This window comes from Trematomus bernacchii, unplaced genomic scaffold (assembly GCF_902827165.1).
Source record: "Trematomus bernacchii unplaced genomic scaffold, fTreBer1.1, whole genome shotgun sequence".
NCBI lineage: Eukaryota > Metazoa > Chordata > Actinopteri > Perciformes > Nototheniidae > Trematomus > Trematomus bernacchii.
In genome coordinates this window covers 755288-826327 of record NW_022987646.1, presented here as the reverse complement: position 1 = coordinate 826327, position 71040 = coordinate 755288, and the positions used below count along the sequence as shown (strand labels likewise).

Below are 71040 nucleotides of genomic sequence, written 5' to 3'. Positions count from 1 at the left end.
GTTTGACTTCTTCATTGTCTTCTTGATGAAATGTAATCTTCAATCTTGTTTTGAAAAATACTAAACTGTTCGGCCTAACTAAAGAAAGTGATTGCTCAATTTCTTATAATCCGTACTTTGATCATCCCATGCAAAAACAACTGAAAGGCAGATACATAATGGCTAAAGGACTCACGTTCATCTGTTTAATGTACTGGTTAACTTTCTCTCAGCAATATCATTCATATATTCAGGCTTAGCTCATATATACAGCACAAAGTAATGTACAAAACATAAAACTGTTGAAAGCTACCACATCTATAAAATACTGATCCACTTTCTTTTCATACTTTAAAATATTGGTGCTTTTTTTGTATAGTTGGTTGTGCTGTTTCACTTTTTAGTTAACTTGTATATTATACATCAATACTGTTAAGGATCAAGACAAAGCACAGAGGTTCATATTGTAATATCCAACATGTGTTTCATTTTAGAGAGGGGAAACAGTCTCTTAATAAAGGCATTTCAACATTCCCATGTCCACGCAGTCCTTGTTGAGGCTTCTTTAGATATCCACAGTTGTAATCTTTCATACAGTCTACTTCTTTGCAAGTGTTTCCAAATGAAAATTGTTTGTATGAGGGGTCTCAGAGTGTGGTTGAAGCCATGCAGTCTAATCATGCGTATTGAATGGACAGAGAGGCAATGTTGATAGGCTTTTCATGTGCTTGAAAAAAGAGAGGGGGAGGGCTTGTTTCCTTAATTAGCCACCATAGTCCATTTGGTGTTATGGCATGACGGCTACATATTGTGAGGAACAAGGATAAGAGTGGGCAGGATGGATGTGGGGGGTCATAACAGACTGGGGGTTTCTCCTTTCCTGTCAGCGTTAATCCAATACGCAGCTGAGGGTGTGGCCTTGTGTGGAGCTCCTGCTGCTGCTGGTGGATGCCTGGAAAACAAGAAAAGAGAATTAGATACATCTGGAAACAAAACACAGCACTAACAGAAACATCACATGCAGCACATGTCTGTCACTCAGACAGGGGCTTCAGGCTGGAGACAAAGTGTAGGTTGAGGTGGTCTATGAATACCATGCTCCAAAATGATGTGAAGGAGAGTGGTTGCTAGGTAACTGGGTGACTGGTTTCACTTTGCGCCTCTCCTGCATAAAGAAGTAGGTCACAATTCACGCTACAGCAGACAGAAAATCAAAGTGTCATTCTGTGAAGTCAGTAACACTCAAAATATAGTATTACCAACCAAAGCATACAGCAACAGCACAGCACAATCCCACCAATAAACACAAATAGGAATTATAATATAATAATCTATCAGTGATGGGTCAGTAGGGGTTGAATACACATTATTCTTCACATGCACAGGACCAATTTAAGACATTGATATTTTCTAAGCAGAAGCCAGATTGTGGGGAAAAAAGCAAAAGCCCGTAAATTGTGTTATTGCTAGTTGAAGTAATGGATTCAAATGACTTTCAGACAGAGCAGCATGGTGATGTTGTCATTTTGTATTAAAAATAAAAATCAATGTGCGACTGATTAGTTGACTTTTACTCTGTTCACAAAAGTAATGACTAAGACAGAAATACTGCATACAACTACACCAGTTTTGCTTGTTGGCAAAACTGACCACAGTCTCAGTGTAAGACTCTTTATAAATACATTAAGATTATAGATTATTATGAGTGTACTTAAATTGCATGGATACATGTTAGATGGCTTTGGTGATGAAGCTGTAATATAAATATCAGTAACCACATTTTTGGCAGAAAGAGGTTAACACCAGAGATTTGACAAGCAGCATGTGATGTCAACTTGCTCCTTTGCAATTAAAAAAAATGTTGTCCAAGAGAAACTAAAGAAGACAAAATCATTTTAAAAAGAACTACTGAGGACAAACAAATAAACACATTCACAAAACAATCAAACCCATATGTTCTGTAACATGATTCATTAAAGGGCATCCAGGGTGGGGAGTGAGACTCCTGCATACCTCCAGCTGCTGAGTGGACTTTCCTCATTTAGGGTACTTTAGAGTGAGGAGAAAAAGAAACAAGCAGTTCAATGGTCAGGTCATTGCAAACACAAGAAATGATTACTGGTGTATGTATCCTACGATCATAGGGTTGGTATCAAAGGAATAAGAATGTTAAGTCATGTTTGGAAAAATACCACAGCTTAGTTAGTGTTAGAAATGGTTAGTGTGACACTTAATAACTGAGTCTGCAGTTGTTACAATGTGTTCTATAAAAGTGGGTTGAACTGTTAAAATGTAGCTATAACAGCAGCATACTTACCATCATAGATAGATAGATAGATAGATAGATAGATAGATAGATAGATAGATAGATAGATAGATAGATAGATAGATAGATAGATAGATAGATAGATAGATAGATAGATAGATAGATAGATAGATAGATAGAAAAATGGTTTGAGCACAAAACAGTTGTCATTGTTCAAAACAGAGAAAACTGTGTTGTGCATTATGTTGGATATTATTTGTTAAAACAACAGAAAACATGTGTTTAACATGTGTTTTCATAAATTGAAAGAAGCCTTACTCACAAGATCCTCATTTGTAAAGTGTTATACAAGCTCTTTGTGAATAAAATCTCGGTTCTGATTTATATTGATTGTATTTTCATTTGCAGTGAATAAAATAGTGATTAAAAACCATTAGACTAATATGTACTGTATATTCACCACAAGTAAAAGTCAACCAGATATGTCTCTGGAGAAATTACAAATGAAAAACGCAAGCAACACTTTAAGTTAAAAAAGCTGCAGGATATTTAAAAAAGCAGAGGTGTACCCAGACATGCTCAATTGTTTCTTCAGGTTTGTTGCTATTAATGGTTTTATTTGTTTTTTATTTCAGTGGAGTTTTTTAACATGGTCAGCATTGCTAAGGCTTTTCCCCTTGAGGAATGTTGTAGGTGACATTGGGAGATTACCTTTGTTAGGTTCATTTTTAGTAGATACATGTTAAATTATGAAAAGGAAACTTTAGAGAATATTTACAGTTTTAGCTACAGAATATCAGAGGGATTTAGTGCTGTGGAACTTTGTTGTTACAGTAATAAATGAAGAGCAAGTGTGAAGAGTTATCGCACAAAGAAAAACTCAAGCCAAAAAGTATGACTTGCAAAACACAGACTACAAGAGAAGAAGAGCACAATAATGTGTGGTTCCATACTGCAAACAGATAGGCCAATATTTGAAGGATTTAGTTATGTTAAAGTGAGCGGTTATCTGTACCTGCAGAGTGGAGGCTGCTGAGTCACTAGTGTCTGTGAGTCCAGTGCCTCGTGGTAAACTGGACACGATGTATCTGGAGCCCTTTGGCACAGGCTGCCTGACCACCATCTTTCCTTTCCTGGTCTCTGCTAGAAGCATACTGTACCAGTAGGCGTCGTTGGAGACCAGAGTGGAGTCTGCGATGGTGGAGTTCCTCTCACTTATCACACTGTTCCTGCAGGGAGGAGCCGCTTTGCTGGGCTTGGGTTTCTGACACTTGATCACGATGGTGACCAATATGGTGATCAGCAGGAGAAATGACACGGAGCCCAGACCGATGACCAGGTACAGGTTGAGGTCTGAGAAGATGTCATATTCTAGAGGCACCTCGGTCATGTCAGAGTAGGCCTTCACGGCAGTCTCCACTGTGGACAGCTTGATGGTGACTGTAGCAGAGAGGGCAGGCTCCCCGTTGTCCTTGGCAACGACAACCAGTCTCTGGTGGCGCGGGTCTCTGTAGCTGAACATCCTCATGGTCCGGATCTCTCCGTTGTATTGGTCCAGACTGAACAAGGTGGCGTCAGTCACCTGCAGGAACTGGTAGGTGATCCGGGAGTTGTGCACCGAGTCTGTGTCCAAGGCTATCACTTTAGAAACCAGAGAGCCTTTATCGGTGGATCTGGGGATCTTTTCCTCCACCACCGAGCCGTGTGCGCGCCACGGAGAGACAATAACCGGAGCGTTGTCGTTCTGGTCCACAATGATGATGTGCACCGTCACGTTACTGCTGAGAGGAGGAGAGCCAGAGTCTCTGGCCTCGATGTGGAAGAGAAACTCCTTCTCGATCTCGTAGTCAAAAGTTTTTAGTGCGTAAAGATTCCCGTTCTCTGGGTTGATGGAGAACAGCATGGACATGGAGGTGTTGGCTATCTCCCTCTCTAGGATGAAATACACAAGATACTGGTTTTCATGGAGGTCAGGGTCAAATGCAGTTGGGGAACTGAGCAGGGCTCCAGGAGCGTTATTCTCCGCCACACGTATAGTATAAAATGACTGAGGGAACTGTGGCACATTGTCATTAACATCCAGCAGCTCTAAGGTCATTGTTTCATTGTCAGATAAAGGAGGAGAGCCTCTGTCTGTCACAGTGAAAGTTATGTCATATTCAGGGACCCTCTCACGGTCTAACGGCTCTGACACCACTAATTCATAATAGTTATCAGAGGACTCCCTCAGTTTGAAAGGCATGTTATCTGGAATGTGAAGATCAACCACTCCATTGTCCCCTGAGTCTTTATCACTGACACTCACCACTGCTATCACTGTGTCTAATTCTATGTTTTCTTTAATTGGACTTTGAAAAGACTTGATGGATATTTCTGGATGATTGTCATTCATATCTTTCACCTGTATTGTCAGTTTACACTGTCCAGTTAAGGAGTTAGGCCCCTTATCACTGGCAATAACTTCCATTTCATAAAGTTTAAAATCTTCATAATTTATCATCTCTTTCACTCTGATTTCACCATTTTCTGGATTTAAGTTAAACACCTGTTGTGTTCTCTCTGATGTATATAAACTATATGAATACATAATATCAGAATTTGACCCTTCGTCTAAATCGGTAGCGTTTAATTGTATTACTAGACTGCCAATGGGGGAGTTTTCCATCACATCTATGATGTATTTGTCTTTATCAAATGACGGGGCGTTGTCGTTCACATCAAGCACGCGAACAATTATGCTGGCTGTACCTGTGCGCGTGGGCACTCCACCGTCCACAGCAGTGAGAATAAGATTATGCACAGCCTGCTGCTCTCTATCTAATGCTTTTTTCAAAATCAAATCAGCAAACTTTGACCCGTCTCTCCCGGTCTGAATTTCCAGTGCAAAATGTTCACTTGAGCTCAGATGGTAATTGTTCACAGAATTTGTTCCAACATCTGGGTCTGCAGCATTGTTCAATGAGAATCTCTCTCCAACTGGGCTTGATTCAGATATGTCCAAATGCATCGTTCCCCGTCGGAAATGAGGAGCGTTGTCGTTAATGTCCGTGATTTCCACCTCAATGTTAAACATTCGTATCGGGTTTTCAATTGTAGCATCCAATTTAAGAACACAGTATGTTGTTGTTTTTAACGGGCATAAAAACTCTCTGTCGATCCTTTCCATGATGAACAGCTCTCCTGTGTCTTTGTTGATATCGATATACTTTTTATTTCCTACTACGTCTACGCGCATTTTCCTTCCCTTTAGCGTCTTCACGTCTAATCCCAGATCTGTTGCTAAATTAGCAACGACTGAGCCTTCTTCCATTTCTTCGGGAACAGAATAATGTGTGACGGTAGACACCGTGTCAATCATGGCAGAAAGAAAGAGAAATACACACACGTACCCTGTCCCAAATAACTGTGGGATTTGATCCGCCATATTTCAGATTCCGTAGTTATTAATTTGAAATACTCTGAAACCTAGATAAACCGTCCTCTCGTTGAACGAAAAAACGAAACGACGTTCTTAAAAAAAAATGTTGTTACGCCCCTACCTTTACGTCCTTGTAATAAAATGTCTGAGTGTCCCTCCTCCAATAAACTATCGTGAAAACCATGACCTCATCAGCGAGTTTGTTTTTGTGGAGAGCAGCGACGACAATAGTCTTGTGTGAGCCTTTGCAACTTTTCAAAAAACAAACATTTTACCTTGCGTTAAATGTAGGAGAAGTTACAGTGGAAAAAGTATTATAGTTGAAGAAGCTGCAAAAGTTATGAAGTATTCACTTTTGAGTTCTGAACGTTTTATTCCCTGGGTGAGAGATGTGCTTCTAAAAAAGAAACAACTACTTCAAGTTTTTGTTTATTCTATACTTGGATAACTTAATAAATGTGTTGCCTTTTTGTTTTTCATCAAATGTGTTTACAATTATTGTTAATGACAGTTGCTTTTATTTAATACAATATATGTGTGCCCCACATGTAGGCCCTACTTAATGTGTCTTCCAAATACTTAATGTATGCAGAGATATCCAGGCTGACATTGTAAAATAAAATATAATTTAGAAGAATCCATACTGCATGCAGAGGTGGAAGAAGTATCAGATTATTTACTAAAGTAAACGTAGCAATAGTACACTGCACAAAAACAAAACACTTATTAGTTAAAGTCCCGCATTTAAAATTGTACTTGTGTAAAAGTACAAAAGTATTAGCATGAAAATAAACTTTAGATACCAAAAGTAAAAGTGTCCTTATGCAGAATGAGTTGTTTAAGCACTATTTATTTTAAATTGTTGTATTATATTTATTGATGCATTAATGTGTTCACTACGGTACAGGTGGGGTTTATTTGAAATACTGTATATACTACTGGGTAGCTTACCCTATAATAGGATATGATAATGTATAAGTCGATTTATATTTTGTATATTTTATCATCTCAATCAGCAAAGTAACTAGTAACTAAATCTGTAAACTAAATGTAGTGGAGTAAAAAGTGCAACATTTGCTTGCAACATGTACTGGACTAAAAGTATAAAGTAGCATAAAATGAAAATACTCAAATAAAGTACAAGTAACTTAAACTTAAGTACAGTACTTGAGTAAATGTAATTAGTTACATTCCACCACTGGCTGCATGCATCTTTATAATTTAAGACACCAAAATGCAGATCACACAGAAAATGAACATGCTTTGGGAATTTAACCTTAAAGGTGGGGTAGGTAAGTTTGAGAAACCGGCTCGAGATACACTTTTTGTTATATTCCATGGAATGCTCTTAACATCCCGATAGCAATGAATATCTTAAGTGCTTTGACAAAAAATCCATAAAAAAATTTCACCTGTAGGCCTACTGTAAAAAGTACGACCAATCACTTTAGCCGGCCCGGCTAAAATAACTGGATGGCCGACCTGCCTGTCAGCCTTCCATCTGTGCACAGACTTATCTCGTGCCCTCATTGGTCATGTGCGCGTTCGTGTGTGTTGGAGGAGGGGCTCTGTAAGGAAGTGGCAGATTTTTTCCGGCTGTGTATTTTCAAATTTTAGCGCACTCGAGCTGGTTTCTCCAAAATTACCTACCCCACCTTTAAGGTATAACGTATTTGATATATTAGACGTAAGAAAAAGACAAAATACATTTTGTCAATTTTCATTTGCACTACAGGATGAAAACAGTAAATTGCTGTGTTGTTACTAATCATCAAAAACTGAATGACATAACTTTAATAGCTGACACATTACAGCCCCTCACTCTCTCTCTTACTCTCACTCACTCACTCACTCACTCACTCACTAGTACAAGCAGACAAGAGTTTTCTTTTTTAAATATGGGTTACTATTATCATGATTTTAAACAGAGCAAGTCGACCTTCAGATGCACTTCAGCCGCCATTGGTGCTTTAAGATTCCCTGCATTTTAGTGTTCTTCCTTATTATCACTTATGATACAGCATTGATTATTTTAAATGCATTACACTTTACTTAAACATATAAAACGATGACACTGCATGAATTATCATACCTTTGAGTGCTTATTAGTCTTGATGGTTGAAGTGTGTTTAGGTAGTCAGAATGTATTCTAAGCCCCCTAAGTGAACCTGTAGTTTATAGTCAGGAGCATCAATATGACACTTGTAATTCATCATAATTCACATGTTCTATGACTGCTGATATGGGGTATCAGAAAGCATTGTGTGTTTGTGTGTAGTCCTAAAGCATTACACATGATATTTGGTTCACTAAATGCCCTCATAACACTCAACAGATTAGTTTAGAGAATATTAGGGAAAAACCTTTTTAGAAGCGAAGGGTATTAATGATTTATCAAATTGCTTATTAGACCTAATAAAACTGTATAAAGGTTTCGAAACAAGCTGCTGACCCTGATGAGGGTCACAAGCCAGAACGTGTTGGTCTCACAATAAAGTTGTTCTATACAAGTGTTGCTCTAGATTTGACCTCTTGTGACCTTTTCCTTTCTCCATGCAAATTGGGGTAGCGAAGGTTTTGCCAGCAAGTCAAAAGACTTAACATGGGCACAATTACATTTTTGCTTGTAATGTCAAGTACATTTTAAGCGTTGTAACTTAAAGAAAGTGAAGAGACAAAAAAAAGTATTCAGCGCTGATATAAAAATACTGCAATCGTCACTTATTATTGGCCTTGCAGGATGTTCAGTAGAAAACATGTGTAACAGATGTTGAATAGGTGTGTTTCCCATACCTGCAGGGTGGAGGCTGCTGAGTCACTAGTGTCTGTGAGTCCAGTGCCTCGTGGTAAACTGGACACGATGTATCTGGAGCCCTTTGGCACAGGCTGTCTGACCACCATCTTTCCTTTCCTGGTCTCTGCTAGAAGCATACTGTACCAGTAGGCGTCGTTGGAGACCAGAGTGGAGTCTGCGATGGTGGAGTTCCTCTCACTGATCACACTGTTCCTGCAGGGAGGAGCCGCTTTGCTTGGCTTGGGTTTCTGACACTTGATCACGATGGTGACCAGTATGGTGATCAGCAGGAGAAATGACACGGAGCCCAGACCGATGACCAGGTACAGGTTGAGGTCTGAGAAGATGTCATATTCTAGAGGCACCTCGGTCATGTCAGAGTAGGCCTTCACGGCAGTCTCCACTGTGGACAGCTTGATGGTGACTGTAGCAGAGAGGGCAGGCTCCCCGTTGTCTTTGGCAACAACAACCAGTCTCTGGTGGCGTGGGTCTCTGTAGCTGAACATCCTCATGGTCCGGATCTCTCCGTTGTATTGGTCCAGACTGAACAAGGTGGCGTCAGTCACCTGCAGAAACTGGTAGGTGATCCGGGAGTTGTGCACCGAGTCTGTGTCCAAGGCTATCACTTTAGAAACCAGAGAGCCTTTATCGGTGGATCTGGGGATCTTTTCCTCCACCACCGAGCCGTGTGCGCGCCACGGAGAGACAATAACCGGAGCGTTGTCGTTCTGATCCACAATGATGATGTGCACCGTCACGTTACTGCTGAGAGGAGGAGAGCCAGAGTCTCTGGCCTCGATGTGGAAGAGAAACTCCTTCTCAATCTCATAGTCAAACGTTTTAAGTGCGTAAAGATTCCCGTTCTCTGGGTTGATGGAGAACAGCATGGACATGGAGGTGTTGGCTATCTCCCTCTCTAAGATGAAATAAACTAGATACTGGTTTTCATGGAGGTCAGGGTCAAACGCAGTTGGGGAACTGAGCAGGGCTCCAGGAGCGTTATTCTCCTCCACACGTATAGTATAAAAAGACTGAGGGAACTGTGGCACATTGTCATTAACATCCAGCAGCTCTAAGGTCATTGTTTCATTGTCAGATAAAGGAGGAGAGCCTCTGTCTGTCACAGTGAAAGTGATGTCATATTCAGGGACCCTCTCACGGTCTAACGGCTCTGACACCACTAATTCATAATAGTTATCAGAGGACTCCCTCAGTTTGAAAGGCATGTTATCTGGAATGTGAAGATCAACCACTCCATTGTCCCCTGAGTCTTTATCACTGACACTCACCACTGCTATCACTGTGTCTAATTCTATGTTTTCTTTAATTGGACTTTGAAAAGACTTGATGGATATTTCTGGATGATTGTCATTCATATCTTTCACCTGTATTGTCAGTTTACACTGTCCTGTTAAGGAGTTAGGCCCCTTATCACTGGCAATAACTTCCATTTCATAAAGTTTAAAATCTTCATAATTTATCATCTCTTTCACTCTGATTTCACCATTTTCTGGATTTAAGTTAAACACCTGTTGTGTTCTCTCTGATGTATATAAACTATATGAATACATAATATCAGAATTTGACCCTTCGTCTAAATCGGTAGCTTTTAATTGTATTACTAGACTGCCAATGGGGGAGTTTTCCATCACATCTATGATGTATTCGTCTTTATCAAATGACGGGGCGTTGTCGTTCACATCAAGCACGCGAACAATGATGCTGGCTGTACCTGTGCGCGTGGGCACTCCACCGTCCACAGCAGTGAGAATAAGATTATGCACAGCCTGCTGCTCTCTATCTAATGCTTTTTTCAAAATCAAATCCGCAAACTTTGTCCCGTCTCTCCCGGTCTGAATTTCCAGTGCAAAATGTTCACTTGAGCTCAGATGGTAATTGTTCACAGAATTTGTTCCAACATCTGGGTCTGCAGCATTGTTCAATGAGAATCTCTCTCCAACAGGGCTTGATTCAGATATGTCCAAATGCATCGTTCCCCGTCGGAAATGAGGAGCGTTGTCGTTAATGTCCGTGATTTCCACCTCAATGTTAAACATTCGTATCGGGTTTTCAATCGTAGCGTCCAATTTAAGAAAGCATGATGTAGATGTCTTCAAGGGGCATAAAAACTCTCTGTCGATCCTTTCCAGGACGAACAGCTCTCCTGTGTCTTTGTTGATATCGATATACTTTTTATTTCCTACTACGTCTACGCGCATTTTCCTTCCCTTTAGCGTCTTCACGTCTAATCCCAGATCTGTTGCTAAATTAGCAACGACTGAGCCTTCTTCCATTTCTTCGGGAACAGAATAATGTGTGACGGTAGACACCGTGTCAATCATGGCAGAAAGAAAGAGAAATACACACACGTACCCTGTCCCAAATAACTGTGGGATTTGATCCGCCATATTTCAGATTCCGTAGTTATTAATTTGAAATACTCTGAAACCTAGATAAACCGTCCTCTCGTTGAACGAAAAAACGAAACGACGTTCTTAAAACATGTTTTGTTACGCCCCTGCCTCGAGTGACGTCCTTGTTATAAAATGTCTGAGTGTCCCTCCTCCAATAAACTATCGTGAAAACCATGACCTCATCAGCGAGTTTGTTTTTGTGGAGAGCAGCGACGAAAATAGTCTTGTGTGAGCCTTTGCAACTTTTCAAAAAACAAACATTTTACCTTGCGTTAAATGTAGGAGAAGTTACAGTGGAAAAAGTATTATAGTTGAAGAAGCTGCAAAAGTTATGAAGTATTCACTTTTGAGTTCTGAACGTTTTATTCCCTGGGTGAGAGATGTGCTTCTAAAAAAGAAACAACTACTTCAAGTTTTTGTTTATTCTATACTTGGATAACTTAATAAATGTGTTGCCTTTTTGTTTTTCATCAAATGTGTTTACAATTATTGTTAATGACAGTTGCTTTTATTTAATACAATATATGTGTGCCCCACATGTAGGCCCTACTTAATGTGTCTTCCAAATACTTAATGTATGCAGAGATATCCAGGCTGACATTGTAAAATAAAATATAATTTAGAAGAATCCATACTGCATGCAGAGGTGGAAGAAGTATCAGATTATTTACTAAAGTAAACGTAGCAATAGTACACTGCACAAAAACAAAACACTTATTAGTTAAAGTCCCGCATTTAAAATTGTACTTGTGTAAAAGTACAAAAGTATTAGCATGAAAATAAACTTTAGATACCAAAAGTAAAAGTGTCCTTATGCAGAATGAGTTGTTTAAGCACTATTTATTTTTAAATTGTTGTATTATATTTATTGATGCATTAATGTGTTCACTACGGTACAGGTGGGGTTTATTTGAAATACTGTATATACTACTGGGTAGCTTACCCTATAATAGGATATGATAATGTATAAGTCGATTTATATTTTGTATATTTTATCATCTCAATCAGCAAAGTAACTAGTAACTAAATCTGTAAACTAAATGTAGTGGAGTAAAAAGTGCAACATTTGCTTGCAACATGTACTGGACTAAAAGTATAAAGTAGCATAAAATGAAAATACTCAAATAAAGTACAAGTAACTTAAACTTAAGTACAGTACTTGAGTAAATGTAATTAGTTACATTCCACCACTGGCTGCATGCATCTTTATAATTTAAGACACCAAAATGCAGATCACACAGAAAATGAACATGCTTTGGGAATTTAACCTTAAAGGTGGGGTAGGTAAGTTTGAGAAACCGGCTCGAGATACACTTTTTGTTATATTCCATGGAATGCTCTTAACATCCCGATAGCAATGAATATCTTAAGTGCTTTGACAAAAAATCCATAAAAAAATTTCACCTGTGGAAGCCGTAGTAGGCCTACTGTAAAAAGTACGACCAATCACTTTAGCCGGCCCGGCTAAAATAACTGGATGGCCGACCTGCCTGTCAGCCTTCCATCTGTGCACAGACTTATCTCGTGCCCTCATTGGTCATGTGCGCGTTCGTGTGTGTTGGAGGAGGGGCTCTGTAAGGAAGTGGCAGAATTTTTCCGGCTGTGTATTTTCAAATTTTAGCGCACTCGAGCTGGTTTCTCCAAAATTACCTACCCCACCTTTAAGGTATAACGTATTTGATATATTAGACGTAAGAAAAAGACAAAATACATTTTGTCAATTTTCATTTGCACTACAGGATGAAAACAGTAAATTGCTGTGTTGTTACTAATCATCAAAAACTGAATGACATAACTTTAATAGCTGACACATTACAGCCCCTCACTCTCTCTCTTACTCTCACTCACTCACTCACTAGTACAAGCAGACAAGAGTTTTCTTTTTTAAATATGGGTTACTATTATCATGATTTTAAACAGAGCAAGTCGACCTTCAGATGCACTTCAGCCGCCATTGGTGCTTTAAGATTCCCTGCATTTTAGTGTTCTTCCTTATTATCACTTATGATACAGCATTGATTATTTTAAATGCATTACACTTTACTTAAACATATAAAACGATGACACTGCATGAATTATCATACCTTTGAGTGCTTATTAGTCTTGATGGTTGAAGTGTGTTTAGGTAGTCAGAATGTATTCTAAGCCCCCTAAGTGAACCTGTAGTTTATAGTCAGGAGCATCAATATGACACTTGTAATTCATCATAATTCACATGTTCTATGACTGCTGATATGGGGTATCAGAAAGCATTGTGTGTTTGTGTGTAGTCCTAAAGCATTACACATGATATTTGGTTCACTAAATGCCCTCATAACACTCAACAGATTAGTTTAGAGAATATTAGGGAAAAACCTTTTTAGAAGCGAAGGGTATTAATGATTTATCAAATTGCTTATTAGACCTAATAAAACTGTATAAAGGTTTCGAAACAAGCTGCTGACCCTGATGAGGGTCACAAGCCAGAACGTGTTGGTCTCACAATAAAGTTGTTCTATACAAGTGTTGCTCTAGATTTGACCTCTTGTGACCTTTTCCTTTCTCCATGCAAATTGGGGTAGCGAAGGTTTTGCCAGCAAGTCAAAAGACTTAACATGGGCACAATTACATTTTTGCTTGTAATGTCAAGTACATTTTAAGCGTTGTAACTTAAAGAAAGTGAAGAGACAAAAAAAAGTATTCAGCGCTGATATAAAAATACTGCAATCGTCACTTATTATTGGCCTTGCAGGATGTTCAGTAGAAAACATGTGTAACAGATGTTGAATAGGTGTGTTTCCCATACCTGCAGGGTGGAGGCTGCTGAGTCACTAGTGTCTGTGAGTCCAGTGCCTCGTGGTAAACTGGACACGATGTATCTGGAGCCCTTTGGCACAGGCTGTCTGACCACCATCTTTCCTTTCCTGGTCTCTGCTAGAAGCATACTGTACCAGTAGGCGTCGTTGGAGACCAGAGTGGAGTCTGCGATGGTGGAGTTCCTCTCACTGATCACACTGTTCCTGCAGGGAGGAGCCGCTTTGCTTGGCTTGGGTTTCTGACACTTGATCACGATGGTGACCAGTATGGTGATCAGCAGGAGAAATGACACGGAGCCCAGACCGATGACCAGGTACAGGTTGAGGTCTGAGAAGATGTCATATTCTAGAGGCACCTCGGTCATGTCAGAGTAGGCCTTCACGGCAGTCTCCACTGTGGACAGCTTGATGGTGACTGTAGCAGAGAGGGCAGGCTCCCCGTTGTCTTTGGCAACAACAACCAGTCTCTGGTGGCGTGGGTCTCTGTAGCTGAACATCCTCATGGTCCGGATCTCTCCGTTGTATTGGTCCAGACTGAACAAGGGTGGCGTCAGTCACCTGCAGAAACTGGTAGGTGATCCGGGAGTTGTGCACCGAGTCTGTGTCCAAGGCTATCACTTTAGAAACCAGAGAGCCTTTATCGGTGGATCTGGGGATCTTTTCCTCCACCACCGAGCCGTGTGCGCGCCACGGAGAGACAATAACCGGAGCGTTGTCGTTCTGATCCACAATGATGATGTGCACCGTCACGTTACTGCTGAGAGGAGGAGAGCCAGAGTCTCTGGCCTCGATGTGGAAGAGAAACTCCTTCTCAATCTCATAGTCAAACGTTTAAGTGCGTAAAGATTCCCGTTCTCTGGGTTGATGGAGAACAGCATGGACATGGAGGTGTTGGCTATCTCCCTCTCTAAGATGAAATAAACTAGATACTGGTTTTCATGGAGGTCAGGGTCAAACGCAGTTGGGGAACTGAGCAGGGCTCCAGGAGCGTTATTCTCCTCCACACGTATAGTATAAAAAGACTGAGGGAACTGTGGCACATTGTCATTAACATCCAGCAGCTCTAAGGTCATTGTTTCATTGTCAGATAAAGGAGGAGAGCCTCTGTCTGTCACAGTGAAAGTGATGTCATATTCAGGGACCCTCTCACGGTCTAACGGCTCTGACACCACTAATTCATAATAGTTATCAGAGGACTCCCTCAGTTTGAAAGGCATGTTATCTGGAATGTGAAGATCAACCACTCCATTGTCCCCTGAGTCTTTATCACTGACACTCACCACTGCTATCACTGTGTCTAATTCTATGTTTTCTTTAATTGGACTTTGAAAAGACTTGATGGATATTTCTGGATGATTGTCATTCATATCTTTCACCTGTATTGTCAGTTTACACTGTCCTGTTAAGGAGTTAGGCCCCTTATCACTGGCAATAACTTCCATTTCATAAAGTTTAAAATCTTCATAATTTATCATCTCTTTCACTCTGATTTCACCATTTTCTGGATTTAAGTTAAACACCTGTTGTGTTCTCTCTGATGTATATAAACTATATGAATACATAATATCAGAATTTGACCCTTCGTCTAAATCGGTAGCTTTTAATTGTATTACTAGACTGCCAATGGGGGAGTTTTCCATCACATCTATGATGTATTCGTCTTTATCAAATGACGGGGCGTTGTCGTTCACATCAAGCACGCGAACAATGATGCTGGCTGTACCTGTGCGCGTGGGCACTCCACCGTCCACAGCAGTGAGAATAAGATTATGCACAGCCTGCTGCTCTCTATCTAATGCTTTTTTTCAAAATCAAATCCGCAAACTTTGTCCCGTCTCTCCCGGTCTGAATTTCCAGTGCAAAATGTTCACTTGAGCTCAGATGGTAATTGTTCACAGAATTTGTTCCAACATCTGGGTCTGCAGCATTGTTCAATGAGAATCTCTCTCCAACAGGGCTTGATTCAGATATGTCCAAATGCATCGTTCCCCGTCGGAAATGAGGAGCGTTGTCGTTAATGTCCGTGATTTCCACCTCAATGTTAAACATTCGTATCGGGTTTTCAATCGTAGCGTCCAATTTAAGAAAGCATGATGTAGATGTCTTCAAGGGGCATAAAAACTCTCTGTCGATCCTTTCCAGGACGAACAGCTCTCCTGTGTCTTTGTTGATATCGATATACTTTTTATTTCCTACTACGTCTACGCGCATTTTCCTTCCCTTTAGCGTCTTCACGTCTAATCCCAGATCTGTTGCTAAATTAGCAACGACTGAGCCTTCTTCCATTTCTTCGGGAACATAATAATGTGTGACGGTAGACACCGTGTCAATCATGGCAGAAAGAAAGAGAAATACACACACGTACCCTGTCCCAAATAACTGTGGGATTTGATCCGCCATATTTCAGATTCCGTAGTTATTCATTTGAAATACTCTGAAACCTAGATAAACCGTCCTCTCGTTGAACGAAAAAACGAAACGACGTTCTTAAAACATGTTTTGTTACGCCCCTGCCTCGAGTGACGTCCTTGTTATAAAATGTCTGAGTGTCCCTCCTCCAATAAACTATCGTGAAAACCATGACCTCATCAGCGAGTTTGTTTTTGTGGAGAGCAGCGACGAAAATAGTCTTGTGTGAGCCTTTGCAACTTTTCAAAAAACAAACATTTTACCTTGCGTTAAATGTAGGAGAAGTTACAGTGGAAAAAGTATTATAGTTGAAGAAGCTGCAAAAGTTATGAAGTATTCACTTTTGAGTTCTGAACGTTTTATTCCCTGGGTGAGAGATGTGCTTCTAAAAAAGAAACAACTACTTCAAGTTTTTGTTTATTCTATACTTGGATAACTTAATAAATGTGTTGCCTTTTTGTTTTTCATCAAATGTGTTTACAATTATTGTTAATGACAGTTGCTTTTATTTAATACAATATATGTGTGCCCCACATGTAGGCCCTACTTAATGTGTCTTCCAAATACTTAATGTATGCAGAGATATCCAGGCTGACATTGTAAAATAAAATATAATTTAGAAGAATCCATACTGCATGCAGAGGTGGAAGAAGTATCAGATTATTTACTAAAGTAAACGTAGCAATAGTACACTGCACAAAAACAAAACACTTATTAGTTAAAGTCCCGCATTTAAAATTGTACTTGTGTAAAAGTACAAAAGTATTAGCATGAAAATAAACTTTAGATACCAAAAGTAAAAGTGTCCTTATGCAGAATGAGTTGTTTAAGCACTATTTATTTTTAAATTGTTGTATAATATTTATTGATGCATTAATGTGTTCACTACGGTACAGGTGGGGTTTATTTGAAATACTGTATATACTACTGGGTAGCTTACCCTATAATAGGATATGATAATGTATAAGTCGATTTATATTTTGTATATTTTATCATCTCAATCAGCAAAGTAACTAGTAACTAAATCTGTAAACTAAATGTAGTGGAGTAAAAAGTGCAACATTTGCTTGCAACATGTACTGGACTAAAAGTATAAAGTAGCATAAAATGAAAATACTCAAATAAAGTACAAGTAACTTAAACTTAAGTACAGTACTTGAGTAAATGTAATTAGTTACATTCCACCACTGGCTGCATGCATCTTTATAATTTAAGACACCAAAATGCAGATCACACAGAAAATGAACATGCTTTGGGAATTTAACCTTAAAGGTGGGGTAGGTAAGTTTGAGAAACCGGCTCGAGATACACTTTTTGTTATATTCCATGGAATGCTCTTAACATCCCGATAGCAATGAATATCTTAAGTGCTTTGACAAAAAATCCATAAAAAAATTTCACCTGTGGAAGCCGTAGTAGGCCTACTGTAAAAAGTACGACCAATCACTTTAGCCGGCCCGGCTAAAATAACTGGATGGCCGACCTGCCTGTCAGCCTTCCATCTGTGCACAGACTTATCTCGTGCCCTCATTGGTCATGTGCGCGTTCGTGTGTGTTGGAGGAGGGGCTCTGTAAGGAAGTGGCAGATTTTTTCCGGCTGTGTATTTTCAAATTTTAGCGCACTCGAGCTGGTTTCTCCAAAATTACCTACCCCACCTTTAAGGTATAACGTATTTGATATATTAGACGTAAGAAAAAGACAAAATACATTTTGTCAATTTTCATTTGCACTACAGGATGAAAACAGTAAATTGCTGTGTTGTTACTAATCATCAAAAACTGAATGACATAACTTTAATAGCTGACACATTACAGCCCCTCACTCTCTCTCTTACTCTCACTCACTCACTCACTCACTCACTCACTCACTCACTAGTACAAGCAGACAAGAGTTTTCTTTTTTAAATATGGGTTACTATTATCATGATTTTAAACAGAGCAAGTCGACCTTCAGATGCACTTCAGCCGCCATTGGTGCTTTAAGATTCCCTGCATTTTAGTGTTCTTCCTTATTATCACTTATGATACAGCATTGATTATTTTAAATGCATTACACTTTACTTAAACATATAAAACGATGACACTGCATGAATTATCATACCTTTGAGTGCTTATTAGTCTTGATGGTTGAAGTGTGTTTAGGTAGTCAGAATGTATTCTAAGCCCCCTAAGTGAACCTGTAGTTTATAGTCAGGAGCATCAATATGACACTTGTAATTCATCATAATTCACATGTTCTATGACTGCTGATATGGGGTATCAGAAAGCATTGTGTGTTTGTGTGTAGTCCTAAAGCATTACACATGATATTTGGTTCACTAAATGCCCTCATAACACTCAACAGATTAGTTTAGAGAATATTAGGGAAAAACCTTTTTAGAAGCGAAGGGTATTAATGATTTATCAAATTGCTTATTAGACCTAATAAAACTGTATAAAGGTTTCGAAACAAGCTGCTGACCCTGATGAGGGTCACAAGCCAGAACGTGTTGGTCTCACAATAAAGTTGTTCTATACAAGTGTTGCTCTAGATTTGACCTCTTGTGACCTTTTCCTTTCTCCATGCAAATTGGGGTAGCGAAGGTTTTGCCAGCAAGTCAAAAGACTTAACATGGGCACAATTACATTTTTGCTTGTAATGTCAAGTACATTTTAAGCGTTGTAACTTAAAGAAAGTGAAGAGACAAAAAAAAGTATTCAGCGCTGATATAAAAATACTGCAATCGTCACTTATTATTGGCCTTGCAGGATGTTCAGTAGAAAACATGTGTAACAGATGTTGAATAGGTGTGTTTCCCATACCTGCAGGGTGGAGGCTGCTGAGTCACTAGTGTCTGTGAGTCCAGTGCCTCGTGGTAAACTGGACACGATGTATCTGGAGCCCTTTGGCACAGGCTGTCTGACCACCATCTTTCCTTTCCTGGTCTCTGCTAGAAGCATACTGTACCAGTAGGCGTCGTTGGAGACCAGAGTGGAGTCTGCGATGGTGGAGTTCCTCTCACTGATCACACTGTTCCTGCAGGGAGGAGCCGCTTTGCTTGGCTTGGGTTTCTGACACTTGATCACGATGGTGACCAGTATGGTGATCAGCAGGAGAAATGACACGGAGCCCAGACCGATGACCAGGTACAGGTTGAGGTCTGAGAAGATGTCATATTCTAGAGGCACCTCGGTCATGTCAGAGTAGGCCTTCACGGCAGTCTCCACTGTGGACAGCTTGATGGTGACTGTAGCAGAGAGGGCAGGCTCCCCGTTGTCTTTGGCAACAACAACCAGTCTCTGGTGGCGTGGGTCTCTGTAGCTGAACATCCTCATGGTCCGGATCTCTCCGTTGTATTGGTCCAGACTGAACAAGGTGGCGTCAGTCACCTGCAGAAACTGGTAGGTGATCCGGGAGTTGTGCACCGAGTCTGTGTCCAAGGCTATCACTTTAGAAACCAGAGAGCCTTTATCGGTGGATCTGGGGATCTTTTCCTCCACCACCGAGCCGTGTGCGCGCCACGGAGAGACAATAACCGGAGCGTTGTCGTTCTGATCCACAATGATGATGTGCACCGTCACGTTACTGCTGAGAGGAGGAGAGCCAGAGTCTCTGGCCTCGATGTGGAAGAGAAACTCCTTCTCAATCTCATAGTCAAACGTTTTAAGTGCGTAAAGATTCCCGTTCTCTGGGTTGATGGAGAACAGCATGGACATGGAGGTGTTGGCTATCTCCCTCTCTAAGATGAAATAAACTAGATACTGGTTTTCATGGAGGTCAGGGTCAAACGCAGTTGGGGAACTGAGCAGGGCTCCAGGAGCGTTATTCTCCTCCACACGTATAGTATAAAATGACTGAGGGAACTGTGGCACATTGTCATTAACATCCAGCAGCTCTAAGGTCATTGTTTCATTGTCAGATAAAGGAGGAGAGCCTCTGTCTGTCACAGTGAAAGTGATGTCATATTCAGGGTCCCTCTCACGGTCTAACGGCTCTGACACCACTAATTCATAATAGTTATCAGAGGACTCCCTCAGTTTGAAAGGCATGTTATCTGGAATGTGAAGATCAACCACTCCATTGTCCCCTGAGTCTTTATCACTGACACTCACCACTGCTATCACTGTGTCTAATTCTATGTTTTCTTTAATTGGACTTTGAAAAGACTTGATGGATATTTCTGGATGATTGTCATTCATATCTTTCACCTGTATTGTCAGTTTACACTGTCCTGTTAAGGAGTTAGGCCCCTTATCACTGGCAATAACTTCCATTTCATAAAGTTTAAAATCTTCATAATTTATCATCTCTTTCACTCTGATTTCACCATTTTCTGGATTTAAGTTAAACACCTGTTGTGTTCTCTCTGATGTATATAAACTATATGAATACATAATATCAGAATTTGACCCTTCGTCTAAATCGGTAGCTTTTAATTGTATTACTAGACTGCCAATGGGGGAATTCTCCATCACATCTATGATGTATTTGTCTTTATCAAATGACGGGGCGTTGTCGTTCACATCAAGCACGCGAACAATGATGCTGGCTGTACCTGTGCGCGTGGGCACTCCACCGTCCACAGCAGTGAGAATAAGATTATGAACAGCATGCTGCTCTCTATCTAATGCTTTTTTCAAAATCAAATCCGCAAACTTTGTCCCGTCTCTCCCGGTCTGAATTTCGATGGAGAAATGTTCACTTGAGCTCAGATGGTAATTGTTCACAGAATTTGTTCCAACATCTGGGTCTGCAGCATTGTTCAATGAGAATCTCTCTCCAACAGGGCTTGATTCAGATATGTCCAAATGCATCGTTCCCCGTCGGAAATGAGGAGCGTTGTCGTTAATGTCCGTGATTTCCACCTCAATGTTAAACATTCGTATCGGGTTTTCAATCGTAGCGTCTAACCTGAGAAAGCACGTTGTAGTTGTCTTCAATGGGCATAAAAACTCTCTGTCGATCCTTTCCTGCATGAACAGCTCTCCTGTGTCTTTGTTGATGTCGATATACTTTTTATTTCCTACGAGATCTACGCGCATTTTCCTATTATTCAGAGTCTTCACGTCTAATCCGAGATCAATTGCTAAATTAGCAACGATTGAGCCTTCTTCCATTTCTTCGGGAACAGAATAATGGGTGACGGGGGACACCGTGTGCATTATGGCAGAAAGAAAGAGAAATACGAAAACGTACCCTGTGCAGGAATACTGATGAATTAGACGAGCCATTGAACATAATCCGTATGAAACCTTCAAAGTGATATCCGTTGTCTTTTTCTCGTGACGAAAATAAATGTTGGTTTTATGAAAGCGTTTGTTAATGCTGCTGGTAATGGCAGAGATGTTTGTGAAATATGTCTGCCTGCCAAGTCTCGAATGAACTATCGTGAGAACGATGATATCATGAAGGACCTCCTCGTAAATGATAACTTTTTTTTTTGTGGAGAGCAGCGACATGAATAGTCCTTCATGAGGTTTTAAACCTTGGAGAAAATGTGTAGTGTCTACATCTCGTTGACTATCATACATTTCCAATCAAATATTAATTCAAAATGTGTGATAAAATACTTTGAACGTGTTTACAGTATTTCGTGTTTTAAACTTTATTCTAGGAACGTGTGAGCATTAACTACAGTTTTGCTTTTTCTGTTCAACTGTCTTTAATACAACGGGTCTTTAATATGTTGATTTAATTACATTAATAATACACAATGAACTATCGTTTCATATATATGATGCCACTGTCCTTTCCTTCGTGTCACACTTACAAGCGGATTGGTGTTGCTGAAATCATTAAAATATGTTGAGATATGTTGATGCACTCTTGTTCAGTCTTTTTAATTTTTAATTTAAATGTCATTTGTAAATTATGTGTTTATGTCATGTTCCCACAAAGAGCGCAATCAATTGTTTTTTTGTTGCCTGTCCACCTTGAGCCAAATCTAAGAACAATGTGCAAGAAACCCTGATGTATCGAAGGGGCAAACATTGCAAATATCCAATGATATACTCTATCTAATGTTACAAGAAGCAAATACTTGTATGAACATTTCAATTATATCTGCAAGTAACCTTGTACCAACGAAGGTAGACATGTTTTTATACACACCTATTAAACAATAACATAATTTAATTTTTAAGAGAGAGCTGTGGGCAATACACATATATAATGTAGTTTGCAAAAGGACCATACTTTTTATAGCTTTTTTGATTGAAAATCTCTGAGAATATGCATGTTTAATTGAGGTGTTTCCATACCTGCAGAGTGGAGGCTGCTGATCCACTAGTGTCTGTGAGTCCAGTGCCTCGTGGTAAACTGGACACGATGTATCTGGAGCCCTTTGGCACAGGCTGTCTGACCACCATCTTTCCTTTTCTGGTCTCTGCTAGAAGCATACTGTACCAGTAGGCGTCGTTGGAGACCAGAGTGGAGTCTGCGATGGTGGAGTTCCCCTCACTGATCACACTGTTCCTGCAGGGAGGAGCCGCTTTGCTTGGCTTGGGTTTCTGACACTTGATTACGATGGTGACCAATATGGTGATCAGCAGGAGAAATGACACGGAGCCCAGACCGATGACCAGGTACAGGTTGAGGTCTGAGAAGATGTCATATTCTAGAGGCACCTCGGTCATGTCAGAGTAGGCCTTCACGGCAGTCTCCACTGTGGACAGCTTTATAGTGACTGTAGCAGAGAGGGCAGGCTCGCCGTTGTCCTTGGCAACGACAACCAGTCTCTGGTGGCGCGGGTCTCTGTAGCTGAACATCCTCATGGTCCGGATCTCTCCGTTGTATTGGTCCAGACTGAACAAGGTGGCGTCAGTCACCTGCAGGAACTGGTAGGTGATCCGGGAGTTGTGCACCGAGTCTGTGTCCAAGGCTATCACTTTAGAAACCAGAGAGCCTTTATCGGTGGATCTGGGGATCTTTTCCTCCACCACCGAGCCGTGTGCGCGCCACGGAGAGACAATAACCGGAGCGTTGTCGTTCTGGTCCACAATGATGATGTGCACCGTCACGTTACTGCTGAGAGGAGGAGAGCCAGAGTCTCTGGCCTCGATGTGGAAGAGAAACTCCTTCTCAATCTCGTAGTCAAAAGTTTTGAGTGCGTAAAGATTCCCGTTCTCTGGGTTGATGGAGAACAGCATGGACATGGAGGTGTTGGCTATCTGCCTCTCTAGGATGAAATAAACAAGATACTGGTTTTCATGGAGGTCAGGGTCAAACGCAGTTGGGGAACTGAGCAGGGCTCCAGGAGCGTTATTCTCCTCCACACGTATAGTATAAAATGACTGAGGGAACTGTGGCACATTGTCATTAACATCCAGCAGCTCTAAGGTCATTGTTTCATTGTCAGATAAAGGAGGAGAGCCTCTGTCTGTCACAGTGAAAGTGATGTCATATTCAGGGACCCTCTCACGGTCTAACGGCTCTGACACCACTAATTCATAATAGTTATCAGAGGACTCCCTCAGTTTGAAAGGCATGTTGTCTGGAATGTGAAGATCAACCACTCCATTGTCCCCTGAGTCTTTATCACTGACACTCACCACTGCTATCACTGTGTCTAATTCTATGTTTTCATTGACTGGACTCTGAAAGGATTTAATAGATATTTCTGGGTGGTTGTCATTCATGTCTTCAACCATAATTTGTACAGTGCATTGTCCAGATAAACTATTGACTCCTTTATCTGTTGCTATAACCTCCATATCATACATCCTGAAATCCTCATAATTTAACATTCCTTTAACAGTAATTTCACCAGAGGAAGGATTCAGATTAAATGTTTCCTGCGTTTTCTCTGATGTATATAAACTGTAGGAGTATGTTATATCAGAATTTGAACCCTCGTCTAGGTCTGTTGCATTGAGATGAACAACAAGACTTCCAATGGGAGAGTTTTCCATTATCTTGATGCTGTAATTTGTTTTGTCAAAAGTAGGAGTGTTGTCATTTATGTCCGAAACATGCACAATAATACTTGCAGTGCCAGAACGTGCAGGTGTGCCTCCATCTACAGCTGTGAGAATTAAATTATGCACAGCCTGCTGCTCTCGGTCTAAACTCTTTGTTAAGATTAATTCTGCAAATTTCGATCCATCTCTTCCAGTCTGAACTTCAATATTAAAATGTTCACTTTCACTCAGGTGGTATGTTTTCACTGAATTACTTCCGACATCAGGATCAACTGCATTGCTGAGAGAGAATCTCTCTCCTTTCGGCGTTGCTTCAGATATATCTAAATGTATGGCGTCTCTCCGAAATTGCGGGGCGTTGTCGTTAACATCCAGAATTTCTACTTCTATATTAAAGATTCGTAGTGGATTTTCTAGTATAACCTCCAGTTTGAGATAACAAGACAACTTTGCAAGACACATGTATTCTCTGTCAATCTTCTCTACAATATACAGTTCTCCAGTCTCTTTGTTCACTTCCAGATATTTCTTATTTGCAATAATGTCAAGACGCATCTTTCTCTGATTCAAAGTCTTAACATCCAGGCTGAGATCTGTAGCAATGTTAGCTACAACTGATCCTTCCTTCATTTCCTCCGGTATTGAATAATGAGTCACTGAAGTCGATATGTTACGAACGAAAGAAAGAAAAACAACAAGCACCACGTACCTTCTGCAAGACTGCATTTTTAAAAATGACCCCATTGTTGCGTGCAACGTCACTGCACCTTTAGCGATTTAATGTACCTTTCCCTTGATATTGCAGTTTGCAATCTTGGCTTTCATCCCAAACATGTTCATGTAGAGGTAATCCAAATATTTCAATTTCGGTATGAAAAAGGAAAATCGCGTTTCTGGAGTGGAGTTTCAGCACCACTGAGCTCTCCGGTTGTTTCACGATCTACGGTGATTCAGTGTCATGGCGTTTGTGTAATAATGTATTTTAGAGAAACAGCGCCACCTTTTGCTTTTTGAACGGCTATGTGCTTAACATGAGGCACAATAAGCAATAAATACATTTTAAATGTTTTGTATGGATTTAAAACGTTTTTTTAAGCAGATATGCTGGAAATGAATGTTAAACTAATAACGATGTCTCCTATACATTTCTAAAATGCTAAATCAAATCTCAGCTAATATTGGTACAAAATAAATAGAAAAACATATGACATATACATTTGAGCTCACCTTGATCCTTAAAATCTAAATTAATTCAGCGTCAGTAGCCTTTCGTTCGCCATTTTCTCGTATCACTTGAATGAAAAGTATAATTGCGCACGGACTGTGATGTCACAAGAGTATATATGACTGGGGAACAGTGACGCTTTGTGCAAAAAAGAGACCAATTTAACAGGGTTTGCTGAATGATTATTTTAAATCAACCTAGTGGTGTGTAGTACGAGTCAGCTTAAACAATTAGAGTTTTGTCTTTTAAGTATTCATAAGATACCTGTACATTTTTTTCATGGAATTATTTCATTTCGTCTTTAATTTCTCTGTTGGATGATTAGTAACCATGTGCAAAACCCTGAGTAATGACTGATAAGAATCAGAGTAAAAACATTGGGATTGAAGATGTTTAAGGGCTTTGAACAAATAACATCTGGGTGTTTGACTCTTAAAGATACTCTCATTATTGTTTTGCTGTCACCCACACGACCGTCTTTATAAAGCACATGTACACTGATTTACAAACTTGATATTTAACGTTTTCAATCCCAGACTATTGAGGAATCTTGAATTATGGGGTTATTTTGACACGTGAAGCAGCGAGGTTGCCTTTAATGAGAGTTTCAGCACCACGGAGCTGTCCGGATGTTTGACGCTGTACCGTTTTTCCAATGGTTCCTTCTCAAGGTGACCGTGGGTTACGTTTTGTCTAATGTAAATCACAGCTCTTTGAAAATTGATGGATCATGTAATGGGGATGCTTAAAAAGCACAGATTAAAGTTTAAAGGTGAGCTCAACATGAGAGACTGCAGCAGATATTGTTAAATATAATGATGTTGTTTTTTTGTTTGTAAACTTTGTTTTGATAACGTTATATTTCAAACCTTCTACAATGTTATATGGCACGCTACGTTATGACGAACACAAGATTATACGAGACAAGTTAGAACTATGGTCATACCTGCAGGGTGGAGGCTGCTGATCCACTAGTGTCTGTGAGTCCAGTGCCTCGTGGTAAACTGGACACGATGTATCTGGAGCCCTTTGGCACAGGCTGTCTGACCACCATCTTTCCTTTCCTGGTCTCTGCTAGAAGCATACTGTACCAGTAGGCGTCGTTGGAGACCAGAGTGGAGTCTGCGATGGTGGAGTTCCTCTCACTGATCACACTGTTCCTGCAGGGAGGAGCCGCTTTGCTGGGCTTGGGTTTCTGACACTTGATCACGATGGTGACCAGTATGGTGATCAGCAGGAGAAATGACACAGAGCCCAGACCGATGACCAGGTACAGGTTGAGGTCTGAGAAGATGTCATATTCTAGAGGCACCTCGGTCATGTCAGAGTAGGCCTTCACGGCAGTCTCCACTGTGGACAGCTTGATGGTGACTGTAGCAGAGAGGGCAGGCTCCCCGTTGTCCTTGGCAACAACAACCAGTCTCTGGTGGCGCGGGTCTCTGTAGCTGAACATCCTCATGGTCCGGATCTCTCCGTTGTATTGGTCCAGACTGAACAAGGTGGCGTCAGTCACCTGCAGGAACTGGTAGGTGATCCGGGAGTTGTGCACCGAGTCTGTGTCCAAGGCTATCACTTTAGAAACCAGAGAGCCTTTATCGGTGGATCTGGGGATCTTTTCCTCCACCACCGAGCCGTGTGCGCGCCACGGAGAGACAATAACCGGAGCGTTGTCGTTCTGGTCCACAATGATGATGTGCACCGTCACGTTACTGCTGAGAGGAGGAGAGCCAGAGTCTCTGGCCTCGATGTGGAAGAGAAACTCCTTCTCGATCTCGTAGTCAAACGTTTTTAGTGCGTAAAGATTCCCGTTCTCTGGGTTGATGGAGAACAGCATGGACATGGAGGTGTTGGCTATCTCCCTCTCTAGGATGAAATAAACTAGATACTGGTTTTCATGGAGGTCAGGGTCAAACGCAGTTGGGGAACTGAGCAGGGCTCCAGGAGCGTTATTCTCCTCCACACGTATAGTATAAAATGACTGAGGGAACTGTGGCACATTGTCATTAACATCCAGCAGCTCTAAGGTCATTGTTTCATTGTCAGATAAAGGAGGAGAGCCTCTGTCTGTCACAGTGAAAGTGATGTCATATTCAGGGACCCTCTCACGGTCTAACGGCTCTGACACCACTAATTCATAATAGTTATCAGAGGACTCCCTCAGTTTGAAAGGCATGTTATCTGGAATGTGAAGATCAACCACTCCATTGTCCCCTGAGTCTTTATCACTGACACTCACCACTGCTATCACTGTGTCTAATTCTATGTTTTCTTTAATTGGACTTTGAAAAGACTTGATGGATATTTCTGGATGATTGTCATTCATATCTTTCACCTGTATTGTCAGTTTACACTGTCCTGTTAAGGAGTTAGGCCCCTTATCACTGGCTATAACTTCCATTTCATAAAGTTTAAAATCTTCATAATTTATCATCTCTTTCACTCTGATTTCACCATTTTCTGGATTTAAGTTAAACACTTGTTGTGTTCTCTCTGATGTATATAAACTATATGAATAATTAATATCAGAATTTGACCCTTCGTCTAAATCGGTAGCTTTTAATTGTATTACTAGACTGCCAATGGGGGAGTTTTCCATCACATCTATGATGTATTCGTCTTTATCAAATGACGGGGCGTTGTCGTTCACATCAAGCACGCGAACAATGATGCTGGCTGTACCTGTGCGCGTGGGCACTCCACCGTCCACAGCAGTGAGAATAAGATTATGCACAGCCTGCTGCTCTCTATCTAATGCTTTTTTCAAAATCAAATCCGCAAACTTTGTCCCGTCTCTCCCGGTCTGAATTTCGATGGAGAAATGTTCACTTGAGCTCAGATGGTAATTGTTCACAGAATTTGTTCCAACATCTGGGTCTGCAGCATTGTTCAATGAGAATCTCTCTCCAACAGGGCTTGATTCAGATATGTCCAAATGCATCGTTCCCCGTCGAAAATGAGGAGCGTTGTCGTTAATGTCCGTGATTTCCACCTCAATGTTAAACATTCGTATCGGGTTTTCAATCGTAGCGTCTAATCTGAGAAAGCACGTTGTTGTCTTCAAGGGGCATAAAACCTCTCTGTCGATCCTTTCCTGCATGAACAGCTCTCCTGTGTCTTTGTTGATGTCGATATACTTTTTATTTCCTACGAGATCTACGCGCATTTTCCTATTATTCAGAGTCTTCACGTCTAATCCGAGATCAATTGCTAAATTAGCAACGATTGAGCCTTCTTCCATTTCTTCGGGAACAGAATAATGGGTGACGGGGGACACCGTGTGCATTATGGCAGAAAGAAAGAGAAATACGAAAACGTACCCTGTGCAGGAATACTGATGAATTAGACGAGCCATTGAACATAATCCGTATGAAACCTTCAAAGTGATATCCGTTGTCTTTTTCTCGTGACGAAAATAAATGTTGGTTTTAAGAAAGCGTTTGTTAATGCTGCTGGTAATGGCAGAGATTTTTGTGAAATATGTCTGCCTGCCAAGCCTCGAACGAACTATCGTGAGAACGATGATATCATGAAGGACCTCCTCGTAAATTATAACTTTTTTTTTTGTGGAGAGCAGCGACATGAATAGTCCTTCATTAGGTTTTAAACCTTGGAGAAAATGTGTAGTGTCCACATCTCGTTGACTATCATACATTTCCAATCAAATATTTATTCAAAATGTGTGATAAAATACTTTGAACGTGTTTACAGTATTTCGTGTTTTAAACTTTATTCTAGGAACGTGTGAGCATTAACTACAGTTTTGCTTTTTCTGTTGAACTGTCTTTAATAAAACGGGTCTTTAATATATTGATTTAATTACATTAATAATACACAATAAACTATCGTTTCATATATATGATGCCACTGTCCTTTCCTTCGTGTCACACTTACAAGCGGATTGGTGTTGCTGAAATCATTAAAATATGTAGAGATATGTTGATGCACTCTTGTTCAGTCTTTTTAATTTTTAATTTAAATGTCATTTGTAAATTATGTGTTTATGTCATGTTCCTACAAAGAGCACAATCAATTGTTTTTTTGTTGCCTGTCCACCTTGAGCCAAATCTAAGAACAATGTGCAAGAAACCCTGATGTATCGAAGGGGCAAACATTGCAAATATCCAATGATATACTCTATCTAATGTTACAAGAAGCAAATACTTGTATGAACATTTCAATTATATCTGCAAGTAACCTTGTACCAACGAAGGTAGACATGTTTTTATACACACCTATTAAACAATAACATAATTTAATTTTTAAGAGAGAGCTGTGGGCAATACACATATATAATGTAGTTTGCAAAAGGACCATACTTTGTATAGCTTTTTTGATTGAAAATCTCTGAGAATATGCATGTTTAATTGAGGTGTTTCCATACCTGCAGAGTGGAGGCTGCTGATCCACTAGTGTCTGTGAGTCCAGTGCCTCGTGGTAAACTGGACACGATGTATCTGGAGCCCTTTGGCACAGGCTGTCTGACCACCATCTTTCCTTTCCTGGTCTCTGCTAGAAGCATACTGTACCAGTAAGCGTCGTTGGAGACCAGAGTGGAGTCTGCGATGGTGGAGTTCCCCTCACTGATCACACTGTTCCTGCAGGGAGGAGCCGCTTTGCTTGGCTTGGGTTTCTGACACTTGATCACGATGGTGACCAATATGGTGATCAGCAGGAGAAATGACACGGAGCCCAGACCGATGACCAGGTACAGGTTGAGGTCTGAGAAGATGTCATATTCTAGAGGCACCTCGGTCATGTCAGAGTAGGCCTTCACGGCAGTCTCCACTGTGGACAGCTTGATGGTGACTGTAGCAGAGAGGGCAGGCTGCCCGTTGTCCTTGGCAACAACAACCAGTCTCTGGTGGCGCGGGTCTCTGTAGCTGAACATCCTCATGGTCCGGATCTCTCCGTTGTATTGGTCCAGACTGAACAAGGTGGCGTCAGTCACCTGCAGGAACTGGTAGGTGATCCGGGAGTTGTGCACTGAGTCTGTGTCCAAGGCTATCACTTTAGAAACCAGAGAGCCTTTATCGGTGGATCTGGGGATCTTTTCCTCCACCACCGAGCCGTGTGCGCGCCACGGAGAGACAATAACCGGAGCGTTGTCGTTCTGGTCCACAATGATGATGTGCACCGTCACGTTACTGCTGAGAGGAGGAGAGCCAGAGTCTCTGGCCTCGATGTGGAAGAGAAACTCCTTCTCAATCTCATAGTCAAAAGTTTTGAGTGCGTAAAGATTCCCGTTCTCTGGGTTGATGGAGAACAGCATGGACATGGAGGTGTTGGCTATCTCCCTCTCTAGGATGAAATAAACTAGATACTGGTTTTCATGGAGGTCAGGGTCAAACGCAGTTGGGGAACTGAGCAGGGCTCCAGGAGCGTTATTCTCCTCTACACGTATAGTATAAAATGACTGAGGGAACTGTGGCACATTGTCATTAACATCCAGCAGCTCTAAGGTCATTGTTTCATTGTCAGATAAAGCAGGAGAGCCTCTGTCTGTCACAGTGAAAGTGATGTCATATTCAGGGACCCTCTCACGGTCTAACGGCTCTGACACCACTAATTCATAATAGTTATCAGAGGACTCCCTCAGTTTGAAAGGCATGTTATCTGGAATGTGAAGATCAACCACTCCATTGTCCCCTGAGTCTTTATCACTGACACTCACCACTGCTATCACTGTGTCTAATTCTATGTTTTCATTGACTGGACTCTGAAAGGATTTAATAGATATTTCTGGGTGGTTGTCATTCATGTCTTCAACCAGAATTTTTACAGTGCATTGTCCTGATAAACTATTGGCTCCTTTATCTGTTGCTATAACCTCCATATCATACATCCTGAAATCCTCATAATTTAACATTCCTTTAACAGTAATTTCACCAGAGGAAGGATTCAGATTAAATGTTTCCTGCGTTTTCTCAGAAGTATATAAACTGTAGGAGTATGTTATATCAGAATTTGACCCCTCATCCAAGTCTGTTGCATTAAGATGAACAACAAGACTTCCAATGGGAGAATTTTCCATTATTTTAATATTGTAGTTAAGTTTGTCAAAAGTAGGAGTGTTGTCATTTGTGTCTAAAACACGAACGATAACACTTGCAGTGCCAGAACGTGCAGGTGTGCCTCCATCTACAGCTGTGAGAATTAAATTATGCACAGCCTGCTGCTCTCTGTCTAAACTCTTTGTTAAGATTAATTCTGCAGATTTGACCCATCTCTTCCAGTCTGAACTTCAATATTAAAATGTTCACTTTCACTCAGATGGTATGATTTTACTGAATTGCTTCCAACATCAGAATCAACTGCATTGCTGAGAGAGAATCTCTCCGCTTTTGGCGTTGCTTCAGAAATGTCTAAATGTATGGTATCTCTCCGAAATTGCGGGGCGTTGTCGTTCATATCCAAGATTTCCACTTCTATATTAAAAATTCGTACTGGGTTTTCAAGGATTACCTCCAATCGGAGGTAACAAGACGCTGATGATTTTGTATTGCAAATAGTTTCCCTGTCAATCTTCTCTACAATGTACAGTTCTCCAGTCTCTTTGTTCACATCCAGATATTTCTTATTTGCAATAATGTCAAGACGCATCTTCCGCTGATTCAGTGTCTTAACATCCAGGCTGAGATCTGTAGCAAGGTTAGCTACAACTGATCCTTCTTTCATTTCTTCTGGTATTGAATAATGAGTCTCTGAGGTCGATATGTTACCAGCGAAAGAAAGAAAAACAGCAAGCAGCACGTACCTTCTGCAAGACTGCATTTTTAAAAAGGACCCCATTGTTGCGTGCAACGTCACTGCACTTTTAGCGATTTAATGTCCCTTTCCGTTGATATTGCAGTTTGCAATCATGGCTTTCATCTCAAACATGTTCATGTAGAGGTAATCCAAAGATTTGTTTCGGTATGAAAAAGGGAAATCGCGTTTTCGGAGTGGAGGTTCAGCACCACAGCTCTCCGGTTGTTTCACGATCTGCCCTGATGACAGCGATTCAGTGTCATGGCGTTTATGTCCTGATTTTTTTTAGAGAAACAGCGCCACCTTTTGCTTTTTTAACGGCTATATGCTTAACATGAGGCACAATAAGCTCTAAATACATTTAAAATGTGTTGTATGGATTTAAAATGTTTTTTTAAACAGATATGCTTGAAATAATTGTTAAACTAATAACGATGTCTCCTATACTTTTCTAAAATGCTGAATCAAATCTCACCTAATATTGGTTCAAAATAAGTAGAAAAATACATGACATGAGTACATTTGAGCTCAGCTTGATCCTTACAATCAAAATTCATTCAGCGTCAGTAGCCGTTCGTTCGCCATTTTCTCGTATCACTTGAATGAAAAGTATAATTGCGCACGGATGGTGACAGTGATGTCACAAGAGTATACATGACTGGGGAACAGCGACGCTTTGTGCAAGAAAGACACCATTTTAGCAGGGTTTGTTGAATGATCATTTTAAATCAACCTAGTGTTGTGTAGTACGAGTTATCCTCAAACATTAGAGTTTAGTCTTTTAAGTATATTCTTATAACTGAGATACCTGTACGCTTTTTTTCTGGATTATTATCATTTCATCTTTAATTGCTCTGCTGGATGAGTAGTAACCATGTTGAAAACCCTGAGTAATGAATGCTAAGAATCAGAGTAAAAACATTGAGATTGAAGATGTTTAAGGGCTTTGAACAAATGACATCTGGGTGTTTGACTCTTAAAGATATTCTCATTATTGTTTTGCTGTCATCCACACGACCGTCTTTATAAAGCACATGTACACTGATTTAAAAAGTTGCTATAACGTTGTCAAACCAAAACTATTGATGAAATTGAATTTGGGGGATATTTTTGACACGTGAAGCAGCGAGGTTGCCTTTAATGAGAGTTTCAGCGCCACGGAGCTGTCCGGTTATTTGACACTGTACCGTTTTTCCAATGGTTCCTTCTCAATGTGACCGTGGGTTACGTTTTGTCTAATGAAAAACACAGCTCTTTGAAATTTGATGGATGATGTAATGGGGATGCTTAAAAAGCACGGATCAAGGTTTAAAGGTGAGCTCAACATGAGAGACTGCAGCAGATATTGTTAAATATAATTATGTTGTTTTTTTGTTTGTAAACTTTGTTTTGATAACGTTATATTTCAAACCTTCTACAATGTTATATGGCACGCTACGTTATGACGAACACAAGATTATACGAGACAAGTTAGAACTATGGTCATACCTGCAGGGTGGAGGCTGCTGATCCACTAGTGTCTGTGAGTCCAGTGCCTCGTGGTAAACTGGACACGATGTATCTGGAGCCCTTTGGCACAGGCTGTCTGACCACCATCTTTCCTTTCCTGGTCTCTGCTAGAAGCATACTGTACCAGTAGGCGTCGTTGGAGACCAGAGTGGAGTCTGCGATGGTGGAGTTCCTCTCACTGATCACACTGTTCCTGCAGGGAGGAGCCGCTTTGCTGGGCTTGGGTTTCTGACACTTGATCACGATGGTGACCAATATGGTGATCAGCAGGAGAAATGACACCGAGCCCAGACCGATGACCAGGTACAGGTTGAGGTCTGAGAAGATGTCATATTCTAGAGGCACCTCGGTCATGTCAGAGTAGGCCTTCACGGCAGTCTCCACTGTGGACAGTTTGATGGTGACTGTAGCAGAGAGGGCAGGCTGCCCGTTGTCCTTGGCAACAACAACCAGTCTCTGGTGGCGTGGGTCTCTGTAGCTGAACATCCTCATGGTCCGGATCTCTCCATTGTATTGGTCCAGACTGAACAAGGTGGCGTCAGTCACCTGCAGAAACTGGTAGGTGATCCGGGAGTTGTGCACCGAGTCTGTGTCCAAGGCTATCACTTTAGAAACCAGAGAGCCTTTATCGGTGGATCTGGGGATCTTTTCCTCCACCACCGAGCCCTGTGCGCGCCACGGAGAGACAATAACCGGAGCGTTGTCGTTCTGGTCCACAATGATGATGTGCACCGTCACGTTACTGCTGAGAGGAGGAGAGCCAGAGTCTCTGGCCTCGATGTGGAAGAGAAACTCCTTCTCGATTTCATAGTCAAAAGTTTTTAGTGCGTAAAGATTCCCGTTCTCTGGGTTGATGGAGAAGAGCATGGACATGGAGGTGTTGGCTATCTCCCTCTCTAGGATGAAATAAACTAGATACTGGTTTTCATGGAGGTCAGGGTCAAACGCAGTTGGGGAACTGAGCAGGGCTCCAGGAGCGTTATTCTCCTCCACACGTATAGTATAAAATGACTGAGGGAACTGTGGCACATTGTCATTAACATCCAGCAGCTCTAACGTCATAGTTTCATTGTCAGATAAAGGAGGAGAGCCTCTGTCTGTCACAGTGAAAGTGATGTCATATTCAGGGACCCTCTCACGGTCTAACGGCTCTGACACCACTAATTCATAATAGTTATCAGAGGACTCCCTCAGTTTGAAAGGCATGTTATCTGGAATGTGAAGATCAACCACTCCATTGTCCCCTGAGTCTTTATCACTGACACTCACCACTGCTATCACTGTGTCTAATTCTATGTTTTCATTGACTGGACTCTGAAAGGATTTAATAGATATTTCTGGGTGGTTGTCATTCATGTCTTCAACCAGAATGTGTACAGTGCATTGTCCTGATAAACTATTGGCTCCTTTATCTGTTGCTATAACCTCCATATCATAAATCCCGAAATCCTCATAATTTAACATTCCTTTAACAGTAATTTCACCAGTGGAAGGATTCAGATTAAATGTTTCCTGCGTTTTCTCTGATGTATATAAACTGTAGGAGTATGTTATATCAGAATTTGAACCCTCATCTAGGTCTGTTGCATTGAGATGAACAACAAGACTTCCAATGGGAGAGTTTTCCATGATTTTAATATTGTAATTTATTTTGTCAAAAGTAGGAGTGTTGTCATTTGTGTCTAAAACACGAACGATAACACTTGCAGTGCCAGAACGTGCAGGTGTGCCTCCATCTACAGCTGTGAGAATTAAATTATGCACAGCCTGCTGCTCTCGGTCTAAACTCTTTGTTAAGATTAAATCGGCAAATTTTGACCCCTCTCTGCCATCCTGAACTTCAATATTAAAATGTTCACTTTCGCTCAGATGGTAGGTTTTCACTGAATTGCTTCCGACATCAGGATCAACTGCATTGCTAAGAGAGAATCTCTCTCCTTTTGGCGTTGCTTCAGATATATCTAAATGTATGACGTCTCTCCGAAATTGCGGGGCGTTGTCGTTCATATCCAAAATGTCTACTTCTATATTAAAAATGCGGACTGGATTATCAAGTATTACCTCCAGTCTGAGATAACAAGAAGACTTTGCGGGACAAATATTTTCCCTGTCAATCTTCTCAACAATATACAGTTCTCCAGTCTCTTTGTTCACATCCAGATATTTCTTATTTGCAATAATATCAAGACGCATCTTCCGCTGATTCAGTGTCTTAACATCCAGGCTGAGATCCGTAGCAAGGTTAGCTACAACTGATCCTTCTTTCATTTCCTCGGGTATTGAATAATGTGTCACTGAAGTCGATATGTTACGAACGAAAGAAAGAAAAATAACGAGCACCACGTACCTTCTGCAAGACTGCATTTTTACAAATGACCCCATTGCTGTGTGCTAGTTCACAGCACCTCAGACGATGTAATCTACGTTTCCAGTGATGTTGAATTTGTCTGTAATGGCATTAATCCCAAACATAATTCTGCAGTGGTAATCACGATTTTTCTTTTGCGAAAAACAAGGAAAACCGCTATTTCCGAGTGGAGGTTCAGCACCACGGAGCACTCCGCTTGTTTCACGATCTGCCCTGATGTCAGCTATTCACTGTCATGACGTTCATGAGCAGTTTTTATTTGTAAAGCAGCGCCACCTTTTGTTTTTTAAGGGATTTGTGCTAACCATTAGCTGCATACAAAAATTATTCGTTTTTTAAATGTCGTATGTGGATTTAAAACAGGTTTTTCTAACAGATATTGTTTAAAGTAAATGTTTTAAAAATAAAGATTTTTCATCTCAAAATAGATAAGTAGTTAAATGTTATCTATTATGTATACAAAATACAAATAAAAACACATGACGTGTAAATTAGACTCTCACCTGCAGGGTGGAGGCTGCTGATCCACTAGTGTCTGTGAGTCCAGTGCCTCGTGGTAAACTGGACACGATGTATCTGGAGCCCTTTGGCACAGGCTGCCTGACCACCATCTTTCCTTTCCTGGTCTCTGCTAGAAGCATACTGTACCAGTAGGCATCGTTGGAGACCAGAGTGGAGTCTGCGATGGTGGAGTTCCTCTCACTGATCACACTGTTCCTGCAGGGAGGAGCCGCTTTGCTTGGCTTGGGTTTCTGACACTTGATCACGATGGTGACCAGTATGGTGATCAGCAGGAGAAATGACACGGAGCCCAGACCGATGACCAGGTACAGGTTGAGGTCTGAGAAGATGTCATATTCTAGAGGCACCTCGGTCATGTCAGAGTAGGCCTTCACGGCAGTCTCCACTGTGGACAGCTTGATGGTGACTGTAGCAGAGAGGGCAGGCTGCCCGTTGTCCTTGGCAACAACAACCAGTCTCTGGTGGCGCGGGTCTCTGTAGCTGAACATCCTCATGGTCCGGATCTCTCCATTGTATTGGTCCAGACTGAACAAGGTGGCGTCAGTCACCTGCAGGAACTGGTAGGTGATCCGGGAGTTGTGCACCGAGTCTGTGTCCAAGGCTATCACTTTAGAAACCAGAGAGCCTTTATCGGTGGATCTGGGGATCTTTTCCTCCACCACCGAGCCGTGTGCGCGCCACGGAGAGACAATAACCGGAGCGTTGTCGTTCTGGTCCACAATGATGATGTGCACCGTCACGTTACTGCTGAGAGGAGGAGAGCCAGAGTCTCTGGCCTCGATGTGGAAGAGAAACTCCTTCTCAATCTCATAGTCAAAAGTTTTTAGTGCGTAAAGATTCCCGTTCTCTGGGTTGATGGAGAACAGCATGGACATGGAGGTGTTGGCTATCTCCCTCTCTAGGATGAAATACACTAGATACTGGTTTTCATGGAGGTCAGGGTCAAACGCAGTTGGGGAACTGAGCAGGGCTCCAGGAGCGTTATTCTCCTCCACACGTATAGTATAAAATGACTGAGGGAACTGTGGCACATTGTCATTAACATCCAGCAGCTCTAAGGTCATTGTTTCATTGTCAGATAAAGCAGGAGAGCCTCTGTCTGTCACAGTGAAAGTGATGTCATATTCAGGGACCCTCTCACGGTCTAACGGCTCTGACACCACTAATTCATAATAGTTATCAGAGGACTCCCTCAGTTTGAAAGGCATGTTGTCTGGAATGTGAAGATCAACCACTCCATTGTCCCCTGAGTCTTTATCACTGACACTCACCACTGCTATCACTGTGTCTAATTCTATGTTTTCTTTGACTGGACTCTGAAAGGATTTAATAGATATTTCTGGGTGGTTGTCATTCATGTCTTCAACCAGAATGTTTACAGTGCATTGTCCAGATAAACTATTAGCTCCTTTATCTGTTGCTATAACCTCCATATCATACATCCTGAAATCCTCATAATTTAACATTCCTTTAACAGTAATTTCACCAGAGGAAGGATTCAGATTAAATGTTTCCTGCGTTTTCTCTGATGTATATAAACTGTAGGAGTATGTTATATCAGAATTTGACCCCTCATCTAAGTCTGTTGCATTGAGATGAACAACCAGGCTTCCAATCGGAGAATTTTCCATGATTTTAATACTGTAATTTATTTTGTCAAAAGTAGGAGTGTTGTCATTTGTGTCTAAAACACGAACGATAACACTTGCAGTGCCAGAACGTGCGGGTGTGCCTCCGTCTACAGCTGTGAGAATTAAATTATGCACAGCCTGCCGCTCCCGGTCTAAACTATTTGTTAAGATTAATTCCGCAAATTTTGACCCATCTCTTCCAGTCTGAACTTCAATATTAAAATGTTCACTTTCGCTCAGATGGTATGTTTTTACTGAATTGCTTCCGACATCAGGATCAACTGCATTGCTGAGAGAGAATCGCTCTCCTTTCGGCGTTGCTTCAGATATATCTAAATGTATGGTGTCCCTCCGAAATTGCGGGGCGTTGTCGTTCATATCCAGAATTTCTACTTCTATATTAAAAATGCGGACTGGATTTTCTAGTATAACCTCCAGTTTGAGATAACAAGACGACTTTGCAAGACACATGTATTCTCTGTCAATCTTCTCTACAATATACAGTTCTCCAGTCTCTTTGTTCACATCCAGATATTTCTTATTTGCAACAATGTCAAGACGCATCTTCCTCTGATTCAGTGTCTTAACATCCAGGCTGAGATCCGTAGCAATGTTAGCTACAACTGATCCTTCTTTCATTTCCTCCGGTATTGAATAATGTGTCACTGATGTCGATATGTTACGAATGAAAGAAAGAAAAATAACCAGCACAACGTACCTTCTGCAAGACTGCATTGTTACAAAGGAACCCATTGTTGTGTGCTGGTTCACAGCACTTCAGACGATATAATCTACGTTTCCAGTGATGTTGAATTTGTCTGTAATGGCATGAATCCCAAGCATAATTCTGCAGTGTTAATCACGATTTTTCTTTTGCGAAAAACAAGGAAAACCGCTATTTCGGAGTCGAGGTTCAGCACCACGGAGCACTACGCTTGTTTTTAAGATCTGGCCCGATGTCAGCTATTCACTGTCATGGCGTTCATGAGCAGTTTTTATTTGTAAAACAGCGCCACCTTTTGTTTTTTAAGGGATTTGTGCTAACCATTAGGTGCATAAAAAATAAAACGTTTTTAAAGGTCGTTTATGGATTTAAAGTAGGTTTTTATAACAGATATTGTTTAAAGTACATATTGGAAAAATAAAGATTTTCATCTGATAAAAAGATGGGGAATTAAATGTCATCTATTATTTATACAAAATACAAATAAAAACACATGACATGTGTAAATTAGACTCTCACCTGCAGGGTGGAGGCTGCTGATCCACTAGTGTCTGTGAGTCCAGTGCCTCGTGGTAAACTGGACACGATGTATCTGGAGCCCTTTGGCACAGGCTGTCTCACCACCATCTTTCCTTTCCTGGTCTCTGCTAGAAGCATACTGTACCAGTAGGCGTCGTTGGAGACCAGAGTGGAGTCTGCAATGGTGGAGTTCCTCTCACTGATCACACTGTTCCTGCAGGGAGGAGCCGCTTTGCTTGGCTTGGGTTTCTGACACTTGATCACGATGGTGACCAGTATGGTGATCAGCAGGAGAAATGACACCGAGCCCAGACCGATGACCAGGTACAGGTTGAGGTCTGAGAAGATGTCATATTCTAGAGGCACCTCGGTCATGTCAGAGTAGGCCTTCACGGCAGTCTCCACTGTGGACAGCTTGATGGTGACTGTAGCAGAGAGGGCAGGCTGCCCGTTGTCCTTGGCAACAACAACCAGTCTCTGGTGGCGCGGGTCTCTGTAGCTGAACATCCTCATGGTCCGGATCTCTCCGTTGTATTGGTCCAGACTGAACAAGGTGGCGTCAGTCACCTGCAGGAACTGGTAGGTGATCCGGGAGTTGTGCACCGAGTCTGTGTCCAAGGCTATCACTTTAGAAACCAGAGAGCCTTTATCGGTGGATCTGGGGATCTTTTCCTCCACCACCGAGCCGTGTGCGCGCCACGGAGAGACAATAACCGGAGCGTTGTCGTTCTGGTCCACAATGATGATGTGCACCGTCACGTTACTGCTGAGAGGAGGAGAGCCAGAGTCTCTGGCCTCGATGTGGAAGAGAAACTCCTTCTCAATCTCATAGTCAAAAGTTTTTAGTGCGTAAAGATTCCCGTTCTCTGGGTTGATGGAGAACAGCATGGACATGGAGGTGTTGGCTATCTCCCTCTCTAGGATGAAATACACTAGATACTGGTTTTCATGGAGGTCAGGGTCAAACGCAGTTGGGGAACTGAGCAGGGCTCCAGGAGCGTTATTCTCCTCCACACGTATAGTATAAAATGACTGAGGGAACTGTGGCACATTGTCATTAACATCCAGCAGCTCTAAGGTCATTGTTTCATTGTCAGATAAAGGAGGAGAGCCTCTGTCTGTCACAGTGAAAGTGATGTCATATTCAGGGACCCTCTCACGGTCTAACGGCTCTGACACCACTAATTCATAATAGTTATCAGAGGACTCCCTCAGTTTGAAAGGCATGTTATCTGGAATGTGAAGATCAACCACTCCATTGTCCCCTGAGTCTTTATCACTGACACTCACCACTGCTATCACTGTGTCTAATTCTATGTTTTCATTGACTGGACTCTGAAAGGATTTAATAGATATTTCTGGGTGGTTGTCATTCATGTCTTCAACCAGAATTTGTACAGTGCATTGTCCTGATAAACTATTAGCTCCTTTATCTGTTGCTATAACTTCCATATCATACATCCTGAAATCCTCATAATTTAACATTCCTTTAACAGTAATTTCACCAGAGGAAGGATTCAGATTAAATGTTTCCTGCGTTTTCTCAGAAGTATATAAACTGTAGGAGTATGTTATATCAGAATTGGACCCCTCATCTAAGTCTGTTGCATTAAGATGAACAACAAGACTCCCAATGGGAGAATTTTCCATGATTTTAATACCATAATTGTTTTTTTCAAAAGTAGGAGTGTTGTCATTCGTGTCGGAAACATGAACGATAACACTTGCAGTGCCAGAACGTGCAGGTGTGCCTCCATCTACAGCTGTGAGAATTAAATTATGCACAGCCTGCTGCTCTCGGTCTAAACTCTTTGTTAAGATTAATTCTGCAGATTTCGATCCATCTCTTCCAGTCTGAACTTCAATATTAAAATGTTCACTTTCACTCAGATGGTAGGTTTTTACTGAATTGCTTCCAACGTCAGGATCAACTGCATTGCTGAGAGAGAATCTCTCTCCTTTTGGCGTTGCTTCAGATATATCTAAATGTATGGCCTCTCTCCGAAATTGCGGGGCGTTGTCGTTCATATCCAAAATTTCCACTTCTATGTTAAAGATTCGTAGTGGATTTTCAAGTATTACCTCCAATCGGAGGTAACAAGACGCTGATGACTTGCTTGGGCAAATGTTTTCCCTGTCAATTTTCTCTACAATATACAGTTCTCCAGTCTCTTTGTTCACATCCAGATATTTCTTATTTGCAATACTGTCAAGACGCATCTTTCTCTGATTCAGTGTCTTAACATCCAGGCTGAGATCTGTAGCAAGGTTAGCTAAAACTGATCCTTCCTTCATTTCTTCTGGTATTGAATAATGAGTCTCTGAGGTCGATATGTTACGAACGAAGGAAAGACAAATAACGAGCAGCACGTACCTTCTGCAAGACTGCATTTTTAAAGAGGACCCCATTGTTGCGTGCAGTATCACTGCACGTTTGGCGATTTAATGTACGTTTCCGTTGATATTGCAGTTTGCAATCATGGCTTTTATCCCAAACATGTTCATGCAGACGTAATCCCGGGATTTCTTTCGGTATGAAAAAGGAAAATTGCGTTTTCGGAGTGGAGGTTCAGCACCAATGAGCTCTCCGGTTGTTTCACGATCTGCCCTGATTCACTGTCATGGCGCTTGTGTAATGATTTATTTTAGAGAAACAGCGCCACCTCTTGCTTTTTTAACGGCTATGTGCTTAACATGAGGCACAATAAGCAATAAATACATTTTAAATGTGTTTTATGGATTTAAAATGTTTTTTTAAATAGATATGCTCGAAATAATTATTAAACTAAAAACGATGTCTCCTATACTTTTCTAAAATGCGAAATGAAATCTCACCTAATATTGGTTCAAAATAAGTAGAAAAATACATGACATGAGTACAGTTGAGCTCAGCTTGATACTTTAAATCTAAATTAATTCAGCGTCAGTAGCCGTTCGTTCGCCATTTTCTCGTGTCACTTGAATGAAAAGTATAATTGCGCACGGATGGCGACTGTGATGTCACAAGAGTATACATGACTGGGGAACAGCAACGCTTTGTGCAAGAAAGACACCATCTTAGCAGGGTTTGCTGAATGATCATTTTAAATCAACCTAGTGTTGTGTAGTACGAGTTATCCTCAAACATTAGAGTTTAGTCTTTTAAGTATATTCTTATAACTGAGATACCTGTACGCTTTTTTTCTGGATTATTATCATTTCATCTTTAATTCCTCGTTGGATGAGTAGTAACCATGTGCAAAACCCAGAGAAATGACTGATAAGAATCAGAGTAAAAACATTGAGATTAAGATGTTTAAGGGCTTTGAACAAATGACATCTGGGTGTTTGACTCTTAAAGATACTCTCATTATTGTTCTACTGTCACCCACATGACCGTCTTTATAAAGCACATGTACACTGATTTACAAAGATGCTTTATAACGTTGTCAATCCAACACTATTGATGAAATTGAATTTGGGCGATATTGTCACCTGGAAAATAGCGAGGATGTCTTTTAATGAGAACTTCAGCACCACGGAGCTGTCCGGTTGTTTGACGCTTTAACGTTTTTCCAATGGTTCTCTCTCAAGGTGACCGTGGGTTACGTTTTGTCTAATGTAAAACACAGCTCTTTGAAAATTGATGGATAATGTAATGGGGATGCTTAAAAAGCACAGATTAAAGTTTAAAGGTGAGCACAACATGAGAGACTGCTGCAGATATTGTTAAATATAATTATGTTGGTTATTTGTTTGTCAACTTTGTTTTGATAACGTTATATTTCAAACCTTCTACTGCTACGCCGACGATGTACAGATCTATCTGCCACTCAATTCAAATGTTAACTCATTACAGCTATTGATGGACTGCTTAGCAGAGATCAAATCCTGGCTGAGCCAAAATGTCCTCAACCTCAATGAGAGCAAGACTGAGGTTATCTTTTTTGGACCCCAACCTCTAGCCTCCCAGGTTGATATTCTGGGCTCCCTCAAAAATAATATCCTCCCCTCTGTCACGAACCTTGGAGTGACCTTCAATAGCGCTTTTAAATTCGATAAGCAGGTCAGCAGCGTAGTAAAAACCTGCTTTTTTAAAATATGACTATTGGCCAAGACTAAGTCGTTTTTATCGTTTGAGGACCTGAAAAGGGTTATTAATGCCTTTGTTACCTCAAGGTTGGACTACTGCAACGCTCTGTACGTGGGAATGGACCAGGCGTCAATTAAACGCCTGCAGCTAGTCCAGAACGCAGGTGCACGTCTACTCACTGGCCACAAAAAGCGTGACCACATCACCCCAATTCTGGCCTCACTGCACTGGCTTCCAGTTCGGTTCCGAATTGATTTTAAACTCCTTTTATTTGTTTTTAAAGCACTAAATGGGCTGGCTCCGGCCTATATAGCTGAACTCCTCCAGCGCTACACCCCAACAAGAGCTTTAAGGTCTGCTGACCAGCTGTTGCTGGTAGTGCCCAAGACCAGGCTCAAAACCCGAGGGCACCGAGCCTTCGCAGCAGCTGGCCCGAGGCTCTGGAACACTCTGCCCCTCCATGTGAGGTCGGCCCAGACCCTAGGGGTTTTTAAATCTACACTAAAAACACACTTCTTCTCCCTGGCCTTTTAGTCAGAGCGGAGCACGAGTCCTGACTTTTCCCTGTGTTTTATTTATTGTCTTTTATTGTGATTATAGAAATGTGTTTTTATGTGATTGTAGTTATTACATGTACAGTACTTTGGCCCGACCAAAAATCGCTTCTAAATGTGCTTTATAAATAAACCTTGATTTGATTTGATTTGATTCTACAATGTTATATGGCACGCTACGTTATGACGAACACAAGATTGTACGAGACAAGTTAGAACTATATGGTCATACCTGCAGGGTGGAGGCTGCTGATCCACTTGTGTCTGTGAGTCCAGTGCCTCGTGGTAAACTGGACACGATGTATCTGGAGCCCTTTGGCACAGGCTGCCTGACCACCATCTTTCCTTTCCTGGTCTCTGCTAGAAGCATACTGTACCAGTAGGCGTCGTTGGAGACCAGAGTGGAGTCTGCGATGGTGGAGTTCCCCTCACTGATCACACTGTTCCTGCAGGGAGGAGCCGCTTTGCTGGGCTTGGGTTTCTGACACTTGATCACGATGGTGACCAATATGGTGATCAGCAGGAGAAATGACACGGAGCCCAGACCGATGACCAGGTACAGGTTGAGGTCTGAGAAGATGTCATATTCTAGAGGCACCTCGGTCATGTCAGAGTAGGCCTTCACGGCAGTCTCCACTGTGGACAGCTTGATGGTGACTGTAGCAGAGAGGGCAGGCTCCCCGTTGTCCTTGGCAATGACAACCAGTCTCTGGTGGCGCGGGTCTCTGTAGCTGAACATCCTCATGGTCCGGATCTCTCCATTGTATTGGTCCAGACTGAACAAGGTGGCGTCAGTCACCTGCAGGAACTGGTAGGTGATCCGGGAGTTGTGCACCGAGTCTGTGTCCAAGGCTATCACTTTAGAAACCAGAGAGCCTTTATCTGTGGATCTGGGGATCTTTTCCTCCACCACCGAGCCGTGTGCGCGCCACGGAGAGACAATAACCGGAGCGTTGTCGTTCTGGTCCACAATGATGATGTGCACCGTCACGTTACTGCTGAGAGGAGGAGAGCCAGAGTCTCTGGCCTCGATGTGGAAGAGAAACTCCTTCTCAATCTCATAGTCAAACGTTTTAAGTGCGTAAAGATTCCCGTTCTCTGGGTTGATGGAGAACAGCATGGACATGGAGGTGTTGGCTATCTCCCTCTCTAGGATGAAATACACTAGATACTGGTTTTCATGGAGGTCAGGGTCAAACGCAGTTGGGGAACTGAGCAGGGCTCCAGGAGCGTTATTCTCCTCCACACGTATAGTATAAAATGACTGAGGGAACTGAGGCACATTGTCATTAACATCCAGCAGCTCTAAGGTCATTGTTTCATTGTCAGATAAAGGAGGAGAGCCTCTGTCTGTCACAGTGAAAGTGATGTCATATTCAGGGACCCTCTCACGGTCTAACGGCTCTGACACCACTAATTCATAATAGTTATCAGAGGACTCCCTCAGTTTGAAAGGCATGTTGTCTGGAATGTGAAGATCAACCACTCCATTGTCCCCTGAGTCTTTATCACTGACACTCACCACTGCTATCACTGTGTCTAATTCTATGTTTTCATTGACTGGACTCTGAAAGGATTTAATAGATATTTCTGGGTGGTTGTCATTCATGTCTTCAACCAGAATTTTTACAGTGCATTGTCCTGATAAACTATTGACTCCTTTATCTGTTGCTATAACTTCCATATCATACATCCTGAAATCCTCATAATTTAACATTCCTTTAACAGTAATTTCACCAGAGGAAGGATTCAGATTAAATGTTTCCTGCGTTTTCTCTGATGTATATAAACTGTAGGAGTATGTTATATCAGAATTGGACCCCTGGTCTAGGTCTGTTGCATTGAGATGAACAACCAGGCTTCCAATGGGAGAATTTTCCATGATTTTTAGGCTGTAATTTGTTTTGTCAAAAGTAGGAGTGTTGTCATTTGTGTCTAAAACACGAACGATAACACTTGCAGTGCCAGAACGTGCAGGTGTGCCTCCGTCTACAGCTGTGAGAATTAAATTATGCACAGCCTGCTGCTCTCGGTCTAAACTCTTTGTTAAGATTAATTCTGCAAATTTCGATCCATCTCTTCCAGTCTGAACTTCAATATTAAAATGTTCACTTTCACTCAGATGGTAGGTTTTTACTGAATTGCTTCCGACATCAGGATCAACTGCATTGCTGAGAGAGAATCGCTCTCCTTTTGGCGTTGCTTCAGATATATCTAAATGTATGGCGTCTCTCCGAAACTGAGGGGCGTTGTCGTTCATATCCAACATTTCTACCTCTATATTAAAAATGCGAACTGGGTTTTCTAGTATTACTTCCAGTTTGAGATAACAAGACGCTGTAGACTTTGTAGGGCAAATATTTTCCCTGTCTATCTTCTCAGCGATATACAGTTCTCCAGTCTCTTTGTTCACATCCAGATATTTCTTATTTGCAATAATGTCAAGACGCATCTTCCTCTGATTCAGTGTATTTACATCCAGGCTGAGATCGGTAGCAATGTTAGCTACAACTGATCCTTCTTTCATTTCCTCCGGTATTGAATAATGTGTCACTGAAGTCGATATGTTACGAATGAAAGAAAGAAAAATAACCAGCACTACGTACCTTCTGCAAGACTGCATTGTTACAAAGGAACCCATTGTTGTGTGCTGGTTCACAGCACCTCAGACGATGTAATATACGTTTTCAGTGTAATTGAATATTCCTGTAATAGCCTTAATCCCAAACATAGACATGCAGTAGGAATCCCGATTTTAGTTTTTGCGTTAAATGAAAGAAAACCGCTATTTCGGAGTGGAGGTTCAGCACCACGGAGCTCTCTGCTTGTTTCACGATCTGCCCTGATGACAGCTATTCACTGTCATTGGTTTCATGTGCTCATTTTATAAGTAGAACAGCGCCACCTTTAGTATATTACAGGCTTTGTGGTTACCATTAGATGCACCAAAAATAAATACAATTATTTTAAGGTTTTATGTGGATTTAAAGGTCTCATAACATATCGTTGAAAGTATATTTTTGCACTAATAGAGAGGTTTCATGTCAAAATGTATATGATGGGAAATTGTATTGTATATGTATTGTAAATGTATTATATTATTTATACAAAATATGCAAACATATACATGAAATGCATTTGTTAATTTGAACTCTCACCTGCAGAGTCGAGGCTGCTGATCCACTAGTGTCTGTGAGTCCAGTGCCTCGTGGTAAACTGGACACGATGTATCTGGAGCCCTTTGGCACAGGCTGTCTGACCACCATCTTTCCTTTCCTGGTCTCTGCTAGAAGCATACTGTACCAGTAGGCGTCGTTGGAGACCAGAGTGGAGTCTGCAATAGTGGAGTTCCTCTCACTGATCACACTGTTCCTGCAGGGAGGAGCCGCTTTGCTGGGCTTGGGTTTCTGACACTTGATCACGATGGTGACCAGTATGGTGATCAGCAGGAGAAATGACACGGAGCCCAGACCGATGACCAGGTACAGGTTGAGGTCTGAGAAGATGTCATATTCTAGAGGCACCTCGGTCATGTCAGAGTAGGCCTTCACGGCAGTCTCCACTGTGGACAGCTTGATGGTGACTGTAGCAGAGAGGGCAGGCTCCCCGTTGTCCTTGGCAACAACAACCAGTCTCTGGTGGCGCGGGTCTCTGTAGCTGAACATCCTCATGGTCCGGATCTCTCCGTTGTATTGGTCCAGACTGAACAAGGTGGCGTCAGTCACCTGCAGGAACTGGTAGGTGATCCGGGAGTTGTGCACCGAGTCTGTGTCCAAGGCTATCACTTTAGAAACCAGAGAGCCTTTATCGGTGGATCTGGGGATCTTTTCCTCCACCACCGAGCCGTGTGCGCGCCACGGAGAGACAATAACCGGAGCGTTGTCGTTCTGGTCCACAATGATGATGTGCACCGTCACGTTACTGCTGAGAGGAGGAGAGCCAGAGTCTCTGGCCTCGATGTGGAAGAGAAACTCCTTCTCAATCTCGTAGTCAAAAGTTTTGAGTGCGTAAAGATTCCCGTTCTCTGGGTTGATGGAGAACAGCATGGACATGGAGGTGTTGGCTATCTCCCTCTCTAGGATGAAATAAACTAGATACTGGTTTTCATGGAGGTCAGGGTCAAATGCAGATAGGGAACTGATCAGGGCTCCAGGAGCGTTATTCTCCTCCACACGTATAGTATAAAATGACAGAGGGAACTGTGGTGCATTGTCATTAACATCCAATAGATGCACTGTTATTGTTTCGTTATCAGATAAAGGTGGTGTTCCTGCATCTCTCACAATCAGTATAATGTCATATTCAGGTACTGATTCACGATCCAACGGTTCAGACACTATGAGCTTGTAATGCAGGGGTCTATCAGATGACTTGTTAAGAATAAAAGGCATGTGCTGATGTATGGATAAGCTTACGTTTCCATTATCACCGGTGTCTCTGTCACTCACACCTACCAGAGCAATGACACTTCCCACGGAGATGTTCTCATCCACCGTGTTTTTTACAGACTGTATGGTAATTTCAGGATAATTGTCATTCATATCTGTCACGTGGACGACTACTTTACATTGTCCCAGCAAGGGATGCGTCCCTTTGTCTCTTGCCTCAATGTGCATCTCATACAATTTCATATCTTCATAGTCAATAGTACCCTTCACAGTTAACTCCCCTGTGTTAGGATTCAATGCAAATACATCTTGTGTTTTTTCTGACGTGTAAAGGGTGAACGAGTAGACGATCTCTGAATTCAGACCCTCGTCAAGATCTGTGGCGTTGAGCTTCATCACTAAGGATCCAATCGGGGAATTTTCTGTCATATTTATTGTGTAAGTCTGCCTGTCAAATTGAGGAGGATTGTCGTTTGTGTCTTGTACTCTAACAATAATATTGGCAGTGCCGGAGCGCACAGGGACCCCTCCGTCCACAGCGGTCAGTATTAAATTATGAACAGCCTTTTCCTCTCTGTCTAAAGATTTAGTCAACACCAAATCAACATATTGAGTTCCATCACTGCCCGTCTGAATTTCGATGGTGAAATGTTCACTGACACTGAGTTTGTATGTTTTAATTGTATTTTTGCCAACATCTGGATCCACACCGTTGGGCAGAGAAAATCTCTCTCCCGGTGTTGCTGATTCTGAAACGTCGAGCTCTACTCTGTCTCGTCGAAAATGTGGAGCATTATCGTTTATGTCCGTTATTCCAAGTTCAATGTTGAAGATGCGCAAGGGGCTTTCTATGATAACATCAAGTTTCAGAAAACAGTAGGTTGTTTTTGTCGGACAAAGGTATTCTCTGTCCATCTTTTCGACGATATACAACTCACCCGTCTTTTTATTGACATCTAGATATTTTTTGCTATGAAAAATATCAAGTTTTACCTCTCGTTGTGCCAAACCTCCAGGCTCAAGTCCCAAATCCGCAGCGAGATTAGCCACAATGGAACCCCTTTCCATCTCCTCCTCAATGGAGTACCGTGTCACTGACAATGCGCTGGGCCATACCGCAGACAGGACAAAGAAAGTGGCCAAGAAAATCATCCTTCCTTCTGCGGAGAACAATACTCCAGATTCTAAAGACGTGCGTTGGTTTTGTAGATTTTTAAGATAGGGAAGAGAACATGTCTTTGGGTGTTAAATAAAAAGTGTATCGTCCAAAAAGCTGTGTCCTGCATCCTTTACAAATGGGTGTGTCAGGACTTCCAGCAGAGAGATGCATTGTGCTTTAGTGGTCAACAGTGACACCATGTGACATAGATCAGTAGCTGTGCAGTTGAATCAATTATGTTGCTTAAGAACTGGAAATAAAATATAGTCTCACAGTTCAGTGACATTGAGAAGGATTCGAACATGTTTAAATAATAATTGTAATTTATAAAGGCTTCCAATGTACTTTCTGGTTAAGAATAGCAGTTATAAACGAGGGTCCCTGACAGATATTATAAATGCAGGTTAATTTGAAACTATAGACCCTTTCCTTGTATCCAACATCAGGAAAATAATAAGACATGGTTGAATACATTTTGTAGCAGTTAATGTGCTCAATATTTGCTGCAACATGACTTGGCACATCAAGAGCTTGTTATTTTTAAACATAGACATTTTATCGGGGAATAGGTGAATACAAGTGCAAGTTATTTGTGTGACTAACATACTACAATTTTCTTTAAGCTTCTTCTTATTTATTGTTTTTTTTTCTTTAGTTTTGTTTATTTGACAATTAATTTTCAAAAATGATTGCAACATTAATGTACATGCCCAGTGAAAAGAACATCAAAGATAACACAAGAAAGTCACAGAGCTTTTTTCATCTGGTCCTTGTTGTTTGATGTTATGAAGGTGCATGTGGAGGTTAGCACTCATCAAAAGATAATAAATATAGAGCTGCATATTAACAACATCAATGAATACAATCTACAGCTTACTTTCTGTTTTCTTCATGGCCTTCCTCTGGTTGCTCAGCTGCTGTTTAATAGAAATGCAGGTCATGTGAAATGTCTCTTTAATGGGAATGTGTTGCCATAATGCCTTTCAAAGTGTGTTCGACCCATCATACACTGGAAACCAGGGCAGTCTCTGTCTATTACCCTTTTCACGCTGGTACAAGTTTCAGCTTTTAGACAAGAGATGTAGAAAATGGATTGGTGGATGCTAAATGATGAAATTAAGTTGTGTCTTCATTTAAATTACACAATGGGCTTTACACAATTTTCTTTGAAATATGACCAGTTCATTAGAAGCCACATCTCAGTCAGCCTTGGTCATTGCAAGTATCAGGCCAGCCTAGTTATTGATGTATTATTAAACCTCAGATTGAATTAAATAAAAAAGATGAACAGATTATTCCCGGGCTCAAAACACTGCAAAACTACCTTCTACTAAAAAAAAAAAAACTGTAACCTTTTAACCTAAAACGATGGAAACAGTTTATGTCATGCAAATTAAATTCAGTTCAAACTCAAATCAATCAAATTAAAAATAATTTACCTTCAAGCCTTAAAGTAACTTTCTGTTTCTGATATGGGGATCTTAGATAGACTCTGTTGAGTGCAGTTGATCACTAAAATATGACATGTCATTTAGGAAAAGGTCCTGATGGCATGAGTGTGCTCCATTTAATAATCTGTATTGTATTTCTTACAGCATAAACAGTTACTTTATTTAGCATGATATTGTAGCAAAAGCAAATGTGTGCCTGACTACTTGTTTATTAAATATACTACACTACTTTCCACCACCAGCTGTATGTTGGACCTTCTAAGTCCTTAGGTACCAGTAGCTCATTGTGGATGTAAGGATCTGACATTAAACCGGCTATGGCCACATGATTCCTCCTAGAGACCAACAGACATCTTCATTATTCACAAATGCAGCCACTGATGAGAGATGAAGGCAATACAAAATGTCTTCTCCAGCCCAAGTTTATGATTATGTTCTAGAGGTGTTGTTATATGTCTGCTTTCTCCTTTAGTTAGTGTTCAACACAGCACTCTGAGTTGTCTCATCTAAATAGCAATGTTGAAGCTGCTGCTTTGTAAATCTTGTTTTGGTGTCTGTGACGTATTGAAGATCTCAGTCAGCCTGCTTGTTTTTTTTATCCTGTAACGATCTGCAGACAGATCATGTGTGATACTTTGAGCCAGAACACAGACATGGATCCTTTGAGTGTTCCAACCTGTAAAGAGCTTAAAGGTCAGAGGTGCAACACCATGCCTGAACAGCTTTCACTGGCATAATCCATAACTTCTGATTTTGATATATGCTATATTGAGTTTAGAACAAACAAGGCAACTTTTTACAGTGTGAAGAGTCACATAAATTGAGCAATAATATTGGGCATAATATTAGGGGGTTGAGATCAGTGAACAAAGTCACACAAATCTGACGAATTAGCAATAAAACAAACTTTTCAAATACAAACTGAGAAGTATTACCTTCCTACGTCACTAGGGTGCGACAAAGCACCAGGTTTGGTTCAGGTTAAATAATAAAAGCATTGTTATCCTACACGATCTGGGACGGTGTTCTTATAGTCTTGTGACACAAACACAAAGAAGAGCCTCTGGGTTTTTATTTGAGGAGAGGAATCTGAATAATATTGTATTCAATGTCCCTAAATCAACAAAAACACGGACACACACCAAAAAAACAAAATAACACATTAACTGAATAGTAATTTGCTGCATGTAACATAACTGTGGAAATATTTATAGATGTGGTTGCTCTGTGTCTGTCTCAAAAAAGAACAAGAGAGCTGCCAGGCTCCTCGGCCCCTCCTGCTTCCACTCTGTTGTTTTTGTCTCCCCAAATGAATTCAGCCAAGCTTCATTTTGGTTTTGTCTTTTAGAGTTTTGGATGACGTCATTGTAACCTCCCAGCCTGACACACCCTGAGTGTACAATGCAAAAATAATCTACTCTTCCAACCTAAGACTGTTTGTTTGGTGTGCCGTCTAATGATTCTTACTCCATGATGCCATCTGGTGGAGAAATCTGTTCTAAAGTCAGTGTTGCAGTGTGTTGCAAGATGGTGCAAATGCTCATCATAGTCACAGTCATTGAGAGTTGATATGAAACATTGATGCATACAATACAATAGCATGCAGCATTTGACTGCGATTAATGCTAAAAACACGATTACACTGAATAAATGAATTACCCCACCACGGTCAGCTGCTACGTTCAAATGCTTCTATCAATCCATAGAGATATTATATTACATTGTGATACTCGCACAGGGCCGTAATTATTACTTTTACTTTTGATAGTTTATAAGTTTGCAGCAGTTTCTTTAGTTCTTGCATGATTGCTGTGACAGCGTTTTTGTTAGGAAAAATCTGAATATGTCTCCCACAACTGGCCTTAAAAAACTTGATTGATTTAATGTTTTGACTAAAGAGCTGATGAAAGTCATGCAATACATTTTGGTTATCAAAGTGTTAAGGGTGGCTACCGTGGCTTAATTTGCATTCAAGATTCGTTTGCGTGTGTCCGTGTCATGAAGAGGAAGAAGCGTGCTTCAAAAACATTACATTCCACTAACTGCACCTGAGTTCATTGAGTTGGGTCACATGCGCCTTCTGGTGGACGAATGGATACATTGCATCTGGTTTGGAAAGAAGCACTGTTCAAAAACTATTTCAGCACTATGGCCATGGACAGCTGCCAATGCAAATGACCCACATGGTTTAAGGATGTGGGGGACACGACTTGCCCTTTGCTGAGTATCATGTTGCTGTAAAGATAATTTCATTACAATTATTTAACTATTTTCAACACAACACTAAGTATAAGATATACATAATGTGTCTATGCTATGTAGCTTGATCCCCATGTCCAAATTATTTAAAAAATCAACATTTCTTTAAATAAAAAATGGTTCTTTTAGCAGATAGTAAGCATAATAATTCTGCCCCTCTGATTCCTGAACAGAACTCTATTCCTGACTCATCTGAAAGTAAGCCAAGCTGAACCTAAATATGGCTGCCCCCTCAGCCGTCCCTGTGGATCACCTTACCGCAGAGAAGGTTAGCCTGCTCCCCTCCATGCTCCCTATGGACACCCGTTTCCTTATTAACAGGATTATTTTCAGTCTGAGCCATACAACGACCTAATTACCCTGCTCATTTCTGGCCAGTGGCCAGCTCTCATCTGTTGACTGTATAACTAATTCCCTGAGAAGTAAGATGTAAAGGGCACAGAGGGAGAAGTCATAGGGCCTGTAGCTCGCATCCAGGTGTGGCATTTGGAGCTGAGCCCCCCTCCCCCGGATGCTTGTATTCGTGTTGGTGGTCTTAATTAAAGTGATATTTCGAGAGAGGAGGTTCTGTTTGTTCAGTTAATGAACCCCACAATTCTCTGCGGGCAAATGGAAATGCAAGCACTGCAATTAGCATATGTTAGCATTTGACTATGTTTATTCCTCGCTGTGGAAAACAGCTTACCAAGGCGAAAAGCTTTTTACCCTTGTAGGAATAGCTGTGGAACTTTTTCACCCCAGAATAATTTACTCGAGCTAATTAAACATAGATCTGGGAAACTTACATCTAAATGCTTTATGCGTGTAGATAGACCAAAGCTGTGATTGAGTGTGAGCATCAGTGAGCGTTGGTAGGGTTAAAGGCCTTGAGTTTTAGGAATAACACATGCATGTTTCAAACACATACGAACGACAATATGAAAAAAATACTTTATTTTCATAAATGTATACAGTACATGTATGGGGAAAATCCCCTCTTTACAGTTGTCTGCGTCATGTGGCAGCTTGCATATACATGATCATATTATTTATCATATTCACTCAAGCTCTGTTAGCATTCAAAAATACAAAAAGAAAACACTTTTTCTTTTCATAAAGCCAAAAATATAAATTCATGATGTGCAAAATTATTTACCACTAATGCTTTTTCGAAACATTTTGGATATAATTGCTGCTCCAGTTTGATTGTCTAAATAATAATAATAATAGGCAGACACATACATTGATCATGTTACACTGGCGTGACACATAAACAGCCATCAGACTTTATTTATTTTCAGCATTTTAGCCAAAAAGGATTCCTCATTTAGTGTTCCCCTTTTGTGCATCCTCTCATATGTCCATTAATGTATTCACTGAATGCTCTCTTCCTCAGTCTTTATATGAGACTATCCGTCGTCATTGAAAACTCAGTCATTGTACAAGTCATTATTTATAATCGCAGCCTCTCCCTGGGGGGACATCTGGAGACGACGCTTCTTCCCAAAGGTTGAGAATGCATTGTGGACGTCCAGCTCGCTTCGGTGTACTACTGGCCTCAGGGTGCAAAAGCCTGATGGTGTCCCAGGGATGTGCACATTGTGGTGGTAGTCAGGTGGTGGGTGGGGGTGCGGATGAGGGTGTGGGTGAGGGTGGGGGTGGGGGTGGGGAGGTATTGATGGCTGCTGCTGTTGAGGAGGAGGTGTGCACAGAGGAGTCCAGGGGCGAGAGGGGACCCCACTGGTTGAAGGAGACATCTTGTAGTCTGTATAGTTAAGGAGAGAAAAAAAGAGGAGAAGCAACTACTTAATTATTCAATATTGACTTAAGGCTGTTGTGCTATTGTCATTAGCATAGCACTTTTCTAACAAAGTTTAGCGCTTTGCAGTCAGGACAATAAACAATGACATCAGCAACAAAAATACACAAACAGATTTGTAATGATGGGGTGCTAAAACAACCCTGCCCTGATGCTGTTCGTGGTCCTGGAGATTAGTTAAGACTATATTAACAAACCAATTAGGAGAACAACAAAGAAAAACATGTCGTTATGAAAGCATAAAGATGTGCAGTGTTTTATACAATGCTATGGTACATAACATACTGTAAATGAGTGAACCTGTGAGGTGGAAGAAGGCTATCTTTTACTAAAGGTTGTAATAGCATAGTGTATAACATATACTCTAATTCAAGTAAAAGTCATGGGTTTAAATGTTCACTTAAATGTAGTCATTATTCAGAATGCTCCCTTAGAGGAAATATATATTTTATCATTGGATTATTATTATTCATGCTTTCATTTTCTTGTCTTACCTAATATACTGCTTGTGTATATATTTGATTCTGTAAATGATGCACGCTTTGCATCTTAATTGAGTATTTTCATATTCTACTACAATTCAAAGTCCCTTACAAATAAGAAACATTTCAGTAAATGTATGTATTTTCTCCACTGCTGAAAATAAATGTGTGAGGATTTGATGAAGGCTGTTTGTCGTCCTCCTCTCTTACCTTTCACCCCTCTCATGTGTGTACCCCAGGTCCAGTACTGTCCAGGCGCCATGGAGGTGACGTAGTTTTCTGGGTCTGCATGCATAGCTTTACGCATGAGGGTGCCATCCATGTTGATAGAGTTATAACTGCAAACAAGGTATCAGTCTGTTATTGCAACTACTTGACTCATAGTTAAATACACTATCTATGTACATTTTAACCTGAGCAATATACAAGCTGTGGACTTCAGCTCATTCTGTGTGCATTGTATGCTTCTGGACATTTGCTTTACATTGAGTTGATAACATGCAAACTTTGAAAAGAAAAACATTATAAAATAGTACCTTTTAAGGGAGGAGTTCTGATTTTTTGTGAGAGTCCAGTCTGTGTTTGGCTGCTTCAGCTACAGGAAAAGGGAAGAGAAAAGATTGTGCAATCTCACTGTCAAAATCAATTTCAGAAATGGCTCTCTTCAACATAAGTTTCAATAAAACCAGTCTGTATAACAACCGACGGCTGTTCATTATATCCTCTTGGATCACTAGAGGTCAGTGATATTTGACATGAGGAGCAGTCTATCTTTGTGCTTGTCCTGAAATGAAGACATGACTGTTCCACATGGATCGCGGCTGCCGCCCTGTGGATGTTTGGCAGAACAGGATTTTAAAGAGAGGATGTGCGGTTTCCTTCAGCTACGACTTGCCTGCACTTGGTTTTGCTTTTATCGTCTGTAGCGCAGCGTGAGGGGTGAAAGAGAGCACACGAGTGATATTTATTCCGCATCTGAGTCTCATAGTATGGATTGCACGCTCTATTAATTCCCTTAAAGTTGTTAACACGAAGAATGCGACGTAAGCGTATTATAGGAATCGGTATTCAAAATACACTCCCCACCAACTACGCACAAAACCAATTAGAACCCCACCGGGATGAAACAAAACATGATTTTAATCTTCAAAGGAAACCGTGCCAGGGAGGAAATTAAGAAAATTACACACGTCATTGTTTTGTGGATTATATGCATCATTTTACATTAATATTTGCCTGATGCTCCTCGAGCAAGGTTTTTAATTAAAAGTCTCAGGGAGCCTTGAAAAGTTTGCGGTCGTTGCAGCTGTATATGCACAAAACGTGCACGCACCTGCCCTGCTTGTCTTACACGCTTGAATGTGTCTTTAATGTCTCTGTTCACCTTCAATTCATCAACTTCACCAGGCATATGCACTTGGCTTGTATAATGCTAAAATAGTTTCATCGAGATTTGTCTTTGAGGTTTAATGTGTCACTGACGACCTCACGACGACTGATGTGTGCACGCTGAGGGACACCACCGGGTGAATTAGTGGAACCAATTAACGACAGGAAGGACACTTTCTCCTCGAGGAGCATATAGCTGCAGGCAGAACAATCACCGTGACCTCGAAATCCCTCTTGTGGCCAGAGGTGCATGTGCCAGGGACCGAGCTGACATTTCTCAGTCTGCCTGGTAGGGTCTGGTGTCTTTGTCCCTTTGCGTTTTGGTAAAAACAGGGAAGCAACAATGAGCGATACACACACACACACACACATGGACGGACTGCTGCCTGGTCTTAGAAAACACGGGTGTAGACATCCTGCTCTGTAAAGTGTCTTTCTCCTTGTCTCTTTCCTCTTCCTCCTTCCTCGCCACCCCTCCTCTCCCCACTCTCTCTCTCTCTCTCTCTCTCTCTCTCTCTCTCTCTCTCTCTCTCTCTCTCTCTCTCTCTCTCTCTCTCTCTCTCTCTCTCTCTCTCTCTCTCCTCGCATTCAGAGGATAACGTCGGGACCGATCTACAGGCGGCCCACGTCTCAGTCCAGCCGTGTCCTTGCCCCCTCCCCTCTCGATGTCCTACCCTGTCTCCCAAAAACCGTCCATTTGCCATTTTTCATCAATAATGGACAGCCCCCCCCCCCCCCCCTTTGCGAATAGGCCACATTGTGTAGTATAATGGTTCAGCCTTGCTTGTGCCCTTGAGGCATAGTTAGTAAGGTTATCTGTCCTATATTGTTAGTTTGAGGACATAAAGAACAGGTCGAAAAGAATCCAAGGCAAATGAATTCAAATAAATGTCATTCACCTTGTTCGTCTCAAATATAACCTTGACTTTTGTTCTATCTCCAGTAGATGTGCTGAAAGCAGGTGTGTCTCCTCATTGCATGAATAGTAATTGATGACACTGGGTGATATCGTAATCTCCAAGGTTTCCAAAACAATTACGTTCATGATTTTATTTTTTTATTTTTTTTTAAAAGAAGCTTTTTCCACTTTATCTTTCTTTCACCAAGACTGAGTAGGAGTCAATTTGAACTACATCTTCTCTTCCTCTCACACAGTAATTGATATCTCACTTCATTCTTTCCAGATGCTATAGACATGGTGTAGGCACAGAATATGCTCCTTACAAGATAGGACTTTACACTTTCATTACCATGTCAATTACAATGTAATCTCACGTTTTCTCATTTAATTTCCCGGGTGCAACACATTACAATGCACACTAATGATCAATTATTGCCACGAAAAAAAAGCTTTGCTCAGTCTTTTGCTCAAGTGGAGTTCAAATCTGTATGGCATGCGTGATTTGACCTTCGTGGAAGAATGTCACAGACAATATACTTATCAGATAGAAAAGAGAGATGGGTTTGTTTGGCACTGAGAGAAAATTATGGATTGCAATAACCAGCAATATTACAGTCTTAAACTATACGATGATTGCACTGTACCTCATTAGGAGTAGTTGCTCCGTTGTTCACAGATGCGCTCCGGCTTTGCGCGTTCCACGAGTTTTCTGCGCTCTTCGCCTCGTTGTTTCTCGGCGTGCTCCCGGGGCTGCACGGCTTCAGAAACATAAAGTCACTTTTGGCTGATTCGGGGGTCAAGCACACTTTATAACAATATGACTGCGAGAGACTGCTGTTTCCATTCACCTCCATACAGTTTGTGGGGACTTTGGCCGCGGAGGAAATCTGCAGGTTGAGGTTTGATTTTTTGAACACCTCCGGGGGCGGATCGGGCTGAAACCCCCCGCAACAGCAGCATGCGAGCGGGGGGAGGTTGTACCCGCTGAGTGTGTCTCTGTCCTTGTAACACTTGACTGCAGCCAGCACGATAATAGCCACAAGGAATATTAAAGATATTGTGCTCAGTGACACGATCAAGTAGAGAGCGAGGTTTGAGGGGGGCTGTGGGCTGAGTGTGAGGTCTCCGAAATCTGACAGCGACTCGGGAACACTGTCTACCACTGTAAGGATAATGGAGACAGTGGCAGATAGAGGCGGCTGTCCGTTGTCCTTGACTAGTATTACCAGTCTTTGCCTTGTTGCGTCTTTCTCCACCAGCCGGCGAATAGTCCTGATTTCGCCTGTGTACAGAGCCACACTGAACAGCCCCGGGTCTGTAGCCTGCAACACCTGATAGGACAGCCGGGAGTTTTGTCCTGCGTCCGCGTCTAACGCTGTTATTTTGGTAACCAGATACCCAGCGTCTACTGACCGCGGAACCACCTCTGTGGCCACGGTGCCGTTTTTGGGCAGAGGGGATACAATAACAGGTGCATTGTCGTTCTGGTCCAAAACAAAGACGTTGACTGTGATGTTATTGGCGAGAGGGGGGAATCCAGCGTCCTGCGCCTGTACCAAGATCTGAAAGTTTCTAAGTTGCTCATAATCAAAGGAACGCAGTGCATATATATTGCCGTTGTCAGAGTTGATTGAGACATAAGTGGACACGGGCATGCCCTGGATCTGACCCTCGAGAATAGAGTAAGACAGATAGGCGTTCTGGTTAGAATCGGGGTCGAATGCAGTTACAGAGCAAATGGAAGCGCCCGGGGCATTATTCTCGGTCACATAAACAGTGTATGAAGGCTGAGAGAACCGCGGGGGGTTGTCATTAATGTCAGATACTTGAACGAGGATGGTTTTCCTCGTGGAGAGCGAAGGAGAGCCCAAGTCTCGGGCTGTGAGGGTGATATTGTACTCAGACACCGCTTCCCTGTCCAGAAACTCGCTTGTCACCAGAGTGTAATAGTTTTTAAAGGAGGAATGGAGCTGAAAGGGGACGTTGCTCGGGATTTGGCAGTCAACGTTTCCGTTCTCTCCCGAGTCCCGGTCCATTACACTGATAACGGCTATCACCGTGCCCGGTGGTGCGTCTTCCTGCACAGGCGTGGACACTGATGTGAGGATGACTTCGGGTGCGTTGTCATTGACATCAAGGATGTCTACCAGCACTTTACTGTGTACAGCCACAGCCGAGGGTCCCCTGTCTTTAGCCTGCACATACAGTTCAAAAACACTGGCTTTCTCATAGTCCACGATGCCCTTCACTCGGATTTCTCCCGTGTACGGGTCCACGCTGAATAGTTCCCGCACCTTGAGGGGTGCGTGCCCGCTAAATGCGTAGGTCACTTCCCCATTAGATCCTTCATCCAGGTCTGTGGCGTTCAGCTTCAGCACGAGCGTCCCTCGCGGTGCGTTCTCCACCAGGCTCGACCGGTAAACCGAACGGTCAAATACGGGCACGTTATCGTTTGCGTCTAACACTGTAATAGTTATCACTGCTGTCCCAGATCTTTCCGGAGAGCCCCCGTCAAAGGCAGTCAAAACCATTTCGTGCTTTTTTTGCTTTTCCCGGTCAAGCGGGGTGTCCAGCACGAGCTCAGCAAACTTGTTTCCATCGTTGCGCGTCTGGATGTTTAGTACAAAGTGCTCGTTTGCGCTTAGCTGGTAAGAGCGCAGAGAGTTGGTGCCCACGTCCTGATCCTGTGCGCTCTCTAACGGGAAACATGAGCCGGGAGCAGCCGACTCTGTGATGTCAATATTAAACTCGCTCCATGGGAAACTGGGGGAGTTGTCATTAACATCTAAAATCTCCACTTCCACTCTGTACAGTTCTAAGGGGTTTTCAATGACCACTTGTAAGTGTAAAAAACAGTTCGGACTTCGTTCACACAGATCCTCTCTGTCTATCTTTTCGTTGACGAAGAGAATGCCATTCTCCAAGTTTACTTCTAAATACTGCCTCTTTGCGCCCGAGACTATACGAAACCGACGTGCTGACAGCTTGGCCACATCCAAGCCCAGATCTTCGGCGATGTTGCCCACAAAAGCTCCATGCTCCAGCTCTTCGGGAATGGAGTACCGAATTTGGGCAAGAACCAGGTCCACTACACACGCACACAGAAGCAGACATACAACCAGCCCAGTCACCGGTACCCAGCTGCCTCTGGAGAGTCTGTGATCCATTTCAGCGGCGTGCGTAAAATCTCCTCACCCAGACATATTTTGCCTCACAAAGCCATCATACTGTACAGCTACAAAGTACATACAAAAGCAAAACCTGTCCCATATTAAAAAAATCAGATCTAAGGTTGTCACATGTATGTGCTCAGATAAGTTTACAGAATAGTTCAACTGAGGGGAGAGGAGAAAAGAGTGAAATCACCCCTCTCTCTCGCTCTCTGTTGTGCTCCACGCGCAACACTGGTGGTGTGTGAACAGGGGAGGCTCGCGCTTTGATTTTCCAGTGTATTAGACACTTGGAGGAGCTGGTGGGAGGCGTGTGTGTATGTTGTGAGGGAGAGAGAGAGAGAGAGAGAGAAATAGTGGGGGTGGACGTAGATTCTCGAGGCTCCGTATTGGAGGACGCCGACGCGAAATGCGACTCTAATTACTGTAGACGTTTAACCCTTTCACATCCTCGCGTCTGTTCCTCTGACCCATTAAAGAGACGAGAAGGCGTACATTTGACACCAGACGCCAGAGCCAGATTTGGATTAGGGGACAAATTGTGTTGTGGGTGTCGTTTTCTAGGCTGTATTTAATAGATGAGGATGGACAAGGATTTGTCTTGGTCACCACATTGCCCTACAGGCCCGGGATGGCAGTGGAAGACATTAGTTTTCTTTGATGTGTTGAACCCATCATTATAGCTTAAGAAACATAACGTTTTCTTCCAGGGTTTCACTATTATATGTTGCAGTGCAAAACACAAGAAGCACACTAGCCCAAGTTCTCATTCGCTTTTCCTCAAGTGGGCCAGTGGCCACTGCCATTGGCCTCCTGGGATTGTATAATGCTGTTTAATGAGAGCCCTTTGAAGATGAATGCCCACATGCAAAAACAGTCCTATTCATTAATCATCACACACAAAATTGGGTTTCACAAAAAGAATCTTTGATGCGTCAGGATTTTCCATTTTAATCAATATTTAAACAAGTATACATTTACAGCTTAAAATGATTAGAGTGACAATCACGGGCTGATGATACACGACTTTAATTCACCTAAGTAGGCCTGAACATGTATCAACATAATCAACATAAAAGCAATGACACAAAGCCTTAATCTAACTTGTCTATAATCAGGTATTATTGTTGTGATTAGTAAATATCCCTTAGGTGATGTGTTTACAGTTGTAGATGAAAAGGGCCAGCATGATGCTAAGGGATGTTTTCGAGGACTAAAATATATAAGTGACTACAGTAGATCATACTATGTGAGCACTGTAGTTGTTACAGGACAAAGAGGACAGCGCGGGCCTCTTTAGAGTGAGGCACATGTTTGTTCAGATATAATCTTTTCTCTGTTAATCCCGGTCAGTTAGACAACCACTGAACCCCAGAGAGAGGGAAAGAGAGAGAAACTAAAGGATGCCTTTGTGGATTCCGGTTCGTCTCGAGACAGACACGAGTGGCATCCTAATGTAAAACGGTGGCTTGAGATCTGAAAGTCTCTTCTTGGGACTGACGACACAGCTTTGGCCCCCGGGCAGCGCTGAGCTTGTTAGCTACTTAAAAAGAAGGAAAAAGCGAGAGGGAAATTATAGAAAAAGAACAAGACACAAACATCCTAGGGGCAGCATTTCCTTTTTACACTATACGCTACATTTTCTGGCAAATTGCCCTCGAAACCTGAGGAATGCGCTTTCTCTGTCGAAAATGGTGTTGATGGTTGCGCCTCTGTGAGAATTATCAAGGAAACAAAGCTCCGTTGATGTATTATGTTGTTGTGATCTTTTCCCTCAAGAAAATCAAACTAGGATAGTGGGGATACCTCAACTTTAAGTGGTTGTTTCATAGTGTTTTCTCTTTCAAGCTAACTGAGAAAAATAACTTGAGCAATCAGGAAATGGGTGTGGGATGTAGTTTATGTATTATGTTCAGTCTGCAATTTAAATTGTCTGAAGATAAAAGGTTACGATCTATTTTTGCCAACAACTGGAATGTCCAAATGATTAGTGCTCATTATGGAACAAGATGTTACATCATAAGTACTCTTGTACTTTTCCCTGAAGAGTGTCAGCGACCTGTCTCTCTAACATGCAGCCCCCGAAAAGCAACACCCTCCCCTCACCAGGAAAAAATAACTAAAATCCTCAGGTTTAAATAAGCAGAAAACACAATCTGCTTGCAGACTTAACCTCAAGCAGATGGTTAAGCTTCTCCAGAAATGATTACATTTCTGGAGAAGAAAAAATCACCACCACCAGTTCCATTGCTTTCCTCTTCTTTTTAATTAACGGAGTGAAGGATTAGTGTGCAGCTATCCGGGATCAACCGTTCTCCGACGGAAGAATACAAATGTTTTGTGATAAATAATCCCAAAGCACTCCGGCCGGCGGTCCCTCGGTGCCTGTTACATTAACATGCATTACACGGAGCATTAAGCTGGTCTCATCCGCCCCTATCGCCTCGCTCACCCCTTTGTCAGACAGAAAGACAGTCATTACTTTCTCTGAACTGCCGCTCGACCGTGACCCGATACTCTGCACTCTGGAGGGAGGGTCACAGGATGGAACGTTGGCCGTGGGGTCAAGAGTGGTAAAGGGCCAATGGTAGGAAACCAATGAACTATTTTGCGCGTTTGAAGTAAACAAGTAAACTTTCAGGGATTTCAGCAGGTAAATGCTAGGTTTTATTGACCCATACAATGTCCACAAGCCAACAAAATAATTGCATTTTGTTTGCAATGCTGTGGCGCCATCTACTGAGTACTGTTCGGTAATGTAATGTGTTGAAATAAACCGGCCTGTTGTAATCTCAGTGCATCTCAACATGGTGTTGAACAATACAAAGGCCATTTGAATCACATTTTCCGTTCTGGATTTGCGTATAGACTGTGCAGATAAACACATACGCAATATAGCAATGGATTCATATATATAAGTGTAGCTAATCTATTGTGAACCAATTCACATAATAAGATGAATATGTTAGCTATCAAGGAAATTATTAGCTGTGCACGTCTGTAACAAAAGAGTACTCTCTTGTCAATCCTTCCTCAGGCTCATTTGAGAAATCATCACACTCAAAGGTAGAACACTGAAAACATATCCAATGTGACTATAAAGATACACAATAAACAGTGCATTTACATTTATGACCGTTAAGTTAAGCTCATGGGGTGTTTTGGTGAGAGTAAAAGGATGAGATGTGTTACTGCTGGATGTGACAATTAGTCTACACTGCAGGCTGGATCAATTTATGGATATAAATAAGATAATATAATAACCCCTGAAGGGGTGCTCCCCCCCCCCCCAGAATATGCTTCTCACAAACACTTAATATATACAAAACTGGGGGAAAACACATTAAAAGCTAATTAATTGACATATCCCAAAGCACCTATCAGGATTGTTCAATTAATTGTCAGCAGTTGTAACTTTGTCCCCGTCAGAGGCCATTTTTTATTGTCTGTAGTGTTTTGGTATTTTTATCTCTGGTCTTAGTGCGCCATCTACTGGATATCGATCGGTATAAACTACTGTGGCATAAATAATAAAGAGAACACCATACATTATTATACTGTAAAAAATGTTGTCTGCTTCAGTAACCGGGCAGCTATCATCTTAAGCGTTAAAGTTATTTATACCAATCTTATTAATCGTTTTTGCTTTATTTATTGGTGCAGTGCCCATCTATTGTACAGTGTGGTGTATGATATTTTACCGTTCTTTGTAGAGGTTGACTTTATACACATGATCGTGTCTTTTCCTCTTGACTATTGAGTATGTCCCTGACCAAAAAAAAGCACATTCAATTAAACAAGATAACCAGGACTTGTTTTATTGTCAGCAGCCTCGCCCATTATAACAATCCGTTTATGTATGTATTGTTATTTTCGAAGCAGAGTATGTAATAATACTTTTATCAGTGGACAACTGGAAAATGTGACTTTACAAAGCAGTTTTTTCTGTAAACCAAAAATGCATAATATTGCTTACAATAAACGAAACGTATTCCATTTAGAGCATTTAAAACCTATACAGAAGAAAGTCTGTTTTTCTGCAAACTTCTACAAGAGACAAGCATGCTTTCTGAGCTGCTCTTTAACAACACGAGTCAGACCATTAAAAACTGCAGTGAAATACACTTCTCTGGAGGAAAAACAATCGCAATCAGAGCCTTAGTAATGTATTTTATTTTGTATGTCAGATTCGGAGTACAGTATTATCAAAGGCAAAGCACTCTATGTACAAAGGCATGTGGTTGTTCATAATGTGGGTCCCGTACCCTTCAACACTCGCTCTACAGAGTGGAAACAGCAAATGAAGTAACTATTAGGCTAAACCACTGCAACAGAATGATATATACATTCTTTAAAAGCCAGTAACACATACTGGACATGCCGATCGTAATGAAGTCAGGGAACATTTTTGAAAGAAACGCAAAGGTATTTTTTTTGTTCAAAATACCTGTCCTCAGATAGCTCACGTGAATGATTCTGGCACTTTCCCCTGCCAATGTCTCTAAATTATAATAACTGATACATATTTTCGGCATTCCCGGATTGAGTTTAAATGACGTCATCTTCTTTTGAAAATAGGAGTTTTGCCGCGTTGACACAGAAAATCCACAAGGTGGAGCTAAAGACCAATTAAAGACGGGCCGAAGAAGAATATTCCACCTTAACAGGGGTGTCCAGTGTCGACACTTTTTTCACCGAGGGCCACATAAAGAAAAATATAACAAGGGCTGGGCCGCTCAACAGAGGTGAGGTGTATTGCCTCATAAATTAAGTTATAAGTCAGCGAAATCAATCAAGTGTAGGTAAATTAAGCTTGTTTCTTGAATATGCTTTAAGAAAAAACAGCCTAGATCCCAGCTCTCCACAGGGTTTCATTTATTTTTTTGGCAGCTCATTCCTTAAAACAGGATCCTCAGATTGCTTATCATAGGGGGAAATGTGAAGGGTATATTTCACGCTTTTTAAAGAAATAAGTTCAGAGTAAGAAATAAGTTATTGGGCTTTTTTCTTATCAAGTTAGATTTGTTAGAAAATGTTTTCAAATTGAATTGACTGAATTTATTTTAAAAGTTGGCTTATTAACACATGAATAATGTGTAATATATGTTTACATATATATTTAAGAAGTACAATACAAGACAAGCACAAGTTTCATTTGTTGGCCATATTTCATTACACTTTCAGAATGGGCTCTGGGCCGATTCAAAATGACCTGCGGGCCGCATTTGCCCCCCGGGCCGCAGTTTGGACACCCTTGACCTTTAACCTTCACTGTCTCACATTTACATTTAAAATAAGCTCCATATGTGATGTGATGTGTGTCGTGGTACTCAGAATATACGTTTTTATTTTATTCACATTTTGTCCAATCAAATTATTGTCATTTAGTCAGTTCATTCATTAATAACAACCTCTTGAATGTGATCAAGATAAAAAAAGATGTCGACTATATTTTGGGTGACTTTACTCCAAGCCGAGCAGCTTGAACTTTTGTTTCAGGAGTGGCATAGTCACAGAACAGCAATTAAAAAGACTGGTGGAGAGTGTGCCAAGACGCATGAAAGCTGTCATTGTATAAATCAGGGTTATTACAACAAGTATTGTTTTCTGAACTCTTGAACGCTTTTGAGGTTTAAACATTAGTGTGTTCGTTCGTTGTATTGTTCAAGGTCTGAAAACACTGCATGTATATTTGTACATTTGTGTGTGTGTGTGTGTGTGTGTGTGTGTGTGTGTGTGTGTGTGTGTGTGTGTGTGTGTGTGTGTGTGTGTGTGTGTGTGTGTGTGTGTGTGTGTGAGAGAGAGCTTGTATGGCTCCTGAGATTATTTTGATTACTTCAGCAGATGTATCTGTGTGTGTGTGCGGAAGTGAGACAGAGGGAGACAGAAGGCAAAGGGAAGTGAACAGACAACAACACACAGAGACGTGATGAAAGGGAGGGTGACTTCCACCTGCAATTAGCTTCACCTCATCACTCTCCACAGTTTCCATAATAACCTGATGAACTCTGTCCAATGTGTCAGCACAATATTCATCAGAGGAGACAAACAGAAAAAAGAACGATGTCAGGGTGAGAGGAAAGGTGGGAGGCCAAGCAAGATAAAGAGACATAGGTGGAAGAAATCATGGGGGAGGAAGGCAGGTGAGAGGTAAGTGAAAACACAGAAAGAAAACAGAATAATATAAGGGACACACAGTGGCAGGAGTTGTGAAAAGATAGGAAAATGAAGAGCAGGGATAGAGGAAAGTAGAGAAAGGAAAAAGAGGGAATGAGAGAGAGTAGAGGGTTTCGTCCACATGCTCCTCAGCTGTGTAAACTGAAGGTCTCTGCTGCTTCTCCATTTCCCCCAAAAAGGGGGATATTTATAGGAGGCTGGCAGTGGCAGTGAATGGACCCTTGCTCTGTCACACCCACTAATATTATTATTATTACTTTATATGTGCAAAGATGGAAAATGTCAGCAACCTGAGAGGCCTGCAGAGACAGTGCGTGCATGCAGTGTGTCTCACTTAGTGTGTGTGTGTGTCTGTATCCTCATGTTCGTGAGAAAAGTGTCTTTCGGTGAGCATTTATATGAAATGGGCAAAAGAGAGAAGACAGAATTAGAAAGAGAACAGAAAAGCAGGGAGAAGTTGGCATGTATCGAGGGGTGTAACCTGATCTACTGAACTTATTAGAGCTGTCAAAGAGTGAGAGAAAGAGAGAGTGAGAGAATAAGAAAGCAAGAAAAAGAGAGAGGTGGAGCAGGGCTAGACAGACACAGACATGAGCACATATTCCAGCTCCAGATTATAAGATTCCCGCAAGTTGTAGACGTGTTGAAACAGACTACACACACACACAGACACAGACACACACATGCACTCGCACACAGGTCCACCTGGTAACAGATGCAAACTAAGGCACACATGCAGAAACACAAACAGACTGATAGACATAACAGAGGTGCACGCGCATGCACACATGCTGGGAAGAGAGGAAATTCCAGAGGGAACAGGTGGGAGTGTCGATAGCAATCTATCAGGATGACTTTGATCTTCCCCATGCCTCTGTCACCACTGCTGAAATACACTAGATGGATCAGGCCGGTTTCCAATTAATCATAATGTGCATACACACGCTGAGAGTTCATAAAAGCACCAAAGTAAAATATTGTATAAGCAAAGTACAATTGTAGATTGGATGGAGTGAGTGCATCGGGTTGTGTGCGCTTAGAAAACACAGAAAAGCTGACATGCATCCTTAGTTACACAATGCTGCCTGTCTTTGTGTTTACAGACACTACTTGGAGTGTTTTTACAAAGTAAAACAAATAAATCAAACAGTGGCATCTCTTTTTCTACATGTGCTGTGTACGGTGCTCTGAAGGGGGCAGTGTTGAGAAAAGGCTCCAGAGAGTGGATCTGCGCAACATCTGAATCATTACAAACAACACCATGGCAATGTGTTGGTGAAATGAAACAACAATCATCATTTTCAATACAGTCCCATTTCATAATTGAATGTTTGTAATTTATCATCATTTTCAACAAGATGATCTGAGATGTGAGGGAAGGAAGAAAAACACGAGGAAGGAAAAAAGGCAGACAGGAGACAGAAAGAGACATGTCTCTGGCACACACCTAGTGTCTACTGAGGACAGAAGTCAAAGCTCAAGTGTGTGTGAGTTTGTTCGTGTGTGTGCTTGTGAATGCATGTGTATATGCTTTTCCTCAGGGTGGCCCGAACCTTAGGGCATGAAGTAAAATGTCTTATCACAAGGAAGAGGATACAAGAATATCCATATGCAGCCATGTGTGTACGTAGGTGTGTGTGTGTGTGTGTGTGTGTGTGTGTGTGTGTGTGTGTGTGTGTGTGTGTGTGTGTGTGTGTGTGGTGTGTGTGTGTGTGTGTGTGTGTGTGTGTGTGTGTGTGTGTGCGTGTGTGTGTGTGTGTGGGCGAATGCCAATGCTGAGATGAGAGTGGAGAGCCCCTGCCTTAGGGGCCACAAATGGAGTCTGATTGACACACGTGAACATGAATGTGCCTGTGTAACCCTCTCTGTACCACATCTTCATAATCACACTTCTCTTTTGTTCCCTCCTGTCCACCCTTTGTACCTCCACTTCCCCTTTTCCAGCAATCTTCATTTATCTACAAACTGCTCCAAAAACACTCTGTCCTTCCTCCACTTCCTCTATTTCCTCTGGGTCTTTTTTTATTGGGAGGCGGGTGTATATTAATGAGCCCCTCGGTAATTAGCTACTTTAAAGCATAAAAAGGCATGAATGGAGGCCTGCCCATGAACAGGTTTGCACATAAACACATCGGTCCGCTCAGAGTGTGTGCTGCATGGCCAAAACATGAGAATCGAGAAAACATGCACGGAGGAAAAAAGTTAATCGTGACGGAAACCATTTGCAGAAATTATTCATTTCCCTCCTTTTTTATGTTTTCCTTGAGCTGACTGTACACCCCTCCCTCTTCACAGTCTCCCTTTTTCACTCTCACTCTTTCCCTCTTGCACATTCCACTCTGTTTTGCATATCTCTTGCCCCCCCCTTGCACTATACCTCACCGCTTTTAAAATAACTCTCCTTCCCCCTCTCATTCTCCCTTTCTCTCCCTCTCTCTTTCTACCTCATTCCCGCCCTCCCCTCACTACCTGACATTGTGGCTCGATGCCCAATGAGTCACACCTCTGCTAAAATCATCAGAGATGGAAGGAGGGAGGAGGGAGCAAAAGAAAGAAATCGTCAGGGAGAGAGAAAAAGCAGGAGTGTGACAGAGAGAAAAATATAGAAAATAAAAATGGGAGGAGAGAAAGTTGGAGAGGCAGAAAGAGGGAGCCTCCGGGGAGAGAAAAGAGCATAGAGTGCGTTTAACTTTTTGACTCCAGTAGTCAGTGTGTGCTTGTCAGTAACAGTTAGCCTGTGGACAACAACACTTTCCACACACTACTTTGGCACACACATGCATGCACAAATGCACACACACACACAGCCATACACAAACATAGCCACACAATGACATCTTGCATAAGCCCACCTGCATGCTCTGCAGGCACACACACACACACATACAGCAATCAGACATGCAAACAAACCAGAGTAGAAAGTGTGGCTGCAGCCCTGCCTCTCTACATCAGCCTCCCCCACCCTCTCCAGCTGTTGCCCTTGGATACCACACAAACACTCCCTGTTGGGCAACACAGGGAGTCAGGAGAGGACGTACGTGGGTCACACACCTCCCCAAGCGCTTTTGAGTTTTAAAGCAGTTGCATGTGAGGATGTGTGAGAGTGTGTTTGTGCATTTGTGTATACGTTTCAGGCGTGAGTTGAAGTGCTTTTGAATAACCAGTTTCTCTTAGTTGAAATGAGCCTGTGCACAGAAAAACAAGTGGAACAGTGCTCATTGCGAAGATGTTGTCCGACATACATATGAGTGTGGGGGGTAAGGTGAAACAATTAAAGGACCTTACTAGGTGCAAAAACCAACATAATACAATTGGCAGAGTACAACAGATTGAACTGGAAGGATTATGGTATGGCAGGAAAGTATTGTCTTCTACAGTAACTCCCCCTTGTCCTCTGATTTGACTCATGCCGACCCTTATCCCTGAACTGTGACCTTCGCTTGCTCGTCACAGTGGGGGCACAGGCTTTAACGAGGCTTGTGTTTTATGTAGCCTGAGGGATCGCTGCAAGCTGTGTGGATGTTGCTGTGTGCCACGTGCCTGTCATCATTCAGCAGTGTTGTTTCTGAACAGTTCTGTTCCTCAGTAAAACAAGCTCATGCTTCTGACAAACAGACTTGCTCTCTTTGATGTTGAATCGATAGGTTGGAAAGTAAATCAATCAATCCATCAATCAATTATTCTATTCTCTCTTTAAGATCCCCAGGTTGGCTTATCACCACATGTCCAGATGGAAGGGAAGCAAGTTGGTTTCGTGTTTCCTTTATCTCGGGTTTTACACTGAGGGATTCGTTTTGATTTTAGGGAAACTGAAAGACTACAGCTGAAGACTCTTTAGTACCTCTACAAATGGTACAATCTATTCTGCTTTGATGGGGTCAATCCCAACTGAAGCCCCAGGCTTAGGAAGCGGAACAGGCCTCTACCCATAGCAGTAATGTTTTTTAAAGCCATACCAGCCAGCCACAAAGCTCCTTTGCCCTTTGTACAGAACACACCAGACAACCCTTGGAAGCAATCC

The 71040-nt window shown here is 41.7% G+C and overlaps 8 protein-coding genes across 15 annotated transcripts; all 8 read right to left on the bottom strand.

The window, feature by feature from the left end:
- Positions 1-171: 171 nt before the first annotated feature.
- LOC117485538 (protocadherin alpha-C2-like) lies at positions 172-28557 on the bottom strand. Of its 7 annotated transcripts, none has more exons than XM_034134108.1 (3): positions 26146-28557; positions 1993-2028; positions 172-931 (listed from the first exon to the last, which is right to left on the bottom strand). In XM_034134108.1, exons 1-2 carry the CDS (start codon positions 28549-28551, stop codon positions 2017-2019), a joined length of 2418 nt encoding a protein of 805 aa, XP_033989999.1. In that variant the 5' UTR covers positions 28552-28557; the 3' UTR covers positions 172-931; positions 1993-2016. The 7 variants fall into 7 exon arrangements, with proteins under 7 accessions (XP_033989999.1, XP_033990000.1, XP_033989998.1 ...); XM_034134109.1 differs by lacking the exon at positions 26146-28557 and adding an exon at positions 22316-24858; XM_034134107.1 differs by lacking the exon at positions 26146-28557 and adding an exon at positions 8457-10885.
- A 1002-nt stretch (positions 28558-29559) lies between these two features.
- LOC117485459 (protocadherin alpha-C2-like) lies at positions 29560-31970 on the bottom strand. The gene is given in 2 exon segments (XM_034134013.1): positions 29560-31412; positions 31415-31970. Coding segments are annotated over 2 exon segments (2409 nt in total).
- A 1458-nt stretch (positions 31971-33428) lies between these two features.
- On the bottom strand, positions 33429-35861 carry LOC117485531 (protocadherin alpha-C2-like). The gene has a single exon (XM_034134097.1). The coding sequence runs from the start codon at positions 35835-35837 to the stop codon at positions 33429-33431; it is 2409 nt and encodes an 802-aa protein (XP_033989988.1). The 5' UTR covers positions 35838-35861.
- Positions 35862-36314: 453 nt separating this feature from the next.
- On the bottom strand, positions 36315-38729 carry LOC117485458 (protocadherin alpha-C2-like). The gene has a single exon (XM_034134012.1). The coding sequence runs from the start codon at positions 38727-38729 to the stop codon at positions 36315-36317; it is 2415 nt and encodes an 804-aa protein (XP_033989903.1).
- Positions 38730-39207: 478 nt separating this feature from the next.
- Positions 39208-41804, bottom strand: LOC117485529 (protocadherin alpha-C2-like). Its single transcript, XM_034134095.1, has one exon. It carries the CDS (start codon positions 41626-41628, stop codon positions 39208-39210), a length of 2421 nt encoding a protein of 806 aa, XP_033989986.1. The 5' UTR covers positions 41629-41804.
- A 2267-nt stretch (positions 41805-44071) lies between these two features.
- Positions 44072-46486, bottom strand: LOC117485537 (protocadherin alpha-C2-like). Its single transcript, XM_034134102.1, has one exon. It carries the CDS (start codon positions 46484-46486, stop codon positions 44072-44074), a length of 2415 nt encoding a protein of 804 aa, XP_033989993.1.
- A 14-nt stretch (positions 46487-46500) lies between these two features.
- On the bottom strand, positions 46501-49385 carry pcdhb (protocadherin b). The gene is made up of 2 exons (XM_034134011.1): positions 47004-49385; positions 46501-46509 (listed from the first exon to the last, which is right to left on the bottom strand). The coding sequence occupies exons 1-2, from the start codon at positions 49383-49385 to the stop codon at positions 46501-46503; spliced, it is 2391 nt and encodes a 796-aa protein (XP_033989902.1).
- A 4635-nt stretch (positions 49386-54020) lies between these two features.
- On the bottom strand, positions 54021-61074 carry si:ch73-233f7.1 (uncharacterized protein LOC100537710 homolog). Of its 2 annotated transcripts, XM_034133908.1 has the most exons (5): positions 58521-61074; positions 58317-58430; positions 55919-55977; positions 55593-55720; positions 54021-54846 (listed from the first exon to the last, which is right to left on the bottom strand). In XM_034133908.1, the coding sequence occupies exons 1-5, from the start codon at positions 60837-60839 to the stop codon at positions 54512-54514; spliced, it is 2955 nt and encodes a 984-aa protein (XP_033989799.1). In that variant the 5' UTR covers positions 60840-61074; the 3' UTR covers positions 54021-54511. The 2 variants fall into 2 exon arrangements, with proteins under 2 accessions (XP_033989799.1, XP_033989798.1); XM_034133907.1 differs by having other exon boundaries at positions 58317-61074.
- Positions 61075-71040: the final 9966 nt, after the last annotated feature.

Coding starts and splice junctions, on each gene's coding strand:
- LOC117485538 (XM_034134103.1), bottom strand. CDS start 5,669: ATGGCGGATCAAATCCCACAGTTATTTGGGACAGGGTACGTGTGTGTA. Junction 932..3,260: donor CAGCAGCCTCCACTCTGCAG/GTACAGATAACC, acceptor CTTGTTTTCCAG/GCATCCACCAGCAGCAGCAG.
- LOC117485531 (XM_034134097.1), bottom strand. CDS start 35,837: ATGGGGTCATTTGTAAAAATGCAGTCTTGCAGAAGGTACGTGGTGCTC.
- LOC117485458 (XM_034134012.1), bottom strand. CDS start 38,729: ATGGGTTCCTTTGTAACAATGCAGTCTTGCAGAAGGTACGTTGTGCTG.
- LOC117485529 (XM_034134095.1), bottom strand. CDS start 41,628: ATGGGGTCCTCTTTAAAAATGCAGTCTTGCAGAAGGTACGTGCTGCTC.
- LOC117485537 (XM_034134102.1), bottom strand. CDS start 46,486: ATGGGTTCCTTTGTAACAATGCAGTCTTGCAGAAGGTACGTAGTGCTG.
- pcdhb (XM_034134011.1), bottom strand. CDS start 49,385: ATGATTTTCTTGGCCACTTTCTTTGTCCTGTCTGCGGTATGGCCCAGC.
- si:ch73-233f7.1 (XM_034133907.1), bottom strand. CDS start 60,839: ATGGATCACAGACTCTCCAGAGGCAGCTGGGTACCGGTGACTGGGCTG. Junction 55,978..58,316: donor GAGCAACTACTCCTAATGAG/GTACAGTGCAAT, acceptor CTTTTCCTGTAG/CTGAAGCAGCCAAACACAGA. Junction 55,721..55,918: donor CAGAACTCCTCCCTTAAAAG/GTACTATTTTAT, acceptor CCTTGTTTGCAG/TTATAACTCTATCAACATGG.